At 59.1% G+C, this 60948-nt stretch overlaps 4 protein-coding genes across 8 annotated transcripts; 2 read left to right on the top strand and 2 right to left on the bottom strand.

Moving 5' to 3' along the window:
* Positions 1-11587: 11587 nt before the first annotated feature.
* ARF5 (ADP ribosylation factor 5) lies at positions 11588-15603 on the bottom strand. The gene is made up of 6 exons (XM_063323781.1): positions 15472-15603; positions 15273-15353; positions 13735-13844; positions 13271-13342; positions 12311-12436; positions 11588-12166 (listed from the first exon to the last, which is right to left on the bottom strand). Exons 1-6 carry the CDS (start codon positions 15536-15538, stop codon positions 12080-12082), a joined length of 543 nt encoding a protein of 180 aa, XP_063179851.1. The 5' UTR covers positions 15539-15603; the 3' UTR covers positions 11588-12079.
* Positions 15604-15847: 244 nt separating this feature from the next.
* On the top strand, positions 15848-25057 carry GCC1 (GRIP and coiled-coil domain containing 1). Its single transcript, XM_063323782.1, has 3 exons — positions 15848-15925; positions 17261-18319; positions 19612-25057. Exons 2-3 carry the CDS (start codon positions 17273-17275, stop codon positions 20914-20916), a joined length of 2352 nt encoding a protein of 783 aa, XP_063179852.1. The 5' UTR covers positions 15848-15925; positions 17261-17272; the 3' UTR covers positions 20917-25057.
* A 518-nt stretch (positions 25058-25575) lies between these two features.
* On the top strand, positions 25576-32706 carry LOC134510457 (uncharacterized). Of its 5 annotated transcripts, none has more exons than XM_063323785.1 (11): positions 25576-27800; positions 28008-28071; positions 28351-28491; positions 29402-29500; positions 29672-29727; positions 29831-29971; positions 30180-30222; positions 30534-30614; positions 30699-30852; positions 31424-31494; positions 32432-32706. In XM_063323785.1, exons 1-11 carry the CDS (start codon positions 27274-27276, stop codon positions 32585-32587), a joined length of 1533 nt encoding a protein of 510 aa, XP_063179855.1. In that variant the 5' UTR covers positions 25576-27273; the 3' UTR covers positions 32588-32706. The 5 variants fall into 5 exon arrangements, with proteins under 5 accessions (XP_063179855.1, XP_063179856.1, XP_063179853.1 ...); XM_063323786.1 differs by having other exon boundaries at positions 25576-27086; positions 27757-27800; positions 30534-30852; XM_063323788.1 differs by having other exon boundaries at positions 27049-27086; positions 27757-27800; positions 28382-28491; positions 30534-30852.
* Positions 32707-35567: 2861 nt separating this feature from the next.
* On the bottom strand, positions 35568-60146 carry DENND6B (DENN domain containing 6B). The gene is made up of 20 exons (XM_063323789.1): positions 59952-60146; positions 53211-53249; positions 53073-53115; positions 52006-52118; positions 50270-50350; positions 48187-48292; positions 47557-47636; positions 47237-47299; positions 46385-46440; positions 45572-45694; positions 45091-45186; positions 44899-44993; positions 44254-44319; positions 42806-42870; positions 42294-42383; positions 41294-41347; positions 40817-40926; positions 38641-38743; positions 37686-37760; positions 35568-37354 (listed from the first exon to the last, which is right to left on the bottom strand). Exons 1-20 carry the CDS (start codon positions 60087-60089, stop codon positions 37232-37234), a joined length of 1719 nt encoding a protein of 572 aa, XP_063179859.1. The 5' UTR covers positions 60090-60146; the 3' UTR covers positions 35568-37231.
* Positions 60147-60948: the final 802 nt, after the last annotated feature.

A 60948-nucleotide genomic window follows, 5' to 3' on the forward strand; every position in this document is an offset into this window, starting at 1 on the left:
AACCAGCTGGGGGGGCTCTTCGTGAACGGCCGCCCCCTCCCCGCCTGCAAGAGGAAGAGGATCATCGAGCTGGCGGCATGCGGCCTCCGGACCTCCGACATCTCCCGCAGCCTCAAGGTGCGCCCGGGTCGGGGGGTCTTGGGGGGGGGGGGTGTGTCTCCTTCTCCCCCAGATCCTTTTCCCGCTGAGCCGCCCCCTCCGCAGGTGTCCAACGGCTGCGTCAGCAAGATCCTGGGCCACTACTACCGGACGGGGGCCGTGGAGCCCAAGGCCACCGGCGGCAGCAAGCCCCGCGTGGCCACCCCCGAGGTGGTGGCCAGGATCGCCCAGCTGAAGCTGGAGCAGCCCTCGCTCTTCGCCTGGGAGATCCGCCGGCAGCTGCGCGCCGAGGGCACCTGCGCCACCAACGGGACCCTCAGCGTGAGTCCCCGCCGGGGGCGGGGGGGGGGAGCTGGGGGGGCTGTGGGGACACCAGCGCCAGGCACTGCGTGGCGGAGAGGTGACCCCATGGCTGGGGTGGCGTGGGGTCCCTCGCCGCGGTGGGTGGGGGGCAATGGGAAGGATGCGCAGGGAGCTCGGTGGGAGCTTGGGGAGAAGCAGGGGAAGGCGAATCGCACCCCCCCCCGTCCCCCAGCCAATGCAGAGCCCCGCCGGCTGTCCCCAGCGAGCCTGGCGTCGTCTCGGGCACGGGGACGCCGTGGTGGGTCCGTTACGAGTGCCACTGACAATAAAATGCCACCTGCAGCATCATCACGGGAAGCCGTACGTCCTAATGCCGGTCCCACCCCTATAAACGTCCCGGTCGCCAGCCCCGAGGTGCAGATTGCCCCACATCAAATATTGTCAGCGCGCCCAAATTAACGGGTTGCCTGTATCAACAAAGAGCCGAGCAGATGGGCATGGCCCCGGCGCGGAGAATCCCTGGCACGTGCTCGGGCGCGGCTGCGGGAGAGCACCTCGGAGATGAGCCTCCATCGCTCCCCGCATCGCCCAGCACTCCCTGGCCCCCACCCTGCACCCCACCCTGCCCACGGCGCGGCCCCCAGCCCCGTCTCTCCCTGCCCAGGTCTCCTCCATCAACCGGGTGCTGAGGAACCTGCCCAGCGACCTGCGGCTGGCGGCCCAGCGGGGCTTTGCCAAGGACCCGCCGCCACGGGGTGAGCCTTGTGGGGGGCAACGGGCCCGGGGGGCAGCGGCTGTGGGGGGGACCCCATGGGACAGACCTGCTGCCAGCGGGCAGAGAGCTCCTGCCACCACCGGCCTCCCGGCTGCACGCACGTCCACGGGTGCACGCACACCTATGTGCATGCACACACATGCACACACACATATGCATGCAAACACGCACACACACATACATGCAAACACACGCATGCAAACGCACGCACATGCATGCACACACACGTGCATGCAAACATGCACGCATGCATGCAAACACACACAACATGCATGCACGTACACCCACGTGTACACGCACACATGCAAACGCACATGCAAACAGGCACGTACACACACACGCACGCATGCAAACACACGCACCCATGCATGCAAACATGCACAGATGCACACAAATACACACACGCATGCATGCAAACACACGAACATGTGTGCACACATGCACACGAACACACACACGCATGCATGCACGGACACACGTGTGCATCCAAGCATGCACACCGGCACACAAATACACACACAAGCATGCAAACACGCACATATGCATGCAAACATGCACGTATGCAAACACACACGTGCATGTAAACACGCATGCACACACACACGCATGCACACACGCATGCAAACACACACAGATGCATGCACGCAGCTCCTCCGCACCCCCCCCCGCGCTCACCCTGTGCCCCCAAAGCAAAGGGGCTCATCGACCCTCCCTGACCCTTCCCAACCCCTCCTGGGGAGCCCCCGGGGCCGGGACCCCTCCAACACCTTCTGCCTCTCTGTCCCCACAGCGTCCCCTCCCACCGCCCCCTCCTCCCCGCGACCCCCGGGCTGCCGCTCGCCCGCTGAAGCCGGTGCTGCCGTCACCCTGGGGACCCAGCACCCTCCCCAGGGCTCCGCGTCCGGCCGGCAGCCCCCGCCGAGCTCCCAGCACAGGAACAGGACCGTCTTCTCCAGCCAGCAGTCGGAGGCCCTGGAGAAAGGTGCGGCTCCTGCGGGATGCGGGGGACATTCGGGGTGCCCGCCCCGAGCTGCCACAGGGTGCCGGGATGGAGCAGGACCCTTCCTCGGGGAGGGCATTGCTGCTTTCGGGGCGGGGGGGGGCTCCTGCTCCTTCCAATGGCACAGCCATCGTGGCGCTGCCCCGAATTGTGGGCACCGGGGCCTGGCGACAGACCAGCTGTGGATGCACGTCCTGGCATCGCGCAACGGGGGGGAAGACGGGTGCGCTGGACGGGCTGGTCTCACCCCAATCCCCCTTGCAGAGTTTCAGAGGGGACAGTACCCAGACACCGTCACCCGGGAGAGACTGGCCGCGGCCACCCGGCTGCCCGACACGACCATCAGGGTAAGAGGAGCCGCGCCACGCTGCCGCTCTCCAGCCGGGAACGCGCCTGGAGCCGTCGGCCAAAGTGGCCCGGCCAGGGGTGCTGCGCTCGGGGGTGCCCAGCCTGCTGGCGCGGGGGGCACAGGGCGCGCAGGGAGGTCTCTCCAAGCCATGACGCTGCTGCTGGCGGTGGTGGCAGGGGTGGGAACGGGCTCAGGCAGGCAGCGTGACAAAGGGGGGGTGACCCCCGAGAGCAGGTTTTGTCCCCAGCTCGGGGGGTCTCTACTCGCTGGTGGCTGGGCACGGGCAGGAGCGGGGCAGGGCTGGCTCCATCAGGACGTGCCGGTCCCTCGTGCTCCCTCCTGTCTGCCGGGGCATGGCCGGGGCAGCGGGACCCTCTGGCTGTCCCTGTGCCGGTGCCAGAGCCACGCGCCTGCGCTGCACAGCCACGAGTGGCCGCGTGTCCCCGTCCCGGTGCAGCCGCCGCTCCCAGCCCCTGCCCGCCCCACGTCTGCCCCGCCGTGGGGCCAGCGCAGGGCCCGGGAGGTTGTGGGGACGCGGCTGGAGGCCGGGATGGTGCTGCAGGGCAGGGGCGCAGGGGAGGACAGCACAGCGCTGCAGAGCCGTGGCACGCGCCGTGGCATGCTGCATGGCACACTCCACAGCATGCACCATGACGCACTTTGTGGCACGCTCCACGGCATGCTCCCTGGCACACTCCATGGCACACTTGGTGGAACGCTCTATGGCACGCACCGTGGCAGACTCCATGGCATGCTCCATGGCACACTCTGTGGCGTGCACCATGGCAGACTCCCTGGCACGCACCATGGCACACTTTGTGGCACACTTCATGGTAGACTCCATGGCGTGCTCCCTGGCATGCTGTATGGCACGCTTTGTGGCACACCCCATGGCACGCTCCGTGGCATAGAATCAGAGAGTTTTTTTGGTTGGAAGAGACCTTTAAGATCATCAAGTCCAGCCGTTAACCCAGCACTGCCAAGGCCACCACTAAACCGTGTCCCCTCAGCACCGCGTCTGCCCAGCTTTAAATACCTCCAGGGATGGTGATGCCACCACTTCCCATGGCACGCACCATAGCAGACTCCCTGGCACGTGCCATGGCACGCACCATGGCAGACTCCATGGCACCCAGCATGGCACACTCCCTGGCACGCTCCATGGCACACTCCATGGCACGCACTATGGCATGCTCCATGGCATGCTGTATGGCACGCTCTGTGGCACGCACCGTGGCGTGCACCATGGCAGACTCCCTGGCTCATCCCATGGCACTCTCCCTGGCAGACTCCATGGCATGCACTGTGGCAGACACCATGGCACTTTCCTTGGCACTCTCCTTGGCACACTCCCTGACATGTACCATCGCACTCTTCCTGGCACAATCCATGGCACGCTCCCTGGCACACTCCATGGCACGCTCTGGCACGCTCCCTGGCACACTCCCTGACACGTACCGTGGCACACTCCATGGCACGCTCTGGCACACTCCCTGACACGTACCGTGGCACTCTCCATGGCACGCTCTGGCACACTCCATGGCACGCTCCCTGGCACGCTCCCCTCACACACACACCCCGGGCACACTCGGTAGCTCCCGGCAGACACCCCTGCGCTGCCGGCAAACCTTCACGGCTCCGTGGCAGCCCCTTCCCCTCCCAGCCCCAGCCCGTCACCGGCCGTGGCGGTGCACACCCGCGTGCACCCACGCGTCCCCCGTGCCGGAGAAACACCCCAGAGCCTGGCAGGGGCGTGCAGCCCGACGAGGTGCAGAAGACGCGGGATCAAACCCCTTCGTCCCCCCATGGCTGGGGACACGTGACGAGCCCGTGTCCCGGGACAAAGGGTTGTGCCAAGGAGCCGGGGGTGCGGGTGCCGCGGGGTGGGGGCCGGCAGCCTCAGCCTCCTCCCTCTTCCCCAGGTCTGGTTCTCCAACCGAAGGGCGAAGTGGAGGCGGGAGGCCAAGCAGAAGCTGGAGGCTGGCGGTGCAGGTGACAGCCCCGGGGTGGAGGGGACAGGATGGGGCCCAGGGGTCACCCTGGGAGGGACCGCAGCTAAAATTTGGCACTCAGCACTGGGACGCCTGGGTTCAGTTCCCCCCAAAATGAAGGCCGGGGACCAGCGCGGACCCGAGCCGGTGTGCTGCCCTCCCCACCTCTCCCCACACAGGCTCCTGGTGCGACTGGATGCTGCCCCACGGGGTGGCCATGGCTGCTCTCCTTCCCCCCGCTGTGACAGCCACCGGCTCCGCACAGGTAGGAGATGGCCGGGGGTGATGGGGACACCTCGCCAGCACTCCAACAGGCTCCGGGCACCCTCTGGAGCCCGCGCTCCCATTGCCCAACTGCTCTGAGCTCCCTGGGCACTGCCCTCCCGGGGGAGCTGTTTCTGTAGGGTGACACTTCGCAGGTCCCCTCCGGGGTGGCCTGGTCCCAAAGCATCCGTATGGATGCCCCATGACATCCCGCTCTCTGTTCTCCCCACAGCACCTCCCGGCCGCCCCCGCCAGCTCGCCGCAGCCCCTCCGCGGTCACAGTCACGGTCACAGCCAGGGTCTCAGCGCCTGCCCCGGCCCCCCGGCCCCGCTGCACCTCTGCACCTCCGGCCCCTGCGCCTGGGACGACGCTTGCTGCGGTAAACGGGCCAGGAGGGGGGCTGGGACCCCCGGGGCACAGCCAGGGCGGGAGCCAGCGGCAGGGTGCAGGACCCCACAGGGTGCTGGGGAGCGCGGGGAGCCGGTCCCCCCGGCCCCGCAGCGATAGGGGGGTGACTGCTGGGGGGTGGGTGTCCCCTGCCCCACGGCAGAGCGGGGCTGGGGCAAGGGTGATGCTCCCAGCCCCATGCGCTGCCTGAGCCCCGTTTCCATCCCGCAGGCCTGACCCCCGGCAGCAGCCCCCCTCCGGCTCCCTGGCAGCCCCCCTTCGCCCTGCTGCCCCCCCGGGCTCACCTGCACCCTGCTGCCGGCCTGCTGCCCGGACCCCCGCTGAGCCCCCCGCCGCCGCTCCACGCCAGCTCCCCGGAGCCCCTCGCCTGCCTCCACGCACGGGGGTGTCCCTGGCTCTGAGGGTCCCCGGCGAGGCGGGGGGCTCTGGCGCACCCTCCGGTGCAGTGAGTTGGGGATGTCCGTGCACGGGTGCGCATCGGTGACAGCCGGGTCACCATCAGCTCACCGCCTGGAGTCCCCGTCACCCTCCCAGGAGCTCCTGGGACCCTCCCAGGTCCAGCAGGGCGGAGGGGGTGGGTGCTCGGGGGAAGCACCCGCCGCACTGCCCAGGTTTGGGTTTCTGTGGCTCAAAGCCTTGCAGGCGCTTGTGGGGGGGAGGTGAGTGTGCCCCTTCCCGGCTGGCGAGGGGTTTATTCCGGTGCTACCAGCCACGGCGCAGCCCTGCCAGCCTGCAGAGCCATGGCTTGTCCTGCGAGGCTTTGTGGGGGACGATGCCAGCCAGCCCACCCAGGAGGTGCCAGCATCCTGCTGTCGGCACGGCAGGGTCCCCACGGCCACCCCACGCACTCGCCATCCAGCCGGCTGCTTCCCCTGGGCCACCCCCATCTCCCGTGGCACCCCCCAGCGCATCCTCCAGACCCTGCAGGGCGTCCCCCCCCACACCTCTCCCCGAGATCCCTTCTAATCCCAGCCAGCATTTTCAGCCCAGCTCCGGCCAGGGCACAGCGTGGCCGGGACAACCCCCAGCAGCTCCCCAAACCGCCCCCCCGCAGTGGGGTGATGCCCCCCCCCAATCCGTCCCAGCGGGAGCTTGGCCACCCCCAAGGCAGGAAAGCTTCATGCTGGGCTTTGCCCGGCCACCGACCTCTTCCTCAGCCGCCTCGGGTGGCTTGTGGGGACCAGGAGAACGACCACATGCCTGGGGCTGTGGCTGGGGACAGGCAGTGGGAGCCGAGCACCTCGGGGACCCTCTCATCACGCCGGAGCACTCGTCACCACCCCCAGTGCCGTGTCCCTGTCCCAGCCCCTGGGACGCTGCCCACCCGCCTGCGTCCCTGCCCCGCTTCGCTGCTACATCCCCCAGTTAGCATCCCTCCGTCCCGTTCAAGCCTTTCCCCCCCCGTTCTATTTATAATACCATTAAATTACCCTGGGAAAAGTTAATTAACTGCAGGTGGGGAGGGCTTTTCCGGGTGCCTCCGCAGAAACCTCTAGCCTGGAGGGAGCTCTCCTAGCCAGAATGCCGGGGGGTCTCCGGAGCCGTGTGGGATGGACAAGCAGGAAGAAAAACTCGCCGTGGCTGTCGTGCCCCCCCCGGCCATTGCCCGTAGCCGCGGGCCAGCCCCCGAGCGCCGTATGGCTTTGGCACAGCCCCGTCCGGAGCCGGGCGGTCGGCGGGCAGGACCATGCAGCACAGCCAGGACCAGCTCCAGCCATCCCGGATCCCACGCTGGCCCCTCCACCGTCACCTCGCAGAGCCGACAGGCCCCGGCCGCGCGGCAGAAACCTTGCTCTAAATAAAAAGTTTTGGCATTTTCGTTTGTTTAGAAATGGAGCTTTAACGGTGGAGCCAAGACAAAGGCGCCCGTCGCTGGCGCGGAGCGCTGCTGCAGGCTGAAGAAATGGTTTTATTGGAAGGAAAACGGTTGTGCCCTTCAGCCAAAGGAAACCGGCCGGGGCCAGGGGGCTCAGCCTGAGGTGAGGACTCCCCCCGGTTGCAGGGCCTGGGCAGGGACGCTGCCGGGGGTCACTGGTCACCGTCTCCATGGCCCCTAGTCGGGAGCCCAGCCGCTCTGAGGGTAGCTCCGGGTTGCAGGACGGGGGGTCTCTCCCCCAGAACACCACCAGGCTCCAGCTTCATTTGTGTCTTTTTAAGCAAGAAAAAATAATTTGTATAAGAGAAAAACGGTCTATGGGCTTCTCCAAGTGAAAAACCATCCCAAGGGGACGCAGCCGCATTATCCCGATCCTTCAGTCCTGGGGGACACTGACGGCGTCTCTGGGGATGCCACTGGAGGCTTTCGCTCGCCTGCACCCCCGACGCAGCGGCTGCACCAGCCCCAGCCCCGTCTTGGCCGTCCGTCTGTCCCAGCCGCCCGGCTGAGCTGCAGCAGCATCCCGGGACTGGGCTGAGACCCGGCAAACTCATGGCACGCATTACTGATCAGCTTCTGGGGAAAGCCTTATGGGAACGGGGACACCTCCGGTGTCTGAGCAGATGCGTGAGACAGACGAGCAAGGATGCCCTGGGCCACCCCGAGCCCTCGGCACCCTCAGTCCACAGGTGCACCGAGCAGCTCCCTCTGCCCCTGCGATGCCGTGGGCTGCCGAGCACCCAGCACAGCCGGGGCCGAAACACCCGGCACGGCCCCAGGCAGCTCCGTGATACACACGCAGCCCACGGCAGTGGGAGTTCAGCCATGCTCAGCCCCGGGCACAGGGATGGGGACAGGACGGTGGCATTGCCGTGACGGCAGGAGACCGGGACGGTGCACAGCAGCCCCCGCCGTGCTCCGGCAACACCCGCAGCCACTCCCTGCCGCAGCTGGGTGATGTGAGGCTGCGAAATGCCCACCCCAGCCCGGGACCTCCACACGCCCCACGGCAGCTCCGAAGGAGCCTTTTCCTCCCAGAAACACGGAGCAGCTCGCCCGGGTTTGGGTGTATTTCTCAGGGGCGGCAGGAGGCCGGCTGTCGCGGTCACCAGCCCCCGGGCCCTGCGGCACCGCGCGGCAGCAGAGCCACGGTTCGCACCCAGCGCTTCGAAGACACTAAAAACTGAGATTGCTGATGTCACTAGAGGAGACCTCAGCAGGGGCCGGTGGCCGGTGCGGGACACTGCCACCGATGTGCCCGTTGGCACGGTGTAGGACCCTGTTCGCTGGGGCCAGCGAGGCAGGGGGGACTGCGGGGGCCATCCTGGGGCACCCGAAATGCCATGAGCCATCAGGAGCCTGCGGGAGCCAGCCCTTGGGGCGCCTGGCCACGGGGAGGGGGTGCAGGGCAGGACCCCCCAGCCCTTTGACAGCTCATACTAAGGTGCCACCCCTCAGAGAGCCCTCGCTGGCCACCATGGCATGGTGGGGGGCTCCTTCCCCGGCTTGGGGGGCAGCCGGGGTGTTTGCCCCCCCTTTGCCGTGACTGTGCAATGGCACGGGGAAGTTTGCATCCCCCTCCTGGAGAAGCAAGTGGGCAGCAAGCTCTCCTGCCTGCTCTCCTGCCCCCAGGCTCCCGCAGCCCCGACGTGGGGACATCAGCAGGGACATCAGCATGGCGAAGGGGACGTGTCCTGGCCACACAGCTGCAGGGGAGGGGGCTCCGGCACAGCCCGGCACCCGCCAGCAGCCAGGGCCGTGGGGAACCATCAGGGCAGAGCGGGCAGCAAACCCGGGGGGGGGCTGCAAAGGGCACGTGGACTCCTGGGCTGCTGGCTCGGAGGCGGCAGTGGCCGGTGCCAAAGGGACGCCCCGCGGTCTTACAGCTGGCGCTTTCAGGGCACGGTTCATCTCAGCCTGAGGGTGACGTCCAGGCCAGGCTGGGGGAACTGGTGCTAAATGGGGCGTTAAATGATTCGCAGCGAGTGGCTGTCCTTTTGCTCCCCGGCTCGCTGAGAGCGGGGAGACGGGGCTCCAGCCCTGCAGTGCACCACGCTGCCCGCGTCGAGCCCGGTCCCCCCCAGGCTGCTGCTCCGGGCTGTCCCCAGGGAGATCGGGACACAGCTGTCCCCAGTGCCGGCGGGACCATGCACGACCCAGGGGAGGGAGCCTGGCACCAGGAGCCGACGGGCACGGGTCGCCCAATATCACCGTGAGATGTCACCCACCTTGCAGGGATTAAGCGTCACCCAGGAGCCACGGCAGCGAGCGAAGGCACCGGCGTCACCTTGTCCTCTGCTGCAGAGCTGCTTTTGATGCTCAAGGCTGCCGCGATCGTGGGGAGGTTGCTTCTCGGCCGAGCAGCCCAGTGGCTGCTGCACCACCAGCTGGGACGTGGCTTCTCCCGGTCCTCTCCCAGTCCCTGAGGATTCTCTCTGGGACGTGGCTTCTCCCGGTCCTCTCCCAGTCCCTGAGGATTCTCTCTGGGACGTGGCTTCTCCCGGTCCTCTCTCAGTCCCTGAGGATTCCCTCTGGGACGTGGCTTCTCCCGGTCCCCTCTCAGTCCCTGAGGATTCTCTCTGGGACGTGGCTTCTCCCGGTCCTCTCCCAGTCCCTGAGGATTCTCTCTGGGACGTGGCTTCTCCCGGTCCTCTCTCAGTCCCTGAGGATTCCCTCTGGGACGTGGCTTCTCCCGGTCCTCTCTCAGTCCCTGAGGATTCCCTCTGGGACGTGGCTTCTCCCGGTCCTCTCTCAGTCCCTGAGGATTCCCTCTGGGACGTGGCTTCTCCCGGTCCTCTCTCAGTCCCTGAGGATTCCCTCTGGGATGTGGCTTCTCCCGGTCCTCTCTCAGTCCCTGAGGATTCTCTCTGGGACGTGGCTTCTCCCGGTCCTCTCTCAGCCCCCGGGGATTCTCTGCCTGTGCTGTAAATCACGCCTGGTGCCCCACGTCGGGTGGGATGGATGTGTGCTACAGCAGCCGTGGTTTAACCCCCACTTTCCACCATGGGGCCACCTCGGGTGCATCTGCCTCTTGTCCAGCCTGGGCTCCCCGTGCTCTGCCCGTGGCCCCGCTCTCAGGACCTTGGCACCAGCCCGGGTCGCGGTGCTACGCCCCAGAGCCAAGTGCTCCAGGGCAACCTTGCACCAAAGCACCCGGGAACCCCCCGTCCCGTCCTGTCCCCCCATTTTCTCCACCAAAGGCCAACAACTCGCATCCGCTCCGGTGGCAGAGTCGGGGCTCTGGGGCGGCAGCGCTGAGCCCTGGGAAACTGTGAGCTCTGCCCTCGGGCTCCAGCTGCCTCCCCCCCGCCCCCGATGCCCCCCAGTTGCCCCGAGGGAAGGGGCATGCAGAGGGCCAGCCCCAAGTCTGCCACCAAAGCGGGGTGGGTCTGGGTCCCCCCTCCCCTCGCTCCCTGGGCTGGGAAAGGACCCAGCTCCCACCTCCCTGCCCTGGCCCCCGCTGCCCCCTCGCTGCCTGGCCAGACACCCCCGGCCTGGGTGGAAGCCCCCCAGCAGGATGGGTGCACCCACCTGAGCACCCACCTGAGGCGTTACAGGGGGACAGTCAGCACATCCCCACAGGGACATCATGGGGGGACAGCCAGCACATCCCCACAGGGACAACCTTGGGGACAGCCAGTGTAACCCCACAGGGACATCATGGGGGGACAGCCAGCGTATCCCCACAGGGACAGCCTTGGGGACAGCCAGTGCATCCTCACAGGGACAGCCTTGGGGACAGACAGTGTAGCCCCACAGGGACAGCTTGGGGGGGACAGCCAGCACATCCCCACAGGGACAGCCTTGGGGACAGCCAGTGTAACCCCACAGGGACAGCCTTGGGGACAGCCAGCGCATCCCTGCAGGGACAGCCTTGGGGACAGCCAGCGTAACCCCACAGGGACAGCCTTGGGGACAGCCAGCGCATCCCTGCAGGGACAGCCACCGCAGGGCTCACGATTTCGCAGGGCAGGCAGCTTGCGGGTGCACCTTGCCGGGCGACCCCCCCCCCCGGTGCCACCCACACGTGGCACTGCCACCGCCAGTCCCCAGGGATGCTCCGCGCCTGCTGCCTCCCCCCAGCCGGCCTCGGGCTCCCAGGACCAGTCTGCTCCCCCTTCTCCCAGTGCTCGCCGCCAGAGCACGGCCGCCCTCGCACTGGGCTTTGCCCAGTCCCACTAATTACAACCCAATTAGCGCTCCTGCAGCACGTGGCCTGAGCCGACCCCGCAGGGCTTTTTTCCCCGGCGTGGCCCCAGCACAGGCACCATGCGGAGGCAGCACCCACCCCGACAGCACCCTGGGGCGGCTCTAAAACAGGCCAGACCCCCCTCCTGGTACCAGGGGATGAGGAAACCGGCTCGCAAACGCATCTCGGAGGCTCTGCCCACCTCCTCTGCGCCCAAGCATCGCGCACGCAGGGTTTTATTCCGGCCCAGAGACGCTGGTGGAAGACGCACGTCGGGGAGGGGGGCTCTAAGGTGGTCCCCACAGGCAGCCAGAAATGCGCCGGGCGCGGGGTACAAAGTGGTGGAGTTTAATTACTTGATATACAACAGCACGTCACGCAGCCATACGCCCCCTCCCCGAGAGAAAGAGAACTATAAAGTTTATCGAAGGATAAAAAGGGGGGATCCTTCCTGTCCCGCAGCCCAGGGCTGCCTCCCAGCCCCGCTCAGCCCCCGCCGCCGGCTCTGGGTGAGGAGCGGGGACGCTCGGGGACATGCCACCCCGGCAGGTCCGGGCAAGCTCTCGCAGACAGCACATGCAGGTGGGGAGGGCGGCCAGCACGCAGCGCTGCCGGGGCAAAGGCAGGACACCACTGAGTGGAGCTGCCCCAAGAGTCCTTGAGGTTCAAGTCCCACCAGATAAACACACAGAGACGAGGCCACTCTGGGGAGAAAGGACAAAACCACCCCGCCCCCCCTCCCCAAATAAAACAAAGAAAACCAAACAAAACAGCAGTTGGAAGAGACGTCCCCGGCTCATTCGGTCCCTGTGCCGCCGGCCCGGCTAGCGCTTGGAGAGCTCGTGCGATAGCCAGTCCAGCCCGTCGTAGAGCCCCGTGCCCTGGGTCGCACACGTTGCCTGCACGTACCACTGCAAAACAGAGGGAGATGGAGAAAACAGCTCTGGGCTCTGCAGATCGCCCGCCCGCTGCACCCCAGGAGCAGCCCCGCAGTCCCACGGGTCCCTCCCGCAGGGACAGGGACGGGGACGGGGACGGCACCCCTGGCCACTCACGGTCCTGCTGCGCAGCGTCTGCAGCCCCAGCTTGTCGGTCAGCTCGCTCACCGCCATGGCGTTGGGCATGTCCTGCTTGTTGGCAAACACCAGCAAGACGGCATCCCGCAGCTCGTCCTCCTGCAGCTGCGGAGGGAGTGGGGACGGCTGAGCCGGGGGCGGGCGGGGGGGCTCTCGGTGAGCCATCGGTGACCCCCCGCAGCACCGGCACCCCGGCAAGCGAGACCCGGGGACAGACCCAAAGCGCCGAGGGCCCTCCAGCTCCTCCGCTCACCTCCAGTGTCTTGGCTACCCTCCTGTCCCCATCATTGCCCGGAGGCCTTGGCGGCACTGGGATGCTCTTCCAGGAGCACCCATGCCCTTCACTGAAGGGACGCCCACGTTGGAGCGAGGGGCTCCAGGGATGGGGGGGACACAGCGACCGCCGCGGAGACAGTGCAGGAGAGGGGACATGACGCTCCCCAAACAACAGCAAGCGAGCAGCGGGCATCGGCCCGTCCCTTCTCCCCGCTCTCGGGCTGTGACACACTCTGCTCTGCGCCAGCTTCCCTCCCCAAGGATGCTCTGTCCCCACCCGGGCAAACGCACCGAGGAATAAACCGCCTCCGCCTCGCAGGCTGGCTTTCGGACATCGTTTCTGGATGCTGCCCCCCCTCCGCACACGCCCTGTGTGCGTGGCTAGCAAAGCCCTGACTAAATAAAACCCAGAACCGCATTTTCTCGGCCATTTTTCCCCCTCGCAATTGCCCCCGATCGCTGCAGGTCCAGCCTCTGCCTGGCAGAGCCATCGCTCTGGGGTCTCCAAGCCCATCTCCGGACGGATGCCCCCGTCGTGGGCAGAGCCAGGTCTCACCTCGCACCCACCCGGGTGCTGCTGCAAGGCCGGGACAGCGAGAGGAGGGCGCTGGGGGACCCCCCACCTCCCTGCCAGACCGAATCCCCTCCCCCCCCATCACTCACCATCTTCTGCAGCTCCTCGGCAGACTCCTGCACTCGCTCTCGGTCGTTGCTGTCCACCACGAAGATGAGACCCTGCGGGAGAAGCCAGGCTGGGGCGGGCAGCTTGCGCCGAGAAGAGGGGGACGTCCCAGGTGGGCTGCAGGTACGCCCAGCCAAGGGGGAGAGCGGCCCCACTGCCCACCCAGGCCCCCCCTTGCAGAGCCAGAGCACCCCGGGGACGGTGCTGCCCCCTCAGCTGCTCCTCCTCCGGACCCCTCTGCCTCGCTTCCCTCCGACGGGGTGATGGGGCAAACACCCACACGCCATCCCAGTGCTCCCAGTGCCACCACTCCAGGGACTGGGATGCACTCCCTGCCACCGCTCACACACCCAGCTCAGGCAGGATCAGGCCACAAGCCCCGGGGAAGCCCAGGGCTGGCCCCGCCGCGGCTGATGAAGTTTATCCCTGCCCTGACGCCGCGTACCTGCGTGTTTTGGAAGTAGTGCCTCCAGAGGGGTCGGATTTTGTCCTGGCCGCCCACGTCCCAGACGGTGAAGCAGATGTTCTTGTATTCCACCGTCTCCACGTTGAAGCCTGCGGGGGGTGGGGGCGGGGGGGCAGGAGGGGCATGGGCAGAGGGTGCCACTGCCTCTGGGTACAGCCGAGGAGAGCCTGGCTCCATCTCCATCCCACATGGGATTTACACACATGGATGAGACCCCCCCGCGCCATCTCTTCTCTTGTACTGTCCTCGTACGAAAGGTGCTCCAGCCCCTGCACCATCGCTGTGGCCCCGCACTGGACTCACCCCAGCACGTCCCCTCCTGCTGTGGGGAGCCCAGCACCAGACCCAGGACCCCCAGGGGTCCCAGCAGAGCTCAGCAGAGGGGCAGGAGCTCTTCTCCCCACCCATCCCACCCCCCACGCCCAGCGCAGCCCAGGGTCTGGTGGCCACAAGCCACAAGGGCACACGCCCGGTGCTTGCTCAAGTTGCCCCCCACCAGGACCACCAGGACCTTCTCCCCAGAGCAGTCTCCAGCAGGGACCAGGGCCTGGGGCTGTTCCTCCCCAGGGGCAGGACTTGGCACTCCCCTGGACAGCAGCACAACCCTCAGGTGTACAACCACTCGTCCCTGCTCGGGGCCACCTGCAAGCTTGCCGAGGGTGCTCTCCCCCCATCACCTCGGTCACTAATGAAGGTGTTCAGCAGCGCTGGCCAGCGGGTGACCACAGGTAGCCAGCCTCCCTGACCCAGAGGCTCAGCCCATTCCCAATCCACCCCCACCAGCCTTGGGAGATGCTACGGGAGACGGTGCTGAGCACCCCGCTGGGGGCTCCGTGCCGGGATCTGGCAGGAGAGCACCCTGTCCTGCCTGCTCCGCTCGGGCAGCCCGGACCCACGCGCTCTCAGCGACCTCCTGCCCACGAAAGCGCCCTTGTGCTCTCCGGACCGGAGCCAGACCATGCCGGAGTAATGGCACTGGCTCCGTCTTCATCACGGCGGGGCAGGCGCAGGTCAGGGAGGGTGGTCTGTGCCCATGCCCGTGCTGGGGACCACAAGGGCTATTTTGGGGTGGGAGCCGTGCTCCTCACCGGGCACAGCCCGGTACCCAGACAGGCACGGGGTAACGGGAGGGTAACGGCTAGGACAGGGCATCGTGGCGTCATGTGGCACATCTCACCCCAGGTGGCCCCCAGCTGATCAGGGCGCACCGGTGGGGGGGGACCCTCGGGAGAGCGGTACCCGGGTGGGCACTAGGGCCTGCGGGATGGGCGGGGGGGGGGGACCCTGCCCGGTGCCAGGTGTCAGAGGGAGGATGGGGGGCTCTGCCCGGTGCCCAGTGCTCGATGGGGGCCCTGCCCGGTACTGTGTGCCCGATGGGGACCCTGCCCGGTGTCTGCTGTCAGAGGCAGGGTGGGGGGCCCTACCCGGTAACCGGTGCTGGCTGTCAGCAGCAGGGTGGGGGTCTTGCCCGGCACCCGGTGCTCAATGGGGGCGCTGCCCGGTGCCGGGGCACTCACCGATGGTGGGGATGGTGGTGACGATCTCACCCAGCTTCAGCTTGTAGAGGATGGTGGTCTTGCCGGCAGCGTCCAGCCCCACTGCAACGAGGAGGCGGTGTCACCGGCGCCGGTTACCGGTACGTGCCCCGGCCTCATCCCCATCCCCATCCCCCGCCCGGCCCTGCTCCCCGGCCCTGCTCCCCGCCCCCGCGCTCACCCATCAGGATCCGCATCTGCTTCTTCCCGAAAATGCGGGAGAAGATGGCGGAGACCGTGAGGCCCATGGCGGCGGCGGCGGCGGGAGGGGACGGGAGGGGACGGGACGGGCCGGCCGCGCTGCCACCCCGCTGCCTCCGCGCTCCGCCGCGCCGCAGGCCCCGCCCCCCGCGCACCGGGACACGCCCCCACGGCGGCCGCGCCGCACCCTGCACCGCCCGGCCACGCCCCTCGAGGATAAGCCACGCCCCCGCAGCGGCGCACCGCCCACGCCCTCATGGGAAGCCCCGCCCCTTCCCTTGGATGGCCCCGCCCCGCTGCGCTTAGACCCGCCCCCTGACCTCACCCCTACCGGCGCCCCGGCGGCCCCGCCCCTGCCCGGCGGAGGCGCGTGCGCAGCGCGCGTCGGCGGCAGGGGGCGTCCGGCGGAAGTGGCGCGCGGCGCCGGCCCGGAGGTAAGGCCTGCGGTTGCCTTGGAGACGCCCCCGCCCCGTGGGACCACCCCCCCCTTCCCCTCCCGTCCCCCCGCCGTTCCCCCGGACCCCCCGCCACCCCCCCGGACCCCCCGCCACGGCCTTACGACCTCCCGCGACGCCCTCGGATCCACCCGTGACCCCGCCCCCGGGTCCTCCGCCGCGGCCCCACGGCCACCCGCGACCCCCGCATTGCCCCCCCTGCCCCACAGCCCCCCGTGCCCCTCCACCATGGCCCTACGGCTCCCCCCTCGTCCCAAAAGGCCTCCCCGCCCCACGGCCCCCGTGCCCCTCCGCCACGGCCCCACAGGCTCCCCCCCTTGCCCCACAGGCTCCCCCCTCCACCACCGCCCGCCGTGCCCCTCCACCACGGCCCCACGGGACCCCCTCCCCTGCCCCACGGCCCTCCCCAACTCCATGGGCCCCATCCCACCGTCCTCCCCGTCTCTGCCCAAAAGCCTCCTCTGCCCCCCAGGCCCCACAGACCCTCCTCCCTGCCTCACGGCCCACCCCGCCCTATAGGTCCCCCCTGCCCCACGGTCCGTTGACCCCACCTGCCCCGCCCCCCCCCCCCCCCGTGCCCTTCCACCACAGCCCCACAGTCTCTCCCGCTCTCCCCTCCGCAGCAGCCCTGTGACCCCTCTGCCACTGCACCGCAGCCCCCCTGCCTCAGCGGCTGCCCCCAGGCCCTCCCCCCACAGCTTCGCCCCCCCTGACCCCCACCGAGTCCCTGTCCCACCCACACTCGCTCCCCTCCCATGAATTCTCTGGACCCGGGTGCTGACACCTCACCCCTCCGCGGCAGGTCCTCTGCAGTGGACCCCCCCCCAGCTCCGTGACCTACCATGGGGGACCCCTGAGAGCTGGGGCCCCCCACCCCGAGCTGGCGGCGGTTGGATTGCCTTTGCAGCAGGCGGCGGCGCTGCTAAGGGATAGGCCAGGGGGTTGTTTCTCTTGAAAAGTAAAAATCGAGCCATTTACGGATGTAAACCCCCCCTCACTGACCCGGGGGGGGGGGGGCGGCGGCAGTGGCAGATATTGATGTACGGGGCGTTAAAGCATTTTCTCTGCCTTGAGGCATCCGAGTCGTAGCAGGAGCTCGTTTCCCCTCCGAGCAGGACCTGAGCCCTGCGGCCCCTGGGGCGTGCGGGCGCTTTGCGGGGTTCAGTGCCTGCTGACAGATGCATTGCAGAGTCGTGCACCGCGTGGTGTCCTGGGGGGGTTCGGGATGGGGGTCCTGCTTAGCCGCCTGCTCCTGCCGATCGCAAACCTGCCTTTGCTGCTCGTTTGACCTTTGTGCTGGTTTTCTCCTTTCAGCTTGCATCAATCATGGAGAAGTTTGGCATGAACTTTGGAGGGGGCCCAAGTAAAAAAGATCTTCTGGAGACTATTGAATCGCAGAAGAAGCAGCTTCTTCAGTACCAGGTTCGGCTGAAGGATGTCGTCAGAGCCTACAAGAGCCTACTCAAGGAGAAGGAAGCCTTGGAAGCCAGCTTGAAAGTATTGTCCGTGTCTCACGAGGCGGATCTTGGCCTGAGCGGTGCTCAGCCTGTGTCTGTGCCGAACTCCAGCTCTTCCTTTGCCGATTCTGCTGATGACAGGAGTTCGGTTCACAGTGAAGATAGCGCGGGGACAGCTACCAGTGCAGACACTGCTGCCAGTCTGGCCAGTACCAAGGGTGAACCAGGGCCTGAGGATGATAAGCCCACGGCTGCCGCTTTCTCTCTTAAATCAGAAGAGACGAGCGGTTCAGAGAGCGGCATCAGCACGAGCAGCGGGGATGTGTCATCTGCTGCTAGCGAGGCTGATAAGAGAGTCCTCCAGCTGAAGACCCAGCTGGCCACTTTGACCAGTGCTCTGTCAACAGTCACGCAGGAGAAGTCCCGCATGGAAGCCTCCTACCAAGCGGACAAGAAGAAGATGAAGCAGGACCTGGATGACGCCATTAAGAAAGCAGAGGACGAGACCGAGAAGTTGGAGACGGAGCTGAAATCTGTCCAGGAGCAGCTCGCCGAGACCAAAGCCCGTCTGATCACGCAGCAGCACGACCGAGCCCAGGAACAGGCTGACCATGCTGTCATGCTGCGGGAGCTGCAGAAGCTGCTGCAGAGCGAGAGGACTTTGCGCCAGGACGCGGAGCTGAAGCTGGAGGAGACCAGGGAGGTGCTGGCCGGCAGGGCGTGCATGGCTGACCGCGCCGAGGGGTACGAGCTGCAGATCAAACAGCTGAGCCAGGAGGTGGAGGACCTGAAGAGAGAGCTGCAGGCTGTCCAGGAGGAGAGCAACAAGCCAGACCCCCGGATACAGGATCTGCAGGAGGAGATGGCCAGCCTTAAGAACCACTTCCACGTGCAGCTGTTGCAAGAGATGAAGAAGGTAATTCCTTGTCTGGGCCCTGGAGCAGCTAACTCTGGGGGATGTATCGGCAGCGATTGGGGCAGGGTTTGAGGCTGGAGGAGCACAAACTCCCCTTCCCAGTCCCCCAGAGTCCAAGAGGCTTGAAATAAATGAGAGCGTCATGGCTTTGTTTGATGGGATGATAGTCCCTGAGGAAAATAAAAGCTGTTTGTGATACAGCGTCTAAGCCATTAATTGGGGTGGGGACCATTGGATTTGGGAGCAACCTTTGTGGTGACCGTCCTCCACAGTGTCATTTGGCTCTGAACATGTTACTGTCTGGTGTGACAGTGGCCGGGCTTGGGAGGAGAGACACTTCCTCTGCCCCGCGATGGCAGTGAGTGTGGGCTTGTCTCTGTAAGTGCAACGCAAGGCACAATTACAGGAGTTTATAAAAACCAACCTCCTTCAGTTGAGCTCGGAGCGCTCTAGGAAAGAAGGGCTCTAGTCTGTGTGCGTGCAGGGGGAGAGCGAAGAGCTGGAAAGAGGGATGTGGTGGAAAAGGGGAACCCGTGTGACTCTGCGGGTTGTGGGTAACGTGCTCAGGGGTTGGCACCAGTAACCGAATTTCCATCTGGAAACGCTCCAGAATGGGATCTTCCTCATCTCCTTGCAGTCTGGAACAAGTTTTCTTCTTTCTAATCTGAAGCATCAGACTGGTTTAGCGCAGTTCACCCCTTTTTCGGAAATGGTCTCCAACAGCTTCTCTCTGACAGAGGTGAAGGTGACCTGGCTCGGGCTGTGGTTTAGTTCGTGGTGGTGTTTGTCAAGTGCTGCCGTTGTCCAGAGTCAGTCGGATCTCAATAGCTGTAAAAACTGGGAACACCAGGTGTTTGCTGTAGCTATGCAGAAACCACTGAATTATGTTATCAGTGCAACAAAGCATGGGATTTAAGTAAATTGCAGTTAGATGCGAGAAAGCTTTAGAGCACACACGTGTTTTTAAAAAAGTCCTGTAGCAGATTGTGACGTGAGTTTGCTGCTTCCCACCCCTGCCCCCGCACACCTACAGCAATGCAGATAACGCTGGTAACGGGAGCCCCACAGGGCAGGGAACAAAAGCAGAAATGCTTTTAGTTTATTTTATCCCCAAATAAACAAATACCCAAAAAGGCAAGTCAGTGTGGTGGCTTGTGGGGGATTCTAGGGGAAAGGCTGGCCCTGCCCTTGTTTGGAGTGCAGCAGAGCAGAATTGAGCCCCCGTGTGAAGCGCAGACCTCCTGCCCTGAGCGTTGAGCTAATCTGTCCCTCCCGTGTCTCTCTGCTCGCAGACTGCGCAGGCGGAGGAGCAGCTCCGCCAGCACGCCCAGATGGAGGAGCGGCGAGTGGCCGACTTGGAGAGCCAAGTCTCCGAAGTGTCCGAACTACTTGGCACTTACGAAAAAGCCAAGCAGAAAGACCAGGCGGTCATTCAGAAGCTAAAGGACCGCATCGTGCAGTTGGACCTGGAGAACAAAACCCTGGCCATCGCTGCCTCCAGCCGATCCCCAGTTGATATTCACATAGAAGAATCCAACCTCGATGTTAACGTTCTGAAGGATAAAATGGAGAAGCTGAAGAAGCTCTTGCAGGCAGCAGCGAAGAAGAGCCAGCCCGCTCTGGACATCGAGAAGCTGTGTGAGCTGGAGCTGCCAAAGGGCACTGAGACTGGGGATGGTGAGAAGGCCACTGCTTTGTACTATCAGCAGGAGCTGAAGCAGCTGAAGGAAGAGTTTGAAAGGTACAAGATGAGGGCACAAGTGGTTCTCAAGAACAAGTCGGCCAAAGATGGCAATCTGGCTAAAGAACTGGAGGAGGCTCAAGAGCAGCTGGCTGACCTGAAGGAGAAATACATTGTGCTTCAGCTCTCCTCTGATGAAATGGAGAAGCAGCACCAGCAAGACATGGAAGCCAAGAAGCAAGAGTTGTCCCAGCTGCAGCAAATTCACCGGCAGGAATTAGAGCGATGCCAGCTGGACTACAGGGAGCGGGCGCTGAAGCTGGAGGAGGAGATGCACAAACAGCGGGACCGAGCACTGGCGGTGCTGGCAGAAAAGGACCAAGAGCTGGAGCAGCTGAGATCTGTCACGTTGCCTTACGGGCTTCAAGGATCCAAAAATTACCTAGCGCCAGGCGCTGACGTTACTAGCAGTGACTCACCAGGTAACGATTCCTCAGAGATGCTCCCCCAGGCTCTGCATCTCTCTGCTGCCAGCGAGCCCACCTTCTTCTTGTACGCGGAGCAGCTGGCTCGCAAAGAAGTGGAAATTGTGGCGCTGAGGAAGCAGAAGCACAAGCTGGAAATGCAAGTTCACCAGCTGCAGGAGAAAATCTTGGTTGAGGAGGAGAAGCACCGGGAAGAGGTATCCGCACTTCAAAGCGAAATCGAGAAGAACTTCAGAGACAGGAGCAGAGAGGGAGCCAACCTGGAATACCTCAAGAACATTGTCTATAGATTTTTGACGCTGCCGGATTCTCTTGGTCGCCAGCAGACCCTAACTGCCATATTGACTATTCTGCATTTCAGCCCCGAAGAAAAGCAAACGATCACAAAACAGTCGGCTCAGAGCAGCTGGTGGCTTTCTGGGAAGAGATGAGGCGGTAGCTTTTATTCCTAACCGCTTTCGCACAGTAACAGGTTTCTGATTATTAACTAAGACCACTTCACTTGCGGTGTAACCTCTTTCCAGCCGTGCAGTGGAGCAGGGAGCTCTCAGCAAAGAATTGGGCTTAACCTAGTGCTCTCAGCACTCGTTTACAGTAGAGTTGTGCCAACCGCTCCACTAGGGTCACAGTGCCGTCTTGCCCTCTGGTGTGAGAACTTGCTCTGAGTTGGAACTTGATTTAAAAAAAGAAGAAAAAAAAAAAGTGAAGATACTGATGCTTTTTTAAACACAGTTTTAAAAAAAATCCCTACCTGTCAGGCGTAGGATGAGGAGCTCTGTCAGGGTGCAACTCTCTTGTCTCTTCAAACACCAGACAGATTTAAAGGTGAGGGGGAAGCACTTAATATGGTGCTAAAATAGCATAAGACAAAAGAGCTGAGAGCCTGCAAGAATGATGAGTCTTAACTGCCAGCGTCATCCAAATGCAGAAAATCTTGAGTGATTTCTCAAAAGTTGGTTTTCTTTTTTTTTACCTAGAGCCAAATTTATCCCAGTGGAGGCAGCAGCTCCTGGCAGCACCGGGGACTGTCGGGTGGCACAGTGTGTTACGGTGTGTGACATTGCGGACTAGGGATACTCGTTGCAGTTATTGGTGTTTCCCGGGAAGGAGGAAAGGTATCCCAAGCGTTTAACAGTTTGAACCGCTGTAACTGCAGTGCTGCCAGAGGGGTTCCCCACCAGCGTCACGCCAGCAGGTGCCGTGCAGCAGTTCTCTGGAGCGGGTGTCTGAGCTTTCTCACGCTCTCTGCGATGGGAAGCAGGCTGTCGCGGAAAGCAAAGTGAGGAAAGGCTGCAATAGGCACGTTGACCCTTCAGGCAGTCATTTTCCGAGCGTTTGGGAGTTCTGGTGAAGTTTGGGTTGTTCCGCGATGTTGGTTTGGGAAGCAAGGGGTTGCTCCTGCTGGGATGGAAGCAGCAGCGAGGGGCGGAAGGTGACAGCTCTGGGGTTGGTGCGTGCCCTGGGCTTGCAGTGAAGACTGTGAGGGTGAAGGCCTGGCCGGCTGCCGTGTGGACCTTGGTGTTCTTGCGTAACTTCCTTGCAAGTCGTTAAGCGTGGCAGGAAGGAAGCCAAAACGTTTTGAAACACCTCTGGCTTTGGCGGAGCGCAGTCCGCTCCCCGCTGGCCTTCCTGCGTTCTGCAGTTGTGCTCCGGGTCCGCCGACTCCCGGCTGCTTAAGAGCCAGGACACCGGAGCTGAACGCCTTGGCTTGCTGGGAAAACGGCTGAAATAGGCGTTGTGTGAACGGCTGCAAGACTAAAACCACGACAGCGTGTGTTTTGAACGTTAGTGGGGTGTGTGAGAAGGGTCGGGGCTGCAGGGAGCTGCGGCGTGCGGCTGCGAGCGCGCTGGGGGAGCTGCCTGCTCCTGCCCCCCGGCTCGCTGTGAGACCAGCGCCAGCACGAGACGACTCCTCTCCCCTCTGCCACAGCAGGAACCTGACGCTTGTTGTTTGAGCCCTGCGCGCGGGTGCCTTGAGAGCCGACAGGCTGGAGAAAGGGAACGCGCCGTTTCACCCTCAAAGCCCAGTTTTGGCTGGTCGAGGGCAGGCTTTGCCCGGTTGCCTTCCCTTCGCCTGCCATCTCGCCCCGCCAGGCTGGTGGTTGAGACGGGGGAAGCAGCCACCCGCCTACAGGGACAGGCTGGGTTCCCCGGGGACCTCCCCAGCCGAGCCCCTGGGTGCTGGGGCCACTAGAGGGCACCCACTGGTCGCCCAGTCCCCGGGACCCAGGGGTGCAGCATCCGTCCCGCTGCAGCCCCCCCGGCACTGCCCGGACCTGCTCCCCTGGGACGGGCCCTGGCTCTGAAAAGCAGCACACAAGCAAAGCAGCAGAGCGGCGTGAGAGGGCTCAGTGGCCGAGCCCGGATCCTGGCTGGTTGGTGTGGCCGGGGGGGCAATGCCGTATCTCGGGGCGGCTCACACGGGGGCTTTGGGCGGTTCTGCGGGGTCAGCAGGGCGGGTTTCCCTGTCCCAAACGGTGTCTGCTGCACTGAGCTGCTCCTGGGGACTGGCACAGGGTGCCAACGCTTTCTGTATCGAAGGGTATGCAAGGTCAGGAGAAAAAAACCAAGTGTGTGCCAGCCATTGTGTGTCCGGTGCCGCCTGTTGGCATTAAGTTATCCGACATGGGAAGATGGAGCATCTCTGCGAGGCCGGCGGCGCTGTGCTGGCTGGCTCTCCTGGAAAAGCGCCCATCGGGAAGTGTTTGTGCTGATATTTAAATGGTCACTACTCTCTTAAAACCAGGGAGGGATGTTTTGCTTCCAGAGATGCTGGGTAGTTGCCTGCAGCCCTGGGAACCGGCTACTCCCAGCTGGGCTTTTACTGAGGCTTCTAGAGCTTTCTCATCTGCGTAGGCAAAAATCTCACTCGAGTTTTGTTTTCATGCACCTGCGTTGTTTTTAATTAAAGCTTGGCTACTAAAACACAACTTCCCAGTCCCAGAGCACAGGGGAAGCGTTTGTAAACACGGGCATTAAGTCTTGTTTTAACAATCCCCAGGTCTCTCGCGAGTCCTGGGGCCGAGTTAACGAACAGGTTGGTTGAGCAGCTCTCCGTGCCGAGGCGGAACAGCCTGGGCAGCTTTTTGGGTGGGATGCTGCTCTCCTGGGCAGCACCGTTTCGGCCGGGTTGACGAGCCGTCGTTGTTCCAGCCGGACGAGCCCCGCTGCTCAGCACCGTCTCTGCTGCTCGCTCTTGAGCGCACGGTCCTTGCGCCGGCCGCAGCGGTGCAGGTTTTCTCGCAGGGGTTTGTCGGGCTGGTTTTCTGGCAGAGGAAGCGGGGTCTGCGAGGCCGCAGGAGCCGAGCGGGGCTCCCCAGCCCACGCACCTTTCCTCTGCAATCCCCCTGCCCGGCACGCGGGGAGAGCTTTAGCTGCTGGGCGGGACGGAGTCCTTTCCCCTCTGGTGCTGTGCCAGCAGATCCTCGTCCTGCCAGCGGCCAAGTCCCTGGAGCGCGCTCCACAAATCCCACCTTGCTGAAGGCAAGGGCAGTGCTCCGGCTAATGCAACCCTTGGTGCCAATTTCTCCTCAAAAAAAAAAAAAAAAAAAAAAAATCCTCAGGGAAAAAACGCCCCGGGCAGAGCCTGTGGCTGCTGGAGGTCTGGGGAGGGGATGGCAAAGCCAAGCAGGCAGCAGTTCCTCGTGCTGGCGTGGACGTTGCCCCTGCGCAGGATCCGTGTGCCGCTCTGATGGAGGCAACTGGATGGACGTTGGAGAGTTTGTTCCAGGGAGCACGTGGTCTTGGGCTCCTCGGCTTTGAGATGCTTCTCAATGGTACGAGTGTTGGCTCAGCCAAGGGATCTGCCGAGAAGAGCCTGGTCTCTGGTCCCGGTTTGGAAAGATTGGATCAAGTGGTGCCTCTGAAACCACAGGGATGGCTCAGAATCTTACCCTGCAGCAGCAGGAGCCGTTCCCACAATGCCCGAGGGTGATGATGGTTCCTCCTGCATCGTCTTCGCTGCCCGCACTGCCGGGCGATCCCTGCTCTGCCTTTGCCTCCTGCTCTTCAGGAAGAGCCTCTGGCTGGAGAACGAAGGCACCTGGCAGAGATCCCGAGTGGTGGCGGGTTTCGTGACGGTCGTCCCATGCAGCAGGACGGACTCGGCTGTCCCGGGAGCACTGTGAGGTGGCTCTTCCCCACCCACAGGTCCGGGATCCTCCTGGGGCAGGAAGAATTGCCAGCCAAGCTGGAAGGAGCCCGGCGGGCGGGGAGGGTGCAGCAGGGGCGGTGACGGTGAAGGGACCAAAACGGGGTCCAGCTGGGACCATGCGGAGCCGCTGCTCAGTGACCAGCGGGGTTTAAGGAGCGTCTCCTCGCCTGATGGAGGAAAAAAGGAGCAGCTACAAAGGAGGTGGCCGTGGGGGAACATCTCCAGGAGCTGCCAAAGCAAGGCCCTTTGTGTTATTGTTGATCTCGTCCAGCTCTCCCAGCGCGATTCCTTCCTCTGGGCCCCTCCGGCCCCTCTCCCTACTCCTCCTTCCCTCAGACCTTCCCCCACCTCCCTCCCGCTCTCTTCAGTCAGCCGCTGCCCCTGAAATAAAAGTGAAAAACACCCCCTTTGGAGCCTGACTCTGCTCGCTGTTTGGTGACCTCCGGTTCCGTGTCAGCCCCGCCGGGGCCGGCTGCCGGCGTGTGCTCACACAGCACTTCGCGCCCGGCCTCCCTCGGCGCTTCACAGCCGGCAAGGCTCGGTGCTGCCGGCGCTGCCGCGCTTTGCCGGGCGGCTGAGCCCCTCGACACGGTGCTGGGGTCTGCCAGAGCCGCCGGCCCCGGTGTTCTCCTCTGCCAAAACTCTGCCTGAACAGACGGAAAAAAAAAACCTAAATTATTCGGCTTGTGAGTTTGACCCGTTGTTGCTGTTAGATCATGGGGAAGCACGAGCGTCTCTGGAGGTGCCCATGGGCCACCACAGGGGGGTACGAAACCCCCCACTCTGCCTTAGGGACGGCAGTGGGTGACAGCCCGTGGCGGCCAGAGGTGCTGCGTTCAAGCACAAAGCAAAGGTAGTAGAGAGAAGGCTGGGTTTTCTGGGTTGTGGTGATTCTTGTCGGCACGCTTGAGTGAAAAATCATTTTACAGCAGGGGGGGGGGTTACTGCTGGGACCTGGGGGGGGCTCGGCTGGGCCTGGGCAGGGCTTGGCTCAGGGAGATGTTTGCTGGCTCCTCAGAACCTCCTTGGTTTTAAAATGATCAAAAAATAATCAGAACCTTTGATTTCCTGAGGCCCCTGTGGGTACAGGCGTGGAGCGTTGGCATTCATTCCTGTACCCCCAGTCCCCTTTCCGTGGATGCGGAGGAGTTGGGCACCGAGAGCTGCCCCCGACCCAGCCCGCCCGGCTGCTGGGGCTCGGCAGGTCGGGGAGAGGCAGTGCCACCGCCGCGGGGTCTGGCTCTGCCCCCGGGGGTCTCGCCCCCATCGCTCGGGCGGTGCTGTGCCCTCAAAGCACTGACAAACCGCAACGTGTTGTGTTTGCTGCTGGTGTGTGAGAAAAGCCCTTCCCTTGCCCTCGGCGGAGGCTGGATGGGTTGCTGGGGCCGGGGGGACGCGGTGGTGCAGGCTGCGGTGCTGGGGCAGCGCGCTCGGCCCTGCTGCTCCCTTTTCCCACGCTGGGTACATCTCTACCAGCGTGCCGCGCGTTTCCGCGCAGCAGCGTGCCAGCTCCTGCCGAACGCAACCTGCTCCTTTGCACCGTATCTCAACTCCCCGTGCCGTCGGGGGCCGCAGCCACGGTTGCCCTCCCCGGCATGGTGGCATCCTGTCCCGGCTGGCACCTCTCCCCCCGCCAGCAGCATTTCTGCTGCTCTCGGCAGCGTCTGCCGCGCACGTGTGGGCTTTTCCTCCCAGAGCTTCCTGCGGCGAGCAGACGGTGGGGCCGCGTCGTGGCCGCATCCTGCAGAGGCACCTGCACTGAGCCCTCCTGTCACCCCGCTCGCCCCCGGGCTCCTGGTGTGGGCAGAGCGGCCCTACCGCAGCACGCTGGCACCGTCTGCTGTCTCAGCACTTGCCAGGGCGCTGGGGTTGCTTGCACAGGCTTCCTCTGACCCCTTTCCCGTGCCTCAGTTTCCCCTTTTTGCACGGAGAAGTCTGCCTGCGCCTGTAGCAGCAGCTGCGGGGATGCCCGTGCGCCCTCGCTGGTTCGCAGCGAGCAGCCGGGAGGTGCAGGGGATGGAGAAGGGCCACGCTCGCGTCTGCACCCCCGGCGCCCCCGGGGAGCTGCACCTCTTGCTGTGGCCTCGCTGCCCGGCGTGCGAGAGGGAGGTGCGAGGGAGGCGCGAAGGAGCCCGCCGCGCGTTCGCCCGGGTTCTGCGAGCACTGGGGGCTGATCCCCTCCCTGCTCGCACATAGCAGCCTGCAGGGCTGAGGGGAAGCTCCTGCCGCCCCGGCCGGGCAGGTTCCTCCGGCTGCGCCGCGGCCGTGTCCCGCAGACAGGGTGTGGAGCCAGCCCAGCCGGCAGCGGCTGCGGGAGCTGCGCCGGTGCAGCCGGACGGACCCCGGGCTGTGCCCGGTGGCAGAGAGGAGACGGGCAGGCTCTCAGGTCCCAGCCGCCCGGTCATGGCGAACGAAGAGGAACAGCCGTCGGCTCTCTCGGATAACCAGGTAAAGGCGTGTGCCTGCGGGAAACCCTCTGCGGAGAGCTGGGAAAGCCGCTGCAGCCCCTGCTCAGGCCTCCCCTGCCTGTGCCGGCCGAGGGGGCTTCCCTCATGCCGGAGATGGGGGCAACGCCGTGGGGTTGCCCGGCCCAGGGCTTTGCAGGCTCCTGCTCGCCCAAACGGCGCTTCCCAGGATGGCTGCTCCTGCTCCGCTGTCTCTGTGTGACACACCGGCCCTGCAGCCGAGCCGTGGCTCCGGTTCCTCCGTGGCAGCCCCACACAGCAGCGCAGCCCGGAGCGGGACGCGGCTTCCCGGCACTCCCCAGCCCCAGGCGAGGGAAAGCCGGGCGCTGCGGCCGGGGAAGCTCGGGGGGATGCAGCAGGGAAACCCCCTCCTGCAGCCACGGCCGAGGGGCCCGTCCCGTGCAGCGGCACCGCGGGGCTGGCAAGGAACTGGCCACCGGCCCCTCCGCTTTGCCCAGCACCAGCCAAGGGCTCCCGGGCACAACCTCTCGGGGAAGACACGTTTTTCCCTCGGATTTGCCCACTCTGCGGTGACAGACGGGCACCGGCCGCCCGCTGCTGCTTCAGCCAGGGATGCCCGAAGCCCTGTGTCCTCCCGCGCCCTGGGGCAGCCGAGGCTCCCGCTGCGGCTCCTCTCAGTCTCTCTCCCTCAGGTCTTCGCGCTGACGTGCATCTACCTGCCGGCCTCGCTGCTGAGGTGGGTTCTGCCCCCGGCCCTTCGGCCGTGGCTGGGCCCTGCGGGGCTCAGTAGGGAGGGGACCCCCGCCCCTGCCAGCCCCTGCCCGTCTCGGGGGACACGGAGCGCAGGATCCCCACCGGGATGGGTTCAGCTGGGAGCCGCCGTGCTGGGGCACCGACAGCTCTGCTCTGCCGGGACATTAACCGCCAGCCCCGTCTCTTCCAGCCTCCTGGGCAGTGGGTCGGTCCTCGCCGTCACCTCCCGGCAGAGGCGATGCTGCCACATCCAGGTGGGTGCCACTGGCTCCCAGGGGCACAGGGATGGGTTTCGGACCCAGCTAAGCCCCAGGCAGAGCCGGGCCAGCACCGGCTGCTGCACGGTGGGGCTGGAGGGGGGTAGGAGTTGCAGGACGCTCACACCAGCCTCCCCAGGGAGCAGCTGGTCCCAGCTCCGCTCCCAGCCAGTCTGGGGAGGGACATGGCGGTGGCAGCTCTGCAGAGCCGGGGAGAGGCCGCTGCCGCCAGGGTGACGCTGTCAGCCAGAGCTAACGCTGTGTCCCGTCCCCCAGCTTCGCCCCCTTTTCCTCCTCGCCCTGGCAGATTTCCTGGCCGCCGCCGCGCTGCTGGGCACAGCCACCATCCAGCTGCTGCCAGCCCGGCTCTTCATCCCGGCGTACGCTGCCTGCCCCTACGGACGGATGCTGGCCACGGTAAGGGGGTCGCCTCGCACCACGGGGCCGGGCACCCCCTCCTGTACCACCGGGAACAGCTGAGACCCGGCTGCGGGCTGGAGTGTCCCTGGGGAGCTCCCGGCGTGGGGAACTGCTTTTCCTAGTGAGAAACGGCTCCTCTTCCCCCGTCACTGTCCGGAGCCACCATTTCCTTGGGGAAATATGCCCAGCGTTTCTGCCCACTGTTTCTCCCCAGCCCCAGTGAGGAGAGCACCACGTCCCCCCCGCCAGCGTCCCCCTCACCCCCGCCGTGCCCTCCCCACAGCCCTGGGATGGTGAGCCCAAATGCAGCCTCTCACGTGCCCCAAAGCACGGCAGAGCCCGGTTCTCCCCGGTGCCTGCGGCTCCACCGGCTCCTCTTGCCCTGCCTGGGGCATGGACCCCGCGGCAGGCAGTGCCACCAGGCTCGTCCCGCTGGCGATGGGGCCTTTGCCTCAGCCACGCACAGGGACAGGGACCAGAAGGGGCTCAGCACCGCGGGGTCAGCTCTGCTCCGCTTTGCGCATACCAGCCCGCCCGGCAGCGTAGCGCACAGGGCGACCATCACCGCGGTTGCAGGCCTGCTGACCGGGCACAGGGGCAGAGCCCTGTTCGTGCCACCTAGAGCCCAGCACGGACAGACAGACCCAGGTGGTGAGTGTTGCTGCCACCCGGTCCCCCTCCCCGGGGTGGGCACAGGGACGGCACGGGGCCATAGGATTTTGATGCCGCATCTCAGAGAGCTGCTCCCGTGCTGCGCGGCTGCTCCCGGCACAGCTCTGCTGGGGGGACAGCGGGGACGTCGGGGGGACAGTGGGGACGTCAGGGTGCAGAGCCCGAGGAGGGACGGGGGAAGGTGCCTTTGGGACGCTGGGTGCAGCAGGAGCCCGTTCTCCCTCTCCCCTCCCAGACCTTCTACGCGGTCTCGTTCCTGATGGTGGTTGTCTACGCGTACGAAGCCTACCGCACCGTCCAGGGCTGGAGAGCCTGGCACGTCGCAGCTCTGCAGGTCAGCGGCCCCCAGCCGTGGTGCAGCCGAGCATCGCCCTTCCCGCACCCGGGGAGCAGCGGGGGGGATCCGAGGGCAGCCCCTGTCCCTGCACGTCAGTGGCTTCCCCCGCAGCGGGTGGAGCGGGGCTGGAGCCTCAAGCTCCTGTCACCGGCGGTTTCCTCCCTGCAGGAGAGGAGCAGGTGCCTGGAGAGCCTGTGGCAGGGGCTGCCCTACATCCTGGCCTGGTAGGTGCCAGCCGCCGGCCCCGAGCCCCCCCTGCACCCCGAGCAGGGCTGCGGCGCAGCGGCCGCCGGGACGGACGCGCTCACCTCCGCCTCTCCCTGCAAGGCTGGTGCCGGCGCTCACGCTCCTGGGACAGCTGGTGGCCCGCGGCACCTCCACCACCGACATCGCCCCAAGGCCCATCGAGCCCGTCGTGCCGTGGAAAGGCAACCGCTCCCACGAGACCTACAGCCTTTACTGCTCCAGGTACCCCGCTGCCCTGCCACCCCGACGCCGAGGGGGGAGCCGGGGGTGGGCACCCCCTGCCTTCCCAATGGGCTTGGGCACGCCACAGCCCCTGCAAGGGACGCCTCCGGGTGGTGGAAGCTTTGGGGTGGGGGAAGGAATCAAAAAATGCCCCAGGGAGGATGCTGTGGCATTAGGGGACTGCCACCAGCATCCTCTGTCCTTGCAGCTGCCTGCTCCTCATCCGCCGTGCCCAGGATATCTGCTTCCAGGTGAGTGCTGCCGGGTGCCCGTCCCTCCCACCAGTCCCTCTCCACGTCCGGCAGCCCCCGACCCTGCTGCCCAAACGCTGCCAGGGGCAGGGGGGGCTCGGAAGGACACTGAGGGGGCAGCGGGTCCATGGTGTGTGGGCAGATGCTGACGGAAGGTCGGGGCAGGGGTGTCCCTGCTGGAGCCGGGGCAGAGGGGCAGCTCCCAGCCCCGGCGCTGGCTGCTCCGGTGCCGTGGGGCTTGTGGCGCGGCTCAGCCCTGCCCCTGTGGAAGGAGCCGCTCGGGTCCGTTTTGATTTCCCACTGCCTCTCAGTACGTAGGGAGGAAGGACGTGGGCCTGGAGGGGAAAATCATCTTCTTCTTGTACCTGCTGCTGGTGCTGAGCTGCTGCACGGTAAGCCATCGGCACGGCGGGGCAAGCGCGGGGCCCGGCCGCAGCGGCCAGCGCGCCCCGGCCAACGCCGCTCCTGCCGCCCAGCTCCTGTACCGCAGGGTGAAGCTCCGGTGCCGGAGGAACGCCGCGGAGCCCTTGCTGACCCTGGAGAAGGACGGCTTCGCAGGCAGGAGCATCCGCAGCGTCAGCAACGTCTCTCACTACTTCCAGCTGGTTTTCCTGCTCTGCTGGGCTCCAGGCAAGTCTGAGGGTGGGGACGGCGCGCAGCTCCCGCAGCCCCGGCAGGCAGGAGCCACCGCAGCGCCTGCTCCGGCACCTTTGTTCCTGGGCTGAGACAGCACCCAGGCGCGAGAGAAGAGGCTGAGACCGAGGAACTGCCCAGCCCCCGGGCGTCTGCAGGCCCTCATGGCTGGGCAGACCCAGCACGGGAGGGCAGCCAGCCCCGCGTCCCGCCGGCGGCTGGTTTAACCCCCCCGGCTCCTACAATGACAGGCTTTTCCGGCAGCATCTCCTGAGCAGGAGGGTGGATCGTGGTTGATGGAGCTGTCTTTACTCAAGCTCTCGTCCCTTTGGGAGCCCATTTATGCTTTCAGCCTCACGGGAACCCGTGGCGATGAGTTCCCCGAGGTCCTTGGGCGGCGTGTTGGGAAGGACCCTGTTGTGCACGTCGGTGCTTGTCCCGCGTAGAGCCTTGTGCCATGGGAAATAGGTCGTGACGGGAAGAGCCACTTGGAGAGGGGAACTCCCAGTGAAGCAGTCTCAGAGAGAGGGAGACCGAGGTGTGTCCTCCTTTTGTCTTCCATCCGCAGCCTTCCTCCTCACCCTCCTCTCCTTCACCAGCATCAGACCTGCCTCAGTCTTTGTCCTCTATGTTACTACGGTAAGTAAAAACCTGGTTTCCTGGGCTCCAGAGCTGGGATATTTGTCCCGATCGGATGTGTCAGAGGTGATGGGGTGAAGAGAGCCCGGTGGGATGGTGGGGCTGGGGAAGGGGGGCTCTTCCCCCTGGTTTGGTGGTTGGCGTTTCGCTCCTCAGCTCTGCCCAGGTGTTTGCCTTGGTTTGGTTGACCACACTACGAGGAAGGCCACCTCGTGCCCTTGTGGCCAAGAAGGCCAGTGGTCTCCTGGGCTGCATTAAGAAGAGCGTGGCCAGCAGGCGGAGGGAGGTCATCCTGCCCCTCTGCTCTGCCCTGGGGAGGCCACGGCTGGAGCTCTGGGTCCAGTTCTGGGCTCCCCGGTTCCAGAAGGACGGGGAACTGCTGGGGAGAGTCCAGGGGAGGCTCCGATAGTGCTGAGGGGACGGAGCATCTCTGCTGAGGAAGGGCTGGGAGCCCTGGGGCTGTTCCGCTGGAGAAGAGCAGCCTGGGAGGGATCTCATCAGTGCTCAGCAAGAGCTAAAGGCAAGAGGACGGGGCCAGGCTCTTCTCGGTGGTGCCCGGGGACAGGACAAGGGGCAACGGGCACAAACTGGAATATTATGTTTTGTCCAAATATGAGGAGGAACTTCTTTGCTGTGAGGGTGGCAGAGCCCTGGCCCAGGCTGCCCGGAGAGGTGGGGGAGTCTCCGTCTCTGGAGACATCCCAAACCCCCTGGACGCGTTCCTGTGCCACCTGCTCTGGGTGACCCTGCTCTGGCTGGGGGTGGGAGGAGATGGTCTCCAGAGGGCCCTTCCAGCCCCCACCACCCTGTGGCTGCTGTGTCCCCCTGCCTGTGCACTCGGAGGGGCCAACCCCGCGCCTGCGGAGGGCGATGGGGTTGGCAGCCCAGGGGCAGGTACAGGCAGCGCTCGCCGCTGCCCGCCCTCTCTCTCCCGCAGGCCCTGACCGTCTCCCTCCAGGGCTTCCTGCACAGCTTGGTCTACGGCTGGATGAGGCGAAACTTCCGTCAGGAGGCGGTGGGCGAGAGACCCTCCCTGCGGCGCCCCCACGGCCTCAAGGCTTTCTACGACGAGTCGCTGAGGGCCATTCCTTAGGCTGCCCCCTCGCCCGGGCTGCCCCGAAGCCTCGGTGGGATTTGCGCATCGCTGGCAGCCCCCCGCAGCCCGGCCGGAGCTGGGCAGGGTCTCTCTGGACCCTTCGTGCCTGGGAGGGTCGGAAGAAGGCACAGGAGGCGCGGGCAGGTCTCCGCCAGCGCTGGGGGCTGCGGTGGGGCTGCGGTGGCTCTGCCCCGGTGGGAACCCCCCCCGTAGCCCCTCGCTGCTGGAGGCAGCCCGGCTTCCCACCCCCCTGCACCACCCAGACAGCAAAACCAGTCACGGCAGGGGAGATGGAGGTGGGACGGGCTGGAAGAAGGATGCTCCTGTTCTACACCACCAGCGACGCGGCTGTTGGCAGCAGCAGGAGCATTCAGGTGCCGCGGGAGGAGGCTGGTGGCACACAATTTGGCAATCCCCAAACCTTCCAGCAACCGAACATCGACTGCGACTACCCCAGGGAAGGTGACGGCTCTTTCTGGTTTGTTTGGGCTTGTTTCGGTTCCACGTTCTGCCAGGGAACAATCCCAACTCCTCTGCGGGGCTCGGGAGAAGGTGCTTACAAATAAAGGTATGATGGCTGAGGTGCTCCTGGCCTTTCCTGCTGTTAGACAAGGAACAAACGGGCGGTTCGTGCCTCTGTCCTGCCTTGGGGGAAGGTTCCTGGCCAAGGCCACATCAAGAGAGATGAAGGAGCCATGGCTGGGGATGGTTCTGCCCCAACGGCCTCCTGCCAGGCCCCAGCTTCTCCCCCATCAAATTAAAATCAGCCCGAATGCTCGCTCACACCACCTCGACTTCTGGGGCTGGGAGCGCTCAAGCACCATCAGCCTAAGTGAAAACAAGCCCTCAGGGGGTGGTGGTGGGGTCACGCTCACCCCCATGGTGTCATCAGCTGTCACAAACGTCACCAAAGAGCACTCGGAGACCTCTGGCTCAAGGAAAATAGCCCAGGGCAAGAGCCGAGGCGCCACAGAAAGCTGCTGAGGCTGGGGATGGAGACGGCGCCGAGCTGGGCTCAGGTACCGATGAGCAGGGGGGTGCGAGAGCCCACGAGGCTGCGGTGGGGTGATGGGGGGACCAGGGGGGCTGCCACACGGGGGAGGGGGGACCATGGACCGACTGGGTGCTGGCTAGGTAGCGGCTCCTTCCAGCGTGCCTACTGGAAACGTCCCATCTGCCACCCATCAGCGTGCTGTCTGGTGACCGCTGGGACTCCTGTGCCACCAGAAATGGAGGTGAGGAGGGGACAAGGCCTCAGAGTCATTTAGGAGTTGGTTACTGCCAGCGGCACAACGCAGACGTTGCTGGGGGAGGACGGGGACCAGGTCCCAGGCTCCGTACAGAGACGTGAACCAGGACTTACGAAGGGGCCAGAGCAGAGAAGCCTGTTAGCAGATGAGGGCGGGTAGAGGGAAAAATGGACGGTGCGTGGAAGCCTGCGTAGGAAAGAGAACAGGAGAACAACGGGGGTGATCTGCAGGAAATAGGATCTGACCTCCTTGCAAAGGAGGAATGCAAAGCTGAACATGCCCAGCTGAGAGGAACAGCACCTGAAGGAGCGTGTTTGGGCTGTTGAGGAACGGCTACAAGACGACGGAAGGGTGAGCCGGTGGCTCCTGAGCCCTGCAGAAGACAAGGGTGCGCGCTCACGCACCGACCCGGCTCCGGGCACAGCCTCTGGCCCCCGGAGCTGTGTTGGTGGAGAAGACTTCGCAGTGGGGGAAGACAAACGACTTGCTGGGTGTCAGGGCGGGACCGTGCACCCGTGCGGGGCGTGAGGGACGAATCGCTGCCAGGCACAGCCCCGCGTTTGCTTGAGCATCGCACAAGTCGTGAGGCTGCGAGCACCCAGGGCTCCCTCCTGCGGGCACCAGGTGGGCACCGCGAGCGTCTGTGGTATGACCCTCTCCCACGGGGCGGTTGGGAGAGCAAATAATGAGGCTGGGTCTTGCCAGGAGGAATAGGAACAAAGCCACCGCATGGGCTGCAGGGGAGCAGAGGTTCTGCAGGTAGAAACGGAAGCAAACGGGCTGGGGGACGTACACAGTGAGGGGGACAAGTTGGGTCAACCTCGGATCCCACTCCAGCAGGTTCCCAGAGGAAAGGAAGGGCTGGAAAAGGGTAAGGAGGTTGGGGGAGCAGAAGAGAGGCAAACCACAAGGCTACGACACAAAGGTGACCCTCCCCATCTCTGCGGCAGCACCACGTTTCGGTGAAAATACCATTGGACAAGCGTGGGGCAGCCCCACGGCCGATGCTGCAGGTTGGGCACCATCAGGGCACGCAGCGGCACGGCCACCACGATCCTGACCCAGCGAAAGGGAAGGAGACAAAGCAGCACCTACAGAGGGTGTTAAATCCTGGTCAGGATGACAAAAAGCCAGCAATCAATAACCGGGTAGAAAGAGGTGAAGAGCTGGACCCAGCAGTGCCGGTGTCTCTGGAGTACCAAAACCCACCAAGGACAAAACCATCCGTGAGGAGCAGCGACACGGCTGCGGGGTAGAGCGAAAACAGCGCACAGAACAGCGGCAACCGGCACACGGGAGCCAGAAGGACTCAAGTGGGTACAGAGAGGGGGAGAAGAGGGCAGGCTGAAGTGCACCTGAGCGCCGAGATGCCCCATGAGGGGATCTGTTTGCCCAAGCGGCTGGTCCCGAGGCTTCTGACCGCAGGACCCTCCACCCCCCGCAGCGTCAGCCCTGCAGCTGCCTCTGAGGTGCGGTGGGTAGGGCAGAGGGACGCAGCAGGCGGGCGCGAGTCGCCCTTTGCAGGGCTGGGCTTAGTGAACCCTACGGAGAAGTCTCCCAAAGGAGACAGGAGCCTCCACGCTGATCGAGAGCCCGGGACAGACGCCTAATGGAGACTGACGGCCACGAGCAACCAAGCTCCACCGCACCTCTGCAGAGAAACCCCGCTCCTAACCGAACAAATCTACTAATCCGCAAAAACAGGACGCAGCTTGGCTTAATTTTTTTTTTTTAACTAATATTTTCTACTATACATTAGTGCTTCGGTCCACCACAGTCACTGCAGAGCTATCGCACGGACGCACCCACGAGCTCTATATACAGAATATACACTGTACAGGCAGGGCTGCCGCCGCGGAGCTCCGTACAGAAGCGGTTACTGCGGGGAGGTACGGCCGCGTCTCCTCGCTCGGCCGCTTCCAGGCTGGAGGCGGTAGGGAACCGAGCAGCCTCCCGCTGTCCCCGCACTGTCCCTGCCTGGCTCCGGAGGGGAAAGGCAAGAAGGGTTCAGCCACCCCCGAGTCTCACCGACATCTCTCCAGCGCCGAGGCGGTGCAGCGACGGGCAGGGACTGCCAGGGACCGCACAGCTCCCACCCCGCCAGCACCGGGACCGACGGAGCTTTGCGCAGGTCTGGGCTGAAATGCCAAACTCTCCTGCCGCGAGCAACGGGACGCTCCAGGGCTTCCCGCAGAGCGTCAGGCTGCCAGGCCCATCCCCAAACCCCTTCTTTAGGCAAACGTTCAGGCCCCGGCCAGAGGGGCAGATGGTGAAATGCAGTCACAGTAGCAGCGACCAACCCCGGTGTTACGGCAAATCCGTTTCCAAGGCAGCTGGCAGAACGAGCACGCTCTCGGGCAGAGGGCAGCTGCCTCCAAAACTGGTAGCGGAGCCTCAAGTCTTCCCTGCTTCCAGCCCAGAAGGGAGCCGGAGGGGTTGCTGCCCCTGCACCCAGGCACGGGACGCTCCGGGAGCTCCCTCTTGGCAAGGCTGACGCAGGCTGTACAAATCGGACTCTCCAACGTGTTTTATCGGCAAGTGGGCTGGCCACATGAGAGATCTCGTTGCCCAAGGCAGAGCTCCAGCTCTCTCGTACATCATTAGAGCACACAAACTCGATTTTTCAAGCAGAATAAATTATATTTGGAGACCAGCTCCTCTCTGTGGAGCTCCAGTAGCGACTGTCATTCACACAGCACCCCGCCATGATCTCTGGAGAGCTCTGATCCTTGCAGATGCACCAGCCCCTTCTTCTTCTCTCTCTCTGCCTTGGAGAAAAAACAACGGCATTCCACATCCAGCAATTCATCCTCCCACTCCCATCACGGCTGAAGCTCTTGCCGGCATGAGTCAGGCTGCTGAACGGGCAGCGACAATTTTTCCACATCATTTGTATGTGGGGGGACTAGCATCTCTCTCGTTACCAGCCTGAAAACAACTCCCCCCCCTCCACACAGGGCTGGTCCTGCTTCTTCCAGGCAGGATGACGGCATTGGAATTTTGAGAGCCCAAGCAGTAGCCAAAGATGGATGTGTATATATGGGCAACGCGTGTTTTGCACAGCCTACCACATGCTGCTGGAAGCCTGGCTGTCACTTTCTGACCTACGAACAGCCACACAGGGAAGAGTTTCTCATTTCCAGTCCCCTGACCCAGCTCCTCGAAGCAGGACTAGCCAGAGAATAGGGCACAGGGTTCCCCATTTTCTGCTACAGTTCCGACCCACGCGCTCACGTGCTCAAAATCATCCACGGTTGTGAGCAAGGTCCAGATCAGGTCACGCTGGCTGGATCGGGGAGGAACTCTCCTTTCCAAACGCAAGTGCAGCCGCCCGCAGCTCGGAGCAGGGTGGGAAGGCCCTTCCTTCTCCAAGAGAGTCCCGTCACCGCGCTCAGTGGTGGTGCAGCACGGTCTGGAGATCCTCTGGCAAGGAGCCAATGATGGTCTCAATATACAGGCCCACGCGCTGCAGAGTTTCCTCCTTCACGGGCAGGTGCTGGCACCTGGCTCGTACCTACAGGGAGACAGAGGAGAGAAACGGAGGAACTTTATGATAGCTTCAACGTTCCTCTTTCCCCTTTGAGCAAACTTCAGGTGCCTCTTTAGTTCAGGGTACGAGACAAGAGGCAGAACACTGTCCCCTGAGCCTCGGGGAGATGAAGAGAGTCAGAACTTTGGATCCTTTTCTACACAAACACTAAAGTTTCCTGACTGTCCCATCTCCAAATCAGGGAGCGAGAACAAAGTTTTCTAAGCAACAAGCGTGAGCCGGGCCCCTGGTCTCTCCCTGCCACAGAGATACAGACGGAAAGGAAGGAGTGTGGGACGAAAGGAGGAAAACTTACCAGCTTCTCACGAAGTTTTAGCACTAGGTCTACAATCTCCACCTCGGACTTGTCCTTCATCCAGGCCACAATGTTCTAAAGAGAGAGAACAGCTTTCCTCAGGGACATTTCTTCTTCACAGAAGCTTTTCTCAAAGAGATACCCCTAAGCAAAGCCTGAAATAAAAGTGAGGAGGAGGTTCCTCATCCTCTTTCACAACTCTCCTGACAGCACTTAAGCCTAAATGAGCAAGACAGAGCTTTGTCCACCGTTCTGACCACGACGGCGCGAAGCTCTTGACCGCAAGAGAAGAATCAAGGACAGCCGCAGTAATACGCGGGCAGGGCAGGGTTCCCCTCCTCCAGCCAGCACCAGGAGCCTTGGGCTGTGCTCAGAATTTAACTCTGTTTGCCAGAGCCAGGCCCGTGAGAGCAGGAGCCAGCTTTGGCGCTCCCCACCCGCTGCCCGAGGACCTGCTCTGCCGAGCAGTGGAGCGAGCGCCGCAGCCGGAGATGCCCCTGGGCAGGACCCCAGAGCTCCCGGGGCTCCCCCAGCTGCTGCTCCGCTTAAGAAACCGCACCAGCAGTCACTACTAAACACCCTACGGGCTTATTAGGCATTAAGGAAGCCGGCAAGAGGTGATGCTTCCAGCCTGGCACTCTGTCGGCTTGGGAAGGGCCTGACGAATGACAAACAGCTGACAGAAGCAGGCAGAGCAGGACCTGCACTGGCTGGCAAAGCGGGGGAGCTGAGCTGCTGCCGTCCCCGTCCCTCCCCTGTGCTGCTGTTCCTCTGCACTGACAGACAGGAGGCGGAGCGGTCACTCCCGAGGGCACGAAGCACTGTCCCCCCTCCCTCGGCACAGAGTCGAGCGGCGTCGCTCAGCGTGCAGGGCAGCGGTGCCACCACCTCCCAGGTTCCAGGCCGGAGAAGGCACCAGGTGGCCTTGGTTTGAACAGCCGGAGCTGGAACCTACCGCTTCACAGATGGCCTCCAAATGAAGGGCCTCCAGCTTCTGGGTCATCTCCTTGTGCCTCTGACGGTACCAGCCATCGAAGTTGGGAGACTTGAAGAAGCGCCTGCGGAAGGAGAGGTGACGGTGAGAAGGGGGCAGAGGGGGACCCGGAGAAGCAGGCTGGCTCCACCGCACGCAGATCCCGCTTCCTACTGCAGCAGGCACAGACCTGAGAGCAAAAGACATCCCGACTCACGGTGTCATTAGGGACAGTAACGATTACGAGCTAATGCGCTCGTTTCCTATCCTGTCTACACCGGAGGCTTCTCTTCTGCCAGGCATTAACACGATACAGCTGAGCGGCTTTAGCAGATTGTCACCAAGAGAGGGACAATCCTGCCGGACTCACACCTCCCAGCTCACGCCTCAGCCAAGGCAAGATGCGATGCTCTTTGCCGTTTCTAGCCTTATTTTGGCCCACTTTTCCTTGGGAATTATGACAGCTGGGCCGGTGCAGCATGGGGAGAAACTCACATTCCTCCGCAGTATCTTGCTTAATTCCTCTCCTTTCCCCAGAGTTAAAGCTTTCAACCACTTGCCAGCAGGGACCCAAGTCCCATATAATTGGTGATTTACATGTCTCCTACACAACGGTATCGTCTCGGCTACGTCAAAGGATGTGCGAGTTACCCCTCCCCAGTCCAGCACAGTAATAAGTCTCTGTTCGTAATGAGCTACGCAGGAAAATGAACAGGGGGCAGCACGATACCTGTTTTTATCTCGCAGCGTTACAGAATTTTAGGTCGAATTCAAAATGGGATTGAAAAGCCACTAACTGAAAGACAAGGCTTGTGGCAGCAGAGAAAGAAAAAAGACGAGAAAGTTCGAGATGCCACGTTAGAGCTGAGCAACAGCCCCTTCAGCAGCACACTCCTTGCCAACTCCTCGATTAACGGTCGGGAGATCTCAAATGCTCTGTTTCAGCATTTTCCCCTACTGCGAGCGGCCCACTTCGTGTCTCCTCTGACCGCTTCCTCAGGCCAGCTGCGGAGCGCACCTCACCGGCAGAACCCAGCTGATGTTCCTAGAGTCTCTTCTTGCAGCTTCAAGGACTCTCGCTCGTGCTTCTCCCAGCGCGGCCGAGTCCTAAACCCAGCCAGCAGCTCACGATGCCACTGTGACACAGACTTATTTTTTAATTTAGGGTTTGACTTAGGAACACGAGAGAGCGTACACACGCAGGATCTCACATAGTCGAGAACCCTGCAACGTGCGAACCTCTGCACGTACATCAGTTGCCTGCCAACCTCCATTAATTTATTCAAACGGCTTAGTTGTTTCTTACTATTTTCCAAAATATTAGATATCCAAAATCAAATCTGTCTGCCACACCCACACCATAAGGAGTGGAACAGCTGGTTTTCTGTTAAATATGTTAAAGCACAAAATGGTACAAACATTGTTACGGCAACAAAACATACCGGTCCACGATTACTGTCTCTGCTCACTTTCTGGAACTTTCTCCCTTCTCCACGTCCATACATCGCCCATTTCCCTTTCCCACTGGGTATCCAGTTTCTGGATCTTCCCAACTCACATTGTGACGTGTCTTCTCCATCCCAATTATAGCTAATTATCCTTTACAAAAGCGATGGACCAACTCTCCCGCATGCTCTCTTACATTCTTCCCTGAAGAAACGACATCCTTCTGTGTTCTACCGCCATGGCCATCGCAGTAAAAACGAAAAGGCCGCTGTGCTGAATGCTGTGCACACACACGCGCTACTGGATGAAGACCTGCCCGTCTTTATACCCCTCTGCCCAGGACCAGACACTTCAAAAAGAAAGATTCCCTGGAGGACAATAAAAGGCACGGCTGATGTCAGAGGCGAGTCCCCTGCTTCCCCAGCACTGAGGGCTTAGTTTGAGCTCCTGAAGGTGGAGAGTTGGCAGCTTCTAAACCCGCCCGTACCTACTTATTTAAGAGATCCCGTAAAACACAGGATTGGTTCTGCCCTGCATGGGCTCTTCCTGACCATTAGCGGTTAATCCACTCCTCACAGGCATGAGTTTTTCAGGTGACCAGTCTCTGTCCCGAAACTCCCTTTTTACTCCCAATTCCAACTCAGGAGTTGATGTGCAGTATAACCTGCACCAGCTGTTAAGGGGATAAGGCAAGTAATTACCAAACTCCTACCTGTAGAGGCCCAACCAGTCACCCTTAAGTACACAGGTAAGTTGGGGACCAGCATGCTCAAGGGTCTTCATGAAATCTTCCTGGCGGAAAGGACGGATCTGTGGAGGATTCTGCACAACAGAAAGACCACGTTACACGGCACTCAAAAGAAACGGGAGGAAAATGAGGTCTGTATTTACAATGGAAGAGGCTGCACAAGGCAGGCTCAGTGAGAACAAAAAAACGCAAGAACATCTCAACCAGCCTTGCGAGTAAAATTCAAATTAGATTCACAATAGCTGAGCCTACTGCAAAACAGGAAGCATCTGTCCCAATGTTTGTTTCAGCCTTTTTTTTTAAAAAAAAGGAGTAACAACCCTCTTCCTTCAACGAGGGAAGTTCACACAGAGTATCAGAGTATGTGATCAGCATATGGCATAACTATTCCCAATCCCCGCAGACAAAGGAACGCAGAAGCGATTGGAAAATTGAACATACCTTCCATGGAGTAATGGCCCTCTGCAGAGGCATCAGACTTGCAATATAATGCTCCTGAGAAGAAATAACAAAAAAAAAAAGAAAAAAAGATGTTACCACAATCGAGGTGCCTCTTGCGTGGTCACCGAGTGTGATGGTCTTCTCCAATGCATCACAGGCACAATCAACACCCTCCTGCTCTCTCTCTCTGGTGTTTTATTTCACGGTTGCGTTTTACATGAGCCCAAGTGTCCCGGCTTGTTTCCCACCAGGGGCCAGGTCCCAAAACTACGCTGCAAGAAGCCTAAGCGTGCTGTGTGGGAAAAGGTCAGGGGGAAAGAAGTTGGCAGGAGGCACTAGAATCTCAGAAGATGCTCTGTCCTCCCATCTTCTCCCTCCTAGGATGATGTAGAAAAGAAAGAGGAGCAGCCAAACTTGGCCAACTGGATGGTCACAAAAAAAGCTGCTTTCTAGTGGGACTAGACAGGGAAGGCCTTGAAAGAAATCATTCACTAAAATCTGCTGAGGGCGGTGACCACCTCGTGGACGTGCCTCTTAAGCTCTACAGAAAAGCTCCCCAAAGACAGAAGGGAAGTTTCACACTGGCAATGGGTTTAACTCCGACGTTAGAGGGGAAGAGGAGTGTTGTGGGCTCCCGTCCCTTCCCTGTATGTCTGCTTTGACCACCTGCTGAAAAGAGCGAAGAGGTGGCATTACGATCAAGTAACACGGAACACCTATTCCTACGCAGCAGGAAGCAAGCAATGTTCTGTCTCTACAGGCGGCGTGCTGAATATCCAACCTGCAGACTTCGGTGCTAATTACTGACATTTGCATTCAAGAGACACTTAGTTCTTTTCCACGGAGTAAAACATCTGTGGGGAGTGCCACGTCCTCAGTCTGTTACAGATGCTCAGGTACGGGTGAACAAGAGAGGGCAAGCGCAAACGTGTCACTCCAGCCTCTCCTGTTCGGCTCCCCTCACCTTTACACCGCTCTGACAAGTCTCTGCTCAACTCACCAGGGGAATAATGAAGCTCTGGGTGAGCTCCAGGAGGTGACGCCTCAGAAGGGCACTCTGGACTTCAGACGGGCGTTTCCGCTGAATCCCCTGCAAGCACAAGCAGCGCGGTCGCAAAGGTGCTGCTCTCCGTTACGCAGATCGACGCAGAATTCGCAAACACCCCAGCTATAAGCAACCAGTCCAGAGCAGCCTGGAAAACTGAACCACCCAAAATACGTGTTCCACTCTCTAGCTTACATTCCACTTACCATCCACATTTCACTATAGAGAATCTGGTTTTTCAAATTCCTTCTTCGATAAGGATTGTTCTCACTTCGCTTATCATTAGCTCCAGCATTTGATCCATAATATTAGGTGAAAAATTTTAAAACAGGCATGCTAAACATGTCCAAGTACACTTGACTAACTCATTACACGCTTCTGGAGACTTCTGTCTGTTTAAACCAAGCTGTTAGCACGGTTTTCCCACAACGACATACAGGATGTAGGGTAGAGCGGAAACTGCTTACCTTCAGGAGTCTTTTGATCAGGGTTTTGTCTTTGTGAAGAAATGTTTTATACGAAGTATAGATTCCTAGAATGAAAAAGAACTCCCAAATCAGAAAAAAACCACGATGTCAAAACCAAAACTTTGCCCGAGTATCTAAAGGAGGCTCTAAGTTATATATTGTTATATAGTGCAGGGATAACAGAATTGGAATTCCTAGCACAAACCCTGGCAGCTCTCTGTGTGTATCATTACAAAAGTTATAAAAAAATAATTACAAAAATTATGAAATTGCTAATGCAGCCAATACTTAGAGCAGAATTAAAGGACACTACCAGGGATCTACCCAGCTGGGAGCAGCTCTGGGGAAAGGGCCCTGGGGGTCCTGGTGGACAAGCTCCATGCGAGTGAGCAGTGAGCTGCCGCGGCAGGGAAAGCCGGTGGGATGCTGGGCTGCATCAACACGGGCATCACCCACAGAGATAAGAATCATCATCCCACTCTACGCGGCCCTGGCCAGGCCACACCTGGAATTCGGTGCTCAGTTTTGGTCCCCGCTACACAAGGAAGCTGTGGCCAGGCTGGAGAGGGGCCACCAAGGGCCACCAAGATGACCCAAGGGCTGGGAAGCTGCCCCATGAGGAGAGGCTGAGAGAACGGGGCTTGTTCAGCCTGGAGAAAAGAGGGCTCAGGGGAGACCTCGTCACCGCGTTCCAGTGTTTAAAGGGCGGCTACTGAGAAGATGGAGACTCCCTTTCCACAAGGAGTTCCATGGAAAAAAGGAGGGGTGATGGGACAAGTTACTGCTGGGGAGATTCCGACTGGACACAAAAGGAAATTTTTTCACACTGAGAACAATCAGCCGTTGGAATAATCTCCCCAGGGAAGCGGTGGATTCCCCAACGTCGGACACTTTCAAGATCCAGCTGGACAGGGAGCTGGGCCACCTTGTCTAGCGCGGGCTTTAGCCAAGAAAGGTTGGACCAATTGACCCTTGAGGTCGCTTCCAACCTGGGATTCCACGATCCTATGACACTGAACTACCTCAAGGACCTTCTTATGCTAAGCCTATGGTGAGACAACTTACTGGAGTCAGCTTATGGCCAGGCCCGAGCCGAACAGTTAGTTAAGTGACAGATAGCTGTATCTAGGTAAGCAAGTTCCTTTGACTTCCATCGCATCTAAAAAGCAGGTATGATGTATAAAAAAAAAAATCAAGAAAATGAGAAGTTCTCCTGACACTACAATAATTTGTTCAATTGGCTTTTTCAATCCCAGAACAAAGATGTACGGTTTTTCTGTATTAAATACCACAGAGAACGGTGTGTGTGAGAAGATGGTAACGCCCAAATGTCCATTTGTTGAGATAGAAAGAATAACGTATGCAATGTTCACATGCCTGCAAAGCCTGCAAAATCCCCCACCTGGAAGGGTAAATAAAGTTAAATGATGTCTGACAAAAGGACTCACCTGGTTTTGTGTCTAGAGTTTTCAGTTTAGCGAGCTTCTTCACCTTGACTTGCTTGGGCAGGTCTCCTGTGGAAAGACGTCAAATGCCTAGTTCAGGCTCTGAATCTGCCCTCACAGCAGCCACCGCACGCACACCAGAGCCTTCACGCTTGAGAACACCCAGTCCTACACTCGTACATCTTAAATCACATCCTCCCTTAACTCCACCCTCACGTAAGCCTTCTCGTCCGCTAACTTTCCTGCTCAAATTTTGAAGCAGGAACATGTGAAGGAGGCACTGCAAAAAACCCCCACTCCTCAACCTGGAGGCTTCCTTGGCTTCATAGATGATAATCAGAGTCTCTCTCTCCACCTCTCTGTTCTCCTCTGTGCAATTTTCTCTTTCCTGCCCAGGAAGGACTTCTACTTTCCTTAATGCTTCAGAAAAAAACCCACAGCAAGTCACCCTCTCAGCCATTCGTCTTCACCATTGCTTGTGCTCACCCAGCACATCAGCTGAGTCAGAGCCTAGACTTCCCTCTGGTGTCCCAGGAATTCTCACAGGAATGGAGATGTGTAAAACGATGGCTGGCACTGCAACTGTCAGCTCGCCGCGAGCCTCTAACAAGGTTTACCAGCACAACAGGACTTCGGTTCCACCCTTACCTGACATTCTGAGCTCCCCGACCCGAAGAATGTGTGGCCAGTGCTGGAGAGTTTTGATAAAGAAAGGGTTTGTGACTCCCACAACAATGTTTGGCCTAGAAAGAGGGGGAAAAATGCAGAACAATGCTAACCTCGGGGTCTCCTTCCCACAGCCAGTGGCAAGTGGGTAGCAAGGGTCTACTGGCTACTTACGGAGCTTGTGTCCTGGTGGTGTACTCCTTAAATTCACTGTCGTGGATAGTGAAATAGGGACGGTAGTCACAGCAGTACCTCAGAGGAGCAAGGCAGCTGTAACAACAGAGAGAACAGTTGCCATCTAAACTTCCCGGAGGACAAACGTGTGTTTACATCAGGTTTGTGTCCTAGGGCAGTGCGTTGTCCTGCCAGAGGTAACACTTTGGAGGAGTTCCAGGCTTTTTTTTTTTTGGCTAAAGCAGAGTTCAAAGCTGGGGAGACAAAGTTCCTCAGGGCTACGAACCATCAGGTCTCCCTTCTACTCTTCTCTACCATTGGTGGAATACGAGCAAGACTCTCTTGCTGTGCTATTTGTCTGACGTGCTTTCAATGGCAAGCTAATCTAAAACAACTGACTCGGCAGAAGAGTCCATCTGAAAGAGAAAAACGGCCAGAATTTATTATTATTTCCCTACATCTCAGAATTTGAAGGCATTACCTGGTAAGTGCCAGAACCATTTCTGAAGAAACTGTAGGGGACGGTGCCATCACAACAATTGGCTCTCCCAGTAACATCAGCTCCCATAACATCTGGACGTGAATGAGCACTGGCTGGAAACACCTGTTAGTGAAAGGAAGAATGAGGTTAGAAATGCACTTCAGAAAAGACCAGACGCACTTATTGCATGTAAGTCTACCCAGCTGTGCATCTATCCGGGAATCTGAAATCTAGGATTGATTTTTAGGATCCCATAAGAGAACGCCATGTGCCTTTACGCGTGCTGTTGCTCAACCATTTTATACGTGTTTAAAGGCAATGGAAAGCAACCTGCTGACCATACTGCTCTCAGTACGTGTTTTCATCTAAGCAAAGCTCTCTTTCGCCAAGAAAGGCTGGACCAGATGATCCTTCAGCTCCCTTCCAACCTGGTACTCTGCGATTCTATGATTCAAAGTGAAATGCATGTGGACTACAGCAGATGTAATGCTATATGCTAAAAATGCTAAATGCTAATAATGCACCTATAATGGTAAAAAGTTTAGTTCAGACACAAAACGTGTGTGCTTAAGCTGATCACCAGAAGAGAACCCCTCCTCCAACCGGGACACGGCGGGTGTTCAGGGCAGCGCACCCAGGTTTAAAGACTGCACGAGCTCTGCAAGGCCCGTATTCTAAATGACACTCTGCAAAGCGACAATTTTTGGTTCCTCATTTCACATCTTCATTATCCCTGTGATTTATAGGATACTCTGAGCAGGGAGAGGGGAAAGCAGACGGAGAGGAGAGGGTTACAAGGATGGTGGCTCTCACCTGAAAAGATCCAGTTCATGAATACTGGGGAGAACCAGTGGGGCAGGTAACAGATTCTACATGAGGAAAAAAAAAAACATCGAAAAACAACAAATCAACCCAAAACTGTTAGTAGGTGGAAGCAGCCTGACTGAAACGCCATCTACACTGACCACATCAATCACAAAGTAGCTCCCTCTGCAATAAGCACAAAAAGAAGAGAACAAGGTTAACGCTGAGAGGTACGAGCCAGGAACAGGCCTGGACTGAGCGTTCAAGGTCCATATGAATTTCCTTTACTGTAAGATAATCAAGAATCCCTTTGTTTCAAGATTTGAAAGACTTCCCAGGTCTGCTCCTTTATTTTCTAGAGTTTCCTCTGGCAAAGACAGAACTTAAGATACAGATAGAGACAGTAAGGGTTAGCAATATGGGTGAAAGATGACAACATTATGCAAAGGAGAGAAAAAGGGAAAAGAAGCAATGGACAAGAATCAAAACCAAAGCCAAATCAAAGCAGCAAAGAGGCTCAGACAGCAAATGCTGCAAAACAACCCAGAAGACAAAGGCAGGGTCTCGTGGAGAGCTAGCTACGCATGAATTCCCAGGAAAGGCAAGGTGAACAAAACCCGTGAGAACAACGCACATACACAACTTGAAGCACACAGCTTCTGCGCAGAGTCTCCTGCTTGGAAAGGCACAGGCAGGAGGGGGTGCAGCGTCAACCAGACGGGTGGCTCAAACCACATCATCCCAGGGCAAAGCGGTTTCAAAGAGGGCAAGGCTGAAAGAGTTCCAGCCTCCTCCACCCTCCTCCCTTAGCAGCCTGGATTCTGCTATCACTGGTTCGTGTCACGCCACACTTCATCTCACCTCTTGGTTGAACTGCTTCACCGGGCTTGATCCTGGTTTATCCACCCTTGATGGGATTCTCACCTGGATTACAAATAAGAACAGATTATCCAGGGAGACGGAAGCAGTTAGCTTGCACACACACTTTGCATTCTTGCCTAATGGCCATTCGCGTGAGAAAGCTTCCTCAGTTATCAGTTTTAATTGTACAGATGTTAGGAATAAAGGGAAAGAATCTAGAGTAAAGAGCAATTTTAACACCCAGAAGAAAAGGGAATACTTGTTCCGCTTCCCAGTTTGCCTCAGCCTGCTGCGGCGTACGGATCATCAGCAACAAGTACCTGAATGACAACTCCCATCACTGGAAGGTTCAGAGTCTGTCCTGGCACAGGAGGCGGCCACTGATCAATCTCGTTGCACACTGCAGGGACACGGGTAAAGAAAAAGTTCAATCTGCAGGACAATGCAGCTGATCCAGCTGGTCCTATGAGTTCTGCCCGTTTCGTTATCGATCATTCCTCGTTCACATGTGCCCCTGGCCAGGTGCAAACAAACACTAAGTCAAACAATTGTGCAAGTTTCGGTCGGACACCAGACTTAGGTCTGCATCACCGCTTCCCGTGCAGGACCCGCAGCACTGCACTGTTGATAAACGACGATTAAGTCGAACAGTGCAATAAAGCCCCAGACAGAGATGTAGCATTAGCAGTTTTTTCCTCTCTCTGGGAATACATTGTATGCAAAACTGACAGCATCATCCATTAAGGGTGTCAGACATTTCCCATTAACGAATCCTTTACAGCTGCTCATAATTTTGACAAGCCAACCACTTGGATGAAAGTTTTTCCCTGTTGGAATTTGTTCCAGAATGAACTAATTTGGAACATTTCAGCTGTCTTTCAGGAACCTTCTGACAAAACCTCTGGAAGATTTCAATCCACAAACCCTCCCTCCCAGATCCGACTGCTCACCTGCCTCCAGGCACGGCTCCAGCTTGTCAAAGTATTCCGGAGCAATCAGCTGCAGCAACGACTGGAACAAGTTCACGTATGGAAGGCGCGACACCAGCACCAGAGACTGAAAAAAGGTACATTTAGGAGTCAGAGGCCTCCCGACATGATCATTTCTAGCACCGCACATACTTAACACCGCTTACTAGAGGGCTACGCTTAAAAACCAATGTCAAGAATGCGAAAGAGCTTAAAGGCAGCACTTTTACTGGCGGAATTCTTGCTGGTGGAATTTTACTGGTGAAATTCTAGATGCCGAACCCTCAGGCTTTGGGACACCCTGGGTTTCCACACAGGCAAGGAGTTTCTTGTTTGATGAATAAGCACAGCCGGCAGCTTCTAGCAGGGAGCCACCGCAAGCGAGAGGGATGAGACTGTGACCTAGCACAAGACCAACTCAGGGAAAAATAAAAATAAATTGCTGATAGGTTCAATGCTACCAGAACAACCATACGAGATAGAGAAGTGCAAAGGAGAAGACCACTGAAACTAGGGAGACAAACAAAATAAAGGAATTCTGGGGAAGAAGAGACAAAGTAACTTGAAATAACGCTAATTTATTTCCAGCAATGCCTTTTTTGTTGTTGTTATTGTTTTGGTTTCCTTCTAGTGCTTCTTTGTGAAATATATCACTATTTTTTACAACTTTTGCAACTCAGCCGCACCGGGGGTTTTCACCGCTATGGTGATTATTAGAGAATCACAGAATCACAGAGTGCCAGGGGCCGCAAGGGCCCTCTGGAGCCCATCCCGTCCCACCCCCTGCCACAGCAGGGTCACCCAGAGCAGGTGGCGCAGGAATGTGTCCAGGTGGGTTTGGAATGTCTCCAGAGAAGGAGACATTCTCTTCCTCTAATCATTCATGAATACGTTAATTAGGATCCAGTGAAAATTTCTGCAATAGCCATTTAAACACCTCCTTTCCAACTCAAAACTCTGCCACTTGAAATCAAAAACCCCACCCAAGCGTGACAATACGCTTCACTGAGGAATTCAGCGTGCCCCGTACTTCTGTAAGGCTGCCAAAGAGCCTGCGCGTGAGCCTGCTACAAACATCTGTTCAGCAGGTCCCCGTGTTCTCCACTTTCTCGAAACCTCCGACTTTTTGAGCGACCAACCCACTCTTCAGCGGAGATGAAGAAACTCCGTTCAGTACTGCCTTGTCTCTTTGGCGGAGACTCCGTGTCGCTGCCTAGAGGTGGAGGAGAGGGAGCAGAGCTGGCCGCTGGGACAGGATGGTGTCCCCGTCTTCCAGCAAGGTGCCAGACTGACCTGCTATGAAGCATTGCTCTTTGAAGAGCAGATGTTGAAAGTTCATTTGTTTGAGAGGATGGCATCTTATCTTTTGCGGTGAAAAAACATTACTGAAAGAGTAATTCCTCCACAGACCCATCAAGAAAAATGGATCTTAGGATCAAAGTTAAATATTTTCCTTCTCTAGAAGTCTGAAATTCCCCTCCCTTTCAGGCAGTGACCATAACTATCTGTCTGAAAAATACAAAGCACTTTGCATATTTATGCAGAAATAAACATGCAGTTTATATTTTTTTTCCCGGTGTCTGTGTCAAAGGAATTTATGGTAAGAGAGAAGCTGGTGCGGTACCAGCGGTGTCACTGCTGCTGGTTAGAAGCAATCAGCCCAGCAGGAAAACCACTCCCTGCGGGCTCCTAGGAAGAAGAAAGATTAAAGCAATAATAAGAGTAGGGTTAAGGTATAACTAGCACAGGCTGCAATAACGAAGTACGTCCTCTCGCTATCTGCGACGCTAGAGTACATGCTGAAGCAAATGTCGGAGTGCTTCAGGATCTCATGATTCAGACAGCAGGTCACTGCTCATGTGATTAACACACCATGGCAACCGCATCCAGGTTTGTTTGGAATTACACTTTCCACATATTCCTGTTCTCCGCGACCTTTGCTGTTTCCTGCAGAAACACCGTGGGTGTCACGTAGGAAGTGGTGCTATTTTACAGCTATGGATAGGTGCCTTTTTACAGCTCCGTACCAGTTGAGAGTAGCGAGCTATCTGGTTTCAGTACTCACCTTCTGAAAATAACCTCTCTTCATCGAGCTGTCCTTGACTTGCCTGAAGTATACATAACCGAAGTAATGAGCTGACTCCCGCTGCAGAGAGACCGACAGCGCTGTTATTGAGGAACCGATCCCCGCTACCGCCACCCCCCCAGGCGCCGACAGAACAGCACGCCTTGCGCCTGCTATGATACAATTCCAGCGTTCGCTCCTATTTACCCAGGTCATCCAGGCTCGGCTCTCTGGGAGAGTTTACCAAATGGGAACACAGAGAAAAGACACAATCAACTAAATTCACAAAAAAATTACAGCCTCCGGGTAGCCCCTTTCACTATCCCCTTTCTGCAGCGCCTGCAGGGCCATCATCTACAGGGTTAATTGAGGTTTCCACTAATACAACCAGCTGAGCCAACCCCTGAGCTCATCCTGGCACCCCCTGCTGCCACTGATGCGCCCTGGCTGTCAGTTCTCTTTGCCAGCTAGAGGATTGTGTTGAGGAAGGAATACATCATCTGCCGAGAGGAGGAAATGGCCTCTACCGTACCTACCGCCCTCCTCTTCAGCCAGGCATTTAAGGCAGTACCAGTCAAACTTTGCTCAGGGTGAAGCACAAAGCTGAAGGATGCTTCATAGCATCCATGAAAACGAACAGACTTAATACAAACTCCCAGGGATCATTTCCAACAGGCTATGCCTTCTGAGTTCCCACAGGCAGCAAGGAGGGAGGACAGTCATCAGTGCCGAACACAAAGACCATCCTTAGTCTCAGTTTTTGAAGCCCCACAGGCCCCGCGGTTTAAGGCACCTTTCTCTCCCCAAATATCGCCTTCCACAACTGAATCCAGTACTTTGGCAGTTTTACTTCCCTTCCTTCTTTACAGCTAGGTGAATCCCTGTGAATCTTCGACCGATGGCTGCAAAGCAGTAAAAATGTATGCAAGCTGAAAAATCTCTAGACCAGAATTTAGGAAAAGAAATCCTCCTACTCTCCCTCAGACCAGCAACCCATTTCTGGTTTCACAAAAGCATATCACAAAAACCTTGCAGAAGTGTTGAAAAGGCACATGCAGAGGAAGCGTCATCTCAAAGGAGAAAGCAGAAGAGGACAAGTTGATCTGATGGCCATCTGCTCAATTAAAAGAAGCAACAGTGCTCAGCACATCCCTCCTCTGCATGAAACGGGCAGTTCACTGATGGAAAAACCACGTAACAGACACTCCTGATATTAGTGCTTGGGGACGGTTAGAGCAGCCCCCATATAGCAAGCCGAGGTGTGGATTCGCAGCATGCCAATTATCCTGGCTGGTTTTATATACGTAGATCCTGCAACAAATGAAAAGGACTGGCATCTCTCAAGAAAAGAGGTAAACATCTAACTTAGCACAGACAAGGACACGTCTTGCCTCATGGGAAGGTGCACGGGTAGCCATGCCCTCCGTTGGGTCTCACCTGCGCGCCACCGTTTCTCTTTTCACTGTAGCTAGACGTGACCGCTGCTCTAGTCTGGGGTCCCCCTGATTCAGCTCCATCTCTCAAGAGTAGCTGGGATTCTCAACACAGCCCTCTAAGAGTATTAACGTGGAAGTGACCCCTGTGCTGAAAGCCTCCTCCTTCTCTAGCTATTCCCACAGCCAGAGAAAACGAGTGTTTTATTCACAGAAAACAAATCAACAGTGTATTTGGCTTTTAACCCAGTACCACTACTCTTTGCCCAGCAGGTACAAGTGGCGCACTGAAGTGCAACTGACCTGCAGCGTTAGGGGTGCTTCTCTATTGTACTCGCCGTCATCCTCGTAATGAGTGGTCCGCTGTCCCCCAGACTGACGAAGGCGGAAGCTAAATTGAGTATCCCCCAGGCCACCTGAGACAGAGAAGATCACAAACACTCAGCAAGAAGTTTCAGTAGAGAAGGCTGGAAATCGGTTAAATCTGAAACGCTGACGTAAACAGGGATGCTGACTTACAAGGAGCTCCAAAACTGAAAATGAAGTGGAGAGAACAGCATAAAGAAAGCCCAAAACCGCACTGCAAGACAGGAAGAGCACACGGCTGAACACAACTGGTATCCTTAAGCTAAACCTCGCCGGGCCATTGCTGGGAAACTTACAGCCATCGGCCAGTACCATCAGTCCTGAGCAGCTGCAGCCACCACTTCTTATCCGCCGCACCGAAAAACCTACAGACAGCCTTAATCCGGCACCACACAAACGCCGAGTGTCCGCTAAGCTCTGAGAAACTAGTGAAGGTACAGCCTTAAACACATTTAAAACTAAACAGGCCAAAGCTGTAGGAAACTAACAGTCAGGAACCAGCGTTAAAGAAACAGGTGCTGGATGAATTAGCATGCTTGTTTCTTATTGCCACTTTTCTGATTTATAAATACAAGCTTTGGGAATACTTCTGCTGCGAAAGCACCCTCTCCCATCTATTTCTCTTCACTGAGCACTTCACTCACAAACACAGAAATGCTGACAGTCGGCAGCTGCAAACCCCAGGGAACTTATCCTTCGTGACTATTTTTTGTATTTTATTGGCACGGGTGAAGCATGAGTGTGCACAAGCTCATAAAGAAATTGTCCTGTCACCCACTAGATCACAGATTCCGTATCCAGAGAGCAATCAAAATGACAAGAAGCCTCTTTGTTCAGACCTAAGGGCTGGGTGCTGCCTGATGTCAGAGCTCTGGAAGGTGCAGCCCATCAGTCTCTGCTGCATTAGCGGCGATGACTCACCCTCTCCATCAGGAACCCATTTCTTTCAGAACGGCAGGGAACCGCCCCGCAGGCTGCAGGCAGGGCCGGCAGATGCCACCTACCTGAGTAGGAGTCTGGGAAGGACAAGTAGCAGATACTCGTTTTCTGCAAGAAACAAAAAACACACAGTGAGAAAACTTCCAAACCAAAACTCGGTATCTTTAACACCAGGGAAAGGAAGAAAAAAAAATAGCTCTCACCTCTTTCTCTGTTAGTCTAAAGTCATAAGGATACACCAACTGCAAAAGAGACAAGAGCCAATAAGTCAATCGCTCTGTTCCCCCACGACTTCTACATAGATCTATACACGTTGCTTCATACAGTAAGTACCTTATTTTCCCCAAAGTCCTACAAGAAGGCACATCTACCCGTTCCAAATCTGCCTGTCAATAGCCCACTGCACTGAACCCGTCGCAGAATCGGTATTTATTCTAGCAGATTTGGAGACAGACCGAATGGCTTGTATTTTACTCAGATTTTAACTTGAGAGTTGATAGCCCGGTGATCAAACAGCCCCATCACCCCACTGCCAACTTCTCCGCATGGATTCCTGATGTGCAAACATCTGTTTTCTCTGAAGCAGGTAGGAGAGGACTCTGCCAACACTGCTTGAAATTATCTTAAGATATACTTACTCTCCAAGCTCCAAGTCTATCAAATTTTGCACCTAAATACGAGTTTACAAGTTGCCCAGAATATAGAAAAGTTTTGGACTTTGTGTATTTCTAATTGTTGTTTGGAGGAGGGCCGCTTTTTTTTTTTTTTTTATAATTTTTTATATCTTGCTAAAAAGTCACTTACAACTCACTAAACCCACCAAATATTCTGAAGGATCAAGGAAGGCTGACATCGCGAGCTGCTGAGACGTAAAAATGGATTTCACGGCGATGAAATGAGAAGACAGGCAGTAGGGAGGGACTGGGAACGGCTTCACAAATGAAGGCTGGCACAGAGGGCGTTCACAGCCCGGGCTGGGGACCCACCTTTGCGGCAGCACTCTGCAAAGACACAGACAGGGCAAGACTGCTGCCCTCGAGGGCAGAGGAAAGGATGCAGCCCTAATCAGGAGTGAGACAATGACAGCCTGGACAAAGGATCCAGCTGTGTGAAGAGATGAGAAAACAAGATATTCCATGTACGTTAAACAATACATGTCTGGTGTTCGGCAGGGACTTGGGGATATATCCCAGCCTCCAGGTGAAAAGGTTTATTTAACAGCCCTGAGCGACCCGTCAGCTAGAGATGCTGTTCACAGTCACCAAAAGGCAGAAAACGGGCAGCAGGAGAAGTCTGAGAGGATTCGGAGCTCCGGTTTAGCCTCCCGGTTTTGATCTGTTGTTAGAAAGACAAGGCAAGGTTTATTTTGTACAGACAGAGGTGGGTCTGGCGCAGGCTTGAGGATTCATGCTTTGTCAGCATACCAGTGACAGCTGAATTGTGCTACACCCAATTTATCACCCAGCCTTTCAGATAAGAGAGACCGTCAAGAATTTTAAGGCTTCTAGTTAAAGGCTCTGGCTTTGCAGCCGAACTCTGCAAATGCTGATAACACCGTCCCTAAGCCAGTAAAAGCCAACGCCAGGCAAACTTCTCAGGGCAGGGCCGAGGGCAGAACCGCGAGCGAGAGCCAGCGGCAGGACCCGCTGCAGGAACACTCGCACCGAGAGTGAGGAATGGCACAGCTACAGCGACAACGAGTTTCACAGGTCACCGGGCAGAGGACAGAAACCGAAGCGCTCACAAATCTGCAGGAGCAATCTACCCAGCCCGCGCAGCACCCGCTGACCGGGAAATGCAGAAACTGCAGGTGGTTTAAATACGCGGACGAGACTGAACGGAGCAGCGAATGACTGGGAAAATGGAGATCACCTCAGCCTGGTGCAGCTCCCGGGCAGTAACTCTGCTCCGGGTCGGCGTGCGAGTCATCCCCTGCTCACATCAGGAGCTCTCTTCAGGGCTCGACTCTCCTTACAAGCCTATAAATAGCCCGGGTGGCAGCACGCCAGAGCGCTGGAAGTTCACCCAGCGAGCTCGCTGCGCTCCAGCAATTCCCCGCTGACTCCTTGGCAAGGTCATCTCATCAGCTCCAGAGCGCGAGCCAAATTAACAATTAAAAATTACGCTGATCAGGCTCCGGTTAAAGCTCCTCTGAAAGATGAAAAGCCACAAAAAAAACACAGGAGCGAAGTTATCGTGTACGAGCTGCGGCGACGAAGGCAGGACCGGCGAGCGGAGCATGAGGGGCTGCGTTACACCTACACCGCAGGAGCAGACACGCTTCTGCGCTTGCTGCGTTTTTGCATTAGGCGGCTGAATAAATTACTGCGGCTATGACTAATTTAACGATCATACAAGCATTTGTTTTGTTAATTCCCATGTAATGATGGACAGACCAGGAACAGAGACCTAGACACCTGACGCTGATTCATCGAGAAGCTCGGGAATTTCACGGCATCGTGCTCTCTGCGGTGCTTGATGATCACCTAAACGTTGGTTCAAGAGTCAAGACAGACTTTTAATTCTCCTGCTGCCTTTTCTGGGGGTGGGGGGTGTCTTTCCGCAGGTAAATCAGACCAGAAGTAGATACTGACGGCTCTCAGCTGCTTTTGGGTCAAGCTCTAAAATATGCTAAGCATGTGTTTCACTTGGAGATGTATGCTCAGCATTTGGGGGGAAAAAAAGGAAAAAAAAAAAAAAGAAAAAGAACAGGCACAAATGCTCCTGCCTGAGCACAGAAACACTGACGGATCTGAAAATTCAGATATCATGTTTTTGAAAGATACGCCTTATCTTCTGCATCTTTGCTTCCCCTTCAGTTTAACACTCTGACACTCCTCTGTGTTCAGGGTGGGGAGGAAATCATTAAATATTTACAAGATTAAAACCCCGATCTAAAACAGTAAGAACCCTAGTCGCTAGAACTTTTCAAAAGCAAAACAACAGTAAACAAAAAGGACCTTTTTATTTGTAAAAGTCCCTGGATAGCTCAGAAGTAGCCCAAAAGGGCTTAAATTATGTCATAACTTGTGACGTAGCGCTTTCTCCCATCAATACCGACTTAACAAGTGTGGAGGTGACACATGTTGAAAACTGATCCTTGCACTAAGGCTTTGCTGTTGGTACCGGCGAGGGTGCCAAGCGCTCTGCTGCTGTCATGGCAACGCGGAGAACAGCCCAGAAAACGACTCCTGGTGACTCTGAAGTCACCCAGCTTCACAAAGTGCCTGTGTTTGGAAAAGCTCAGGGAGGGGGGAGCCGGTGCCGTTGTGAAAAGGGAGATTTCAGAGCCACAGGGATGGATTTCCAGCGTTTCTATGACAGCGGCACCAGAGCAGCCGGAGTCGGTCGGCAAAGGGCTGGCGGGGAGGGCAGCTCCTGCAGGACACGGGCTGCCAGCCGCAGAGATCGTCCCAGAAACGCGTCCTCTCTCCCGGGTATTTTTGCCATCTGCAGTTGATTGTTTGAAGAAATGTAAATTGGCGGATGAGCCAGAAACAGTAACTATACCCAATTTCTGCATTAACCTATCTTTTCCTTTGTAACACCTTTTCTGCCGTATATTTAAACGGCAGCAGAGTTGGGACTCGCTGAATTTCAGGCTGACGGTACATCTGCACCGGGAGATGACCGCACAGAACACAGGTCACGCAATACTCGGAAACCTGAGCAGACCCTAAACAAGCTCTTGGCTGCGGAGCCGTATCCGCGGAGCTGCCCCATTCCAGGGGTAACGCTGCCTTTCTACACAGTGTCGCTGAAGGACAGACGACACACGCCAAGCAGGCTTCAACGACGTGGCTTTTGCGTAGAGTTGGGCGGCAAGGGAAGAAAAGAGATGTTTTATCGGCAAAGAATCCTATACTCAAGAAAACGTAATCCCCAGGACAGGATGACAAGGTCTCGGCACAGAAACCCTGGCTGAGACAGGGCTGCTCCTGAAGCAGACCTGCAGGAGTCTCCCTAAGGTTGTGCTGGGGATGTCTGTACCTTCACCCGCTGATTTACAGAGACGATGAAAAAGCATGGTGCAACCTCCAGAACGGGAGGTTTCCCTTCCTTCTGACTCACTTTGCTGCGAGCATGTGAGGTAGCACGAGTTTACTCCAAGTATTTGTAGCCTGTCACTGTGTAATCCTCGGGTGCAGGAACAGCCCCTGTGCATAAATCACTCTTCAGGGGGATACACGTACATCCACAAAACCGCAGAGAGCTCTGGCAAGATCTAATCTCAGGCAGTTACCCGGGCCTGGTAACGCCAATGGCAAACTTCCCGTGCAGACTCAGCCAGGACCGAAGTCCCACAGGGCTGGGTGCCACAGATGCATTTTTTTTTAACCCAGAAACTTGCAGCCGAGAGCCCAAATCATAAAACTCCCTCTTCTCGGCTGGAGAAATCAGCCTGCTTGGAGACAAGCTGCAGGATCCGGACCCAATCTAAAACAACCACGGCAACAGATGGAAATAGGCAATAAGCAGGAAGATAACGACACCATTTGATGACTGGCAATAGTGACATTTACACTTCTTCAGAATTTTGAAATAATTCTACTTGGAATTACCCTGTAAGACAGTAACAGCTTGAGCTTTTTTATTTTCCCAACCCCATCAAGAACGGAACGTGGGATCTTTATCACGCAGCTTCTCCTCTGCTTGGCTTCCATTCTGGGCGTCTTACCCAGCGCAGACGCCTGTTCCTTGCCCAGACCCTTCGCTCAGAGACAGAAATCCACAACCAAAGGAAAAGTGATGGCGGGGTTGTGCCATCGCTCAGGCCAGATGCTGAGCTGTTCCCAGTCTCCTTGGTCATTTATGCCACGTGAGAAACATTTTTCCCATCAATACTCAAGTAGGCAAAGGAGGAAAGGAAGAAAAAGAAGCAAAATACCTTTCCGGGGATTAACATACCATACTACCTCATACTCTGATCACAAAGTCCCCTCCTTATAATGCCAGACAGGTAATAAAACCAGTAAGAAAGCACCTTTGTAGCTATATATTAAAACACACCTATGAAGCATTAAATTGCAAATGCTAATTATTATCCCAGTGTTCATATCCTTTCCAGGGTATATCAGGTCTGGTTTTGCAGGAAGGAGTATAAAGCATGTGAAACTTAGGTCTACAGCACATTGGTTTTTATTTATTTTCAGGCTTCGTGGGAAGAAACAGTCAAGTATTTAAGAAAACAGAGCAGCAACAGGCTAACTTGATCTCTACCGCTTTCCATTCCCTTCAGAAGCTTCAGCATGACTTTAAAAACGGAAAGGCTCAATCCTCTGAAAAACAGCATTAACCTCCTTACACAAAGGCAAAGTGAGGAGTGCTTCCCACAATTACACAACAAATATCGAGGAATTTGAGATAATGCCTTAGGGTCAGCATAACCCTGGCGTATCTGGTCCCCTTATGTTGCATTTTCTTAGAACTCCAACCAACTCTTGCCTTCGGTCCCGTTACAAGCCTCAGGTATCCAACTCCCTTCAAATCCTCTTTCAGAAGCAAACAGTGCAATCTTCCAGGGAACAGGGAAAACCATTCCAGCCCTTCCACTCCCAGTTCATCCCCTCTGGCCCCCAAGCGACCCCCATGGGCATGTCAGATCTCCTGGGAAGCCTCTGACACCGCCGACAGAGCTGCCTCAGCCCCCGCTCCACTGCACCCCATTATCTCCCCATTGCTCCCCCACTTCCCACGCAGCTCCCAACTCGTTCCCTGTCACTGTCCTGGACACCCACCTCAGCCCCTCCTTAGCGCCTGCTGACCCCACACGTCAGACCTGTATTTCTGAGCAAGAGTACCCCTACCCCCCGTTCCAAGGGAGCCTGTGGGGACAGGCTGAGAGAGCTGGGGGGGTTCAGCCTGGAGAAGAGAAGGCGCCGGGGAGACCTTCCAGCCCCTGCCAGTCCCTCAAGGGGCTCCAGGAAAGCTGGGGAGGGACTCTGGAGCAGGGAGGGGAGCCACGGGACGAGGGGGAAGGGTTTTCCACTGGAAGAGGGGAGATTGGGATGAGATATTGGGAAGAAATCCTTTGCTGTGAGGGGGGTGAGCCCCTGGGCCAGGGTGCCCAGAGAAGCTGTGGCTGCCCCATCCCTGGAGGGGTTCAAGGCCAGGTTGGACGGGGCTTGGAGCAGCCTGGGCTGGTGGGAGGTGTCCCTGCCCAGGGCAGGGGATGGCACTGGGTGGCCTTTAAGGTCCCTTCAATCCAAACCCTTCTGTGATTCTATTCACACACACACCGGCAGCATGGGCTGCCCTGGCTCCTCTTGGCCCTGCACGCCCAGGTGCTGCCCTGCCCTGTCCCCGAGCCTCCCTGCCCACCCCCCCAGCACACAGCCTTATGCCAGGAGACAGCCCAGCTGCCCCCCACCGGCACCCCCCCGCCTGTCCCCGGCACCAATTCTGCCCTGTCTTCCCCCGCCCAGGGCCCTTCTCCAGGAGCGGGGAGCCCTTTGCCTGCTCTCTCTTCGCCCCCTGCCCATCCCATCCTGCCAGCTCCCAGTCTCCATTCACCCCAGCTCTGCTCTGGCCCCATCACCCCTCACCCCCCATCATCCCGCCTGTCCCCCCTTGTCCCCATCACCCTGCCTGTCCCCCTTCCCACACACATCCCGCCTGTCCCCCTTCCTCACCATCGCCCCACCTGTCCCCTTTTCCCCCCATCACCCTGCCTGTCGCCCTCTTGTCCTCATCACTCTGCCTGTCCCTCCTTGTCCCCATCACCCCGCCTGTCACCCCTTGTCCCCATCATCCCACCTGTCCCCCCGTGTCCCACACACACCCTGCCTGTCCCGCCTTGTCCCCATCGCCCCGCCTGCCCCTCTTCACCCCCATCACCCCGCCTGTCCCCCCTCGTTCCCCACACACCCAGCCTGTCCCCCTTTCCCCACAACCCCGGCCCTGCCCGGGCCCAGACCCGCCACGCTCCCCGGCCCTGCCCGCACCTCCATGGCCTGGCCCAGCTCCAGGTCGAAGGTGACCACGCAGACACAGTCGAGCCAGGCGGAGAAGCGGGCCCAGGGCAGCGGGGAGGCGGGTGCGGGCCGGCGGGGCCGGGGCTCGGCCCGGCTCAGCGCGTCCATGGCAGCGCCCGCTCCGCCCGGCCCGGCCCGGCCCGGCCCGGCCCCGCCGCCGCCGGCCCCGCCCCGCCCCGCCGCGCCCCCCGGCGGCCCGGAGGCCCCGCGCCCGCCCCCCCCCCCCCCCACCACCGAGACGGCTCCGGCGGCGCAGAGCGGCCCCGCGGCGGGTATCATGGCGGGCGCGGCCCTGCCCGGGGATGGACGGGCGGCCGGCCTGCAGGGCCCGGCGGCGGCCGGGACACGGGGGGACGTGGCGGCCGCTAAACCCGCCTCACCCTGCCCCGCTCCTGCGCCCCGCCGGGGGCTGCCGTTCCCCGGAGCTTCACCCTGCGGCCCCGAGCCTCAGCTCGGCCGGGCTGGGCCTCCCCGGCCTGCCCAGGCCCGGTGCCCGCGGAGTCGCGCAGGCTGGGACCGGTGCCGGTGGCTGGGCGGACTGACCCCGGCCTGGCCGAGGGGCCGGAGGGGTGTCAGCAGAGCCGGGCTGGGCACAGGGTGGACGGTAGCCAAAGTCAATGGCAAAGGGTGAACCGGGAGCCCAGCGTGCGTGTTTCTGTTGCGTTTCAGGCACGTGAACTCGGCGGCACGAGCTGCTTCCTTCTCGCAGTTACTCAACGCTCGGGGTGGGAGGACAGTGACATCGAGGAGATGCTGAAACACCAGTGATACATGGCAGTTTCACAGCAGATTTCCCGAGGGGCTGGCTAAAACCCGTTCACTTTTTTTTTTAGCTATTTTTTTGCTTGTTTATCGCTAGGCCTGCTTGAGCCAGTTTCAGTCATGGAGCAGATGAGCACTAAGGCACCGTAAAGAGCATACGAAGGAGAAATCTGCAGCAGCGCCGGCTGAGACAGCCTTACACTGA

Source organism: Chroicocephalus ridibundus, chromosome 1 (assembly GCF_963924245.1).
Source record: "Chroicocephalus ridibundus chromosome 1, bChrRid1.1, whole genome shotgun sequence".
Classification (NCBI taxonomy): domain Eukaryota; kingdom Metazoa; phylum Chordata; class Aves; order Charadriiformes; family Laridae; genus Chroicocephalus; species Chroicocephalus ridibundus.

Excerpts from the sequence above, each read along its gene's own strand:
- LOC134510457 (XM_063323783.1), top strand. The coding sequence starts at position 27,274 with ATGGCTGCTCCTGCTCCGCTGTCTCTGTGTGACACACCGGCCCTGCAG. Across the intron at positions 27,801-28,007 it reads CTGCCGGCCTCGCTGCTGAG|CCTCCTGGGCAGTGGGTCGG; the intron begins GTGGGTTCTGCC and ends CGTCTCTTCCAG. Across the intron at positions 29,728-29,830 it reads CTGCCCTACATCCTGGCCTG|GCTGGTGCCGGCGCTCACGC; the intron begins GTAGGTGCCAGC and ends TCTCCCTGCAAG.
- ARF5 (XM_063323781.1), bottom strand. The coding sequence starts at position 15,538 with ATGGGCCTCACGGTCTCCGCCATCTTCTCCCGCATTTTCGGGAAGAAG. Across the intron at positions 13,343-13,734 it reads ACTACTTCCAAAACACGCAG|GGTCTCATCTTCGTGGTGGA; the intron begins GTACGCGGCGTC and ends CTTCTCCCGCAG. Across the intron at positions 12,437-13,270 it reads CCGAGGAGCTGCAGAAGATG|CTGCAGGAGGACGAGCTGCG; the intron begins GTGAGTGATGGG and ends CTCCCTCCGCAG.
- GCC1 (XM_063323782.1), top strand. The coding sequence starts at position 17,273 with ATGGAGAAGTTTGGCATGAACTTTGGAGGGGGCCCAAGTAAAAAAGAT. Across the intron at positions 18,320-19,611 it reads TGTTGCAAGAGATGAAGAAG|ACTGCGCAGGCGGAGGAGCA; the intron begins GTAATTCCTTGT and ends CTCTGCTCGCAG.
- DENND6B (XM_063323789.1), bottom strand. The coding sequence starts at position 60,089 with ATGGACGCGCTGAGCCGGGCCGAGCCCCGGCCCCGCCGGCCCGCACCC. Across the intron at positions 53,250-59,951 it reads AGCTGGGCCAGGCCATGGAG|TTGGTGTATCCTTATGACTT; the intron begins GTGCGGGCAGGG and ends TCTCTTTTGCAG. Across the intron at positions 45,695-46,384 it reads CATGAACTGGATCTTTTCAG|GTGTTTCCAGCCAGTGCTCA; the intron begins GTGAGAGCCACC and ends TTTCACTAACAG.